This window comes from Poeciliopsis prolifica, unplaced genomic scaffold (genome assembly GCF_027474105.1).
Source record: "Poeciliopsis prolifica strain line A6 unplaced genomic scaffold, Auburn_PproV2 SCAFFOLD169, whole genome shotgun sequence".
NCBI classification, from domain to species: domain Eukaryota; kingdom Metazoa; phylum Chordata; class Actinopteri; order Cyprinodontiformes; family Poeciliidae; genus Poeciliopsis; species Poeciliopsis prolifica.
Window position 1 is genome coordinate 252,568 of NW_026562544.1, and position 71,236 is coordinate 323,803.

Below are 71,236 nucleotides of genomic sequence, written 5' to 3' on the forward strand. Positions count from 1 at the left end.
TGTCACAACAGAAATGATCAACAGTGAGAACAGAAGAAAGAACATCCAGTAAAAAAAGGACAAAGAGCAGAAATGTTGGTGATATTTTCCCTTCTGCAGACCAACGGAGACACCTGCTCAGGTGAGGATGTCGTGAGCCTGCTGCTCCACCAGAACCGTCATGTTCTTAACGTCGCCGCACCACGAGTCCAAACGCTCCTTCATGCCTTTAATCTGAAGCAGAAACCGGCGGTTTAGGGGTCACTTTACGTTTAAATCAGGAGGAAGTTTGAGGTTCTGAGATCGAGCTCCAACCTGCTGCAGGTCCAGAACTCTGGGCTGCACCCAGGTCATCTGGACCTTCTGGTCCACCTCGTCGATGTTCCCTTTGATCAGGCCCACAGACAGCGCCTTCATCACCAGCAGCTCCACCTGCAGGAGGAACGCAAACGTCAGCAGCCCAGCAGGCTGGCGGGAGCTAAGCTGCAGGAAACAAGCTAACCTCGTTGACGGGGATCTTTGCGCTCTGAGCGATTTCTGTGAAGGTGAGCTGTCGGTGATTCGCAGGACGAGTGAACGTCATCTGGAAAAACACAAACACCCATTATGACAAAATATCCCAGCAAAACCGTTCACATGCACACAACAGAACCGAGACGGGGACAGAAGTTTCCCAGTTAGCCAGTGAAATATTCAAGATGGCTGCCATGGTCAAGGAGTCTTTCCAGTTGACAACTGGTGTGAAACTCGCAAAAGATGTTTTCAGTCTTAGAATCTGATTTTTCTACATGTTATGACTTTAAGGTTTTATGAATAAAATGACCAAAGTCAAAAACAAATGATGTGACAGAGTTCACCCAGGTCATGAAACGGGTCACAGTTTAGAGCAGCCACTGGTTTAAAAAGCTCAAAAACGGCGGCCATCTTGAAAAATGGCCATCATGGTGAAATTGAAGTGAATTGCGTATGATCTTAGGGGTTAGCATGTTAATTTATAAACTTTATAGGCACACTTTAAAGACTTTTACAGTAATATTCTGAACTAACAGCTCTGATCAAACAGGAAGTAAAAAAACAACAACAACCCACCTCCATCACGCAGAGCAGCTGGATCTTCTGCATCAGTTTAGGTTCATGAGCTGCGAGGTCGGGCTGTGGGCAATGAGTGGAAAATATATTGACGCAAAACTGATCAACAATCAATGAAGTCCGATCAATTTAATTGGCTGCTTTTCAGGTTCAAAAGACATAAATTACACTTTATATCCTCTTGGAAACGAAGAGTTGAGTCACTAAAGGAGTTTTTTGGTCTATATGTCCAGAATGTGCTTTGATTTACATTTTTTAATTAAGGGAAACATACTTTGATGCAAATATGGAGGTTTTAGTGTGGAAATTGTTAACATAAAGTAGTAGCTTTTAATAAAGAGCGTTCGGCTGGTTCTCCACCTGCTGCCCCCATGCAGACTTGAAGCCCTGGAACTTCTCCACGTTCCCGGAGTTGAAGGCGTATAATGTGTCAATGAGCCACTGCTTGTCTGTGTTCCTCAGGGACTCCAGCACCGGATGCATCAGCTGCAGAGCAAACAGCAGGACAGTCAGCGTCCCGCCTGCGGAGCCGGACAATAGCATCGGTTTTCAGAGGAGAACCCACCAGCTCTCCGAAGTTGTAAACTCCCTCGCCCAGGAGTCCGGCCAGGCCCAGGGTGAACGCTCTCTCCTGCTTCTCTGTTTCTGTGGACGGGAAGTGAGTCAGAGACGGTTTTCTCAGCTTCAGCTGCTGTTGCCACGGTTACCGTTTCTCACCTGGAAGGTCTTTGATGTCCACGCAGCCCAGGTAGCGCAGCGCGTCCTTGTAGTAGGCGGCGTGGTTCCCGATGATGCGGTAATACTTGCTGGAGAGGTCGTAGAACCGTCCGTGGACCGACGTGACGCCGGGTAAGTTATTCAGCATTTCCTCCACCTCCTCTGTGATTTTCTGGAGGCGGAGAATGAGAGATGGAAGGATCAGCAACACAAACCATCTTCCTCATCCCTTCTCAATTGGTTTTTACGTTGTTGCTTTTATTCATTTTTTTCCTTTTTTAATTCTATATTTTCCTTTCATTTTTTTTCCTATTAGATTTTTACCTTTTTACTTTATCCTTTTATTCATTTTTCCATTTCTTCTCTTCATTCTCTCATTTTTCCATTTTTATTTGTCTTAGTTTTGTTATTTTTTCCCTTTCATTTGTTTTTATACTTTTTTTCTTTTATTTCTTTCTATTATTATTTTCCTCACTCATTTTTCTCATTTTCTTTTATTTATTTTTTGCAATTTTTTTATTATCCATTTATACACTTTTTTTTCTTTCGTTATATTATGTTTTTTTGTTGGTAAAAACAAAACAAAACAAAAAACCCACAACAGACTCATTTTATGGATTTTCAGTTTTTAACTTTTTCATCTTAATTTAATTTACCCCACGTTTTAACCTGATCTACATGAACCAATCAGCTGAGTTTTCAGAATCGTGCCTCAGAGCGTTTTAAATCTGCGTCACCTTGGTGGCAGGAAGGTCGCTGATCTCCAGCTTCAGGCTGCCGATGGACGTCTTGCAGAGAATCACGGCTTCTTCGCTGCTTTTCACCTGGATTGTACGAACACACAGCCGGAGCGATCAATAACACTGATCAGTAAAATTAACAGAAAAATAATCTGAGGTTTAACTGACCTTCTCTTTGGTCTTCTCCAGAAAAGTGATGGCATCTTTAGGATCTGAAAACCAAAAGAAATCATCTCAGTGAACGCAAAAAGAAGTGAGAATAAAACATCTGAAGAAAACCCGTCCTCTGGTTCTCACCTGGCATCTGCCTGGCGACGTAAAGGATGATTTCTACCAGAGACAGAGGGTTGATTCTGTGTTCGAAGTCACTGATGAAGTTTTCATACAGCTACAACGAAAATAGTTTAGATTAAAACCTCAGTTTCTGGTTCCTGCAGTAGTTCGAGTAACAGACCCTGTACGCCTCAGTGAGTCTGGATTTACCTGTATGAGGCCGTCTCCCGTTTTGAAGAAAGGATCTTTGACAAAGTCTGTTAACTTCAATGTCAACTGATGCCACAATCTGCAAAAAATAACAACAAAATCACCAATAATACCCAGAGAAATGCACAAACCTGCTGCAGATCAGCAGTAGAGACTGATCTACATGAATCAGCTGAGTCTGTAACTAAATAGTTACAATATGATTGTAACTATTTATTGCTTTTAAATACCAAACCTCAACTTCTCTTTATTAGTTTCTAATTACAATCATATGAAATTGTTTACATTTAGGGTTTGCATAGAAATTTGGTTGCAATCATCTCTATATCAAGAATTATATATATAAATAGAGAAATAAAAAAAATCATTGGTATTTAAAAAATGTAACTATGCAAATGAAAAGATAAAGCATAAAATATATTAAAAAAGAACAAAATTGACACCAAAAAATCTGTATGCTTAAAATCATTTTATAAAATATTGCAATAATGACAATATTGCAATATTGCATAAGAGGATCTATGACTAGAATCATTGGTATATAATGGTATTAAAAAACATAAAAATATGGAAAAATATATTTTAGAAATCATTGGTATTTTTCAAAAAGTAAGGAAACAAAAATTAAAGTGTGAAATAAAATAAAAAGAAAATTTCGACAGCTTAATAAATAATCAGTCTGATTTAAACCAGAAATAAACTCATTGTTTAATACTGCAACAATTTAATGAGTCAGATGTCCTTTCAAATGACCAAACTGGGTTTGAATGGATAAAATGCTGCATCTCTGCAGGTCAATAAATAGTGGCTGCTATGGATCACCACACATCGTAATAATACATTTTGGACAATAAATTATTTAACACCTTAATGTGATAAAACATAACCTGCATGACCTCCAGGATCAATAACTTTGAATTTCTAAAGAATTTAGAGATTTTCAATGTAGACATTTCAAATAAATGACCTAAAACATTAATATGAACTATAAAGTCCCTAAACAAAATTGTCCGTCAGCAAGTAGTAAATATTTTACATACTGAACTTAAATAAAAGCCTCCTCATTATTATATAGTGTGATTAAATGTTTACATAAACCATTACGATTAGCTTTTAATATTGTTTTTAGTTAGCTATCGTTAGCTCAATGACTCAGCGTGCCATTTAGAATCAATGGAGAAGCTAACGGAAGCTAAGCTAACAGCTAACTTTTTACCTTTTGTTGTAGAAATCCTCCAAAGCGTGCCACTCCGCCGCCATTTCTGGCGTGGAGCTGCTGCTCTGTTGTTGTTTGAGGTACCCGCTGACATCTTTCATGGTAGAAACAAAATAAAGATTTTTTTCAGGAAGAAAGCTGGTGAGTGTTGTTAAACTATCCGCTAACGTTATGTAGCTTTCTGTGCTCACAGTATGCGTCTGCGCAGTTGCACGTCGCAAAGGTGTATGGGAAGTAACATTTAGGGTCATATCAAGGATCCGTTCATCAAAAATAATTGTATAACCTAGCTGATGAAATGTCATTACGAGCTACAGAAATATGATAAGTAACCACGTGTTTGATTTATGTGTGTTGAACCGCGAATAAATCTAAACCTGACACAAAACACCACTGACGTATCCAAACTAACTTAATTGGGTCTTGTTGAACCTGCTAATCCAAGTTACCATGAATGTAGCATTTAAAAAAAGGACTACGGAAACATTTCAGCAGAAAAACTGACAACTTCCTTCACGTTGGCGTGATTTTAAAGGTTGCTAGGTGGTGTCGGTCTTCGTAAACCAACAGTACCGGATCCGAACCGAGCCTGCGGGATGGCTGGCTTGTCTTTAACTGTCAGACTGTTGTTTGGAGCGCAGGTTGAGTTCAGCAGCAGCCAGGACGATCCGTGCAAAAGGTTAGTGGACTGACAGATGAACTCTTCCACCAGAACAGCAATAATAATAATAATAATAATAATAATAATAATAATAATAATAATAATAATAATAATAATAATGCATGACACTGTGCTGGTTTTCTTTGCAGGTTTCGGTCCCTGCAGTTTGAGTCCAGTTGAAAGTTCAGGATCTTTGTTCAGGTACTTCTCTTGCTGTTTTTATAAATAAACCAGGATTTGAGTAAAGTACTGAAAAATTGTACTCAAGTAATAGTATAACGTAAAAAGATACTGAGAAAATCACCAATCATTTGATATTTAAAAATCCCATCATCAGACTCAAAAAAAAAGATATTTGGGAATCTTGGTATTTTAAAGACTAAAATAACAATTCATTTTACAAAATGACATCAGACAAAAGAAACATTTTCCATCATTTTATAAATATAAAACTTATGAAAATTTTCCAAAAATTTCAGGTGTGTGTCAATATTTGGTGAATTTTTGATTCAGACAAGATTGTTCTTCATTCAGTGAAGAAAGTCCAGAAATTTAACTCAAGTAAGAGTAAAGCAATAAAGTTAAGTATAATTTACAGCATGCCGTAGTTAAAAAAGTCTCCTAAAAGTACATTTTTTTCCAAAAATGACTCCGGTAAACAAAGTTACTACCAACTCTGACATTAGATAATCAGTATTATACCTGAGCCACATGTTTCCTCTTTTTCCTGGGCTGGAAAACAGCTTAAATCAGTTACAAAAACTTCTTTTCAGCAGAAAGTATTAATAAATTGACTTTAAATATGACATTCAAATGTAATAAGATTGAAATAAATCTGCTTGGTCTTTGTTTCTGTTTTGTTTTGTGAAGTTTTTCTGATAAAAATGTTCGGTTCTTCTCAGACAGGAGTCGTTTCTCCAGAGGATAATAATCCGAGGGCTGTTTGGTGGTGAATCCGTTCAGACTCTGCAGGATGTCGCCGAAAGCATCCAGAGCGGCGCTGCAAAAGTGTGGTGGTGATGGCTGGAGCCGGGATCAGCACGCCGAGCGGCATCCCAGACTTCAGGTGCAAATACTCGCCTCTGATTGGTAGACAGGAGCGAACCCGGAAATAAAATCCCGATTTTAATCTCAACTTTTTCACCAGCTGTTGAGTGTGGGAAGTAAATGACAAAGAATTATCAGCTAAAAATTCTAAATATTCACACAGAGACACTTTTTAAATTTTCAGATCTTCAGTAATGACTGGAAAATCCTTACTTTCAAATCTCCAATTATAAACCAGCCTCAACTTTGATTTATTTGTACTTAAAGGAGCATTCACACCAGCCCTGTTTGCTCTGCTTTCATCCAACTCCAGTCCGTTTGTCTAGAACGTTCGTAATCGGACCAAAACAGTGACCTCTGGTCTGCTTATAAGCCTCCATCTGGGTTCGAATGAAGTGAACTCTGGTCCGGTTTGAATGCATATGTGAACGCCAAATGACCAGATACTGCTTCAACAGCAGGAAGTGGATTACAACGTTGAATTACAAATCTGACGCCACTCCATTTTTGTTTACATTTGGTGGAGAAAGTTGCACTCAGAGTCTCCAGAGGTTTTTCTGTTGTTTCCTTTAGTAGTTTTTGGTGCAGCGCCCCCACAGGCCTGGAAGGGAACAGGTTTTCTAATTAGTTTGGTTCATTTGACTCAATCCAGCTTGAAAATGAACTGCAGCTGAAAATGTAGCAAATGTTGCAAATTTGGTTCCCAATAAATCCGAATGTACCGGACTATCAGATGTGAAAACAGCCTAAAAGAAGCTTAAATTGGCAAAGATTTGACTGTAAATGACTAAAAGCAACCAGCGACCTCATTAGGTATATGCATGTAAAATAATGGCTAAATGGATGGATGCCTGAAAGAACTGTTAGTGAGAAACCAGAACATTTTAAATGTCACATTTAAATTAAGGCTATTTACACATATAATTAATAAAAGTGGCCCATTTTTGTTCATTTCTGGACCTGCAGGTCTCCAGGCAGTGGCCTGTATGACAACCTGCAGCAGTACGACCTGTCGTACGCCGAGGCCATCTTCGAGATCGGATTCTTCCATCGAAACCCAAATCCCTTCTTCGCCCTGGCCAAAGAGCTGTACCCGGGTAACTACCAGCCCAACCTGACCCACTACTTTGTCCGTCTGCTTCACCAGAAGGGCCAGCTGCTGCGGATGTACACGCAGAACATCGACGGGCTGGAGAGACGTAGGTACTCCCAAACCTCCCTGCAGTCCAGATGGGCTGTTGTGCTTTAACGTTTGCTCTGCTGTTTGTGGCTCAAGTTGCAGGAGTTCCTCCGGAGATGCTGGTGGAGGCCCACGGCACGTTTGCAACGGCCACCTGCACCTCCTGCCTGCGGAAATATGACGGCGAGGAGCTCAGAGTGAGTCACAAAGTCTTCACTTCACTTTATGAATGTAATGGATTTGACTTAAATGGGACTGAAAATACACCACATTTGGCTAGTTGGGATGAAATTAGCAACATGCTAAAATCTTGCTATTAAGGACTTCTCTGGGAACTTTGTAGCTGGCAGCCATCTTGGTAGGTATGAACCAACGTGCCATGTTTTCAGCCAGAGGTGATGAGCGGGGCCGTCCCTCGCTGTCCCACCTGTAAGGGCGTGGTGAAGCCTGACATCGTGTTTTTTGGGGAGGAACTTCCTCTGAGTTTCTTCAAGTACCTGACAGATTTCCCGCTGGCTGACCTGCTGATCGTCATGGGAACGTCGCTGGAGGTGAGCGTCACAGCAACCAAACATGATGACACTTTGTTTTCTTCGCTCCACATCTTTTAAGAGACATTTGTAAAATGAATTCGACAGACATGATTATTTAGTAAAGCAGCTCCTGAAAGCAGCACAGCACACAGACAACGTTTCATAATATCCATTTCCATCTGTGATTATGCTTAGCTTGCATATATAACATAAGCTGTATATATGGACGATACATTGTCCCAGAAGATTTTGTGATAAACAATATTATTGTTGTTTTGAAAGCATTTTCAAGTAATGGTGTAATAATGCAATGACACTCTCTTATTTAAGTCCTAATGAGAGACTTAAATGTCTTCCATTTAAAATAAGAGACTATTTTAAATGGAAGACATTTAAAATATCCAACATAAATAAGCAAAACAACAGAAACAACATAAAATAAATGAGGAAGTCGTTTGAATTGTCTTTCAAAAACGAAGTGCTAATTGAGGCCAAACTGAAAACGTTAGTCACCCAGTTTTAATCAGCCTGGTTTACTTTATCATGTGATTGATTTATTGATTATTACTTATTGCGGCAGACCAACATATGTAAATATACAATCCTAATCTGCTGTACATTGTTTCAGCATCGGCAGGGCTTTTGGGCGGCCGGTTTCGCGCTGAAAAGCCTCGTTTTCCGCAGGTGGAACCGTTTGCCAGCCTGGCGGGAGCCGTGCGCAGCTCCGTGCCCCGCCTCCTCATCAACCGGACCTGGTGGGGCCTTTCGCCTGGGGGCGGCGGCCTCATGACGTCACTCGGCTGGGTGACGTGGTCAGCGGCGTGAAGGAACTCGTCGACGCTCTGGACTGGGGTCAGGAGCTGGACGCTCTAATGGCGGCCGGAAGTCAGGAAGTTTGATGGTTTTCCTGGGTTTCCGGGTTTGTTCAGGTTTGTTGGTTCTTCAGAAGGAACTGAGCAGAACTCGGTTTGATTGTTTGCTCTCAGTTTTATGAGAAATCAAAGTCTGTGAGGTTCAACAGTGAACGACGGCCGCCGTAGATCATAGAAAAGGAAGAGAAAATTTCCGGCAAAAAACTCAAAAATGTTCAGGTTAATTTTAGAAACTTTCTAGAAAAAACATGAAGATTTCTGAGTTTTAAAAGTCCAACAATTTGCTTGAAAAAATCTAAATTTTTAGATTAATCTTCAGATCTTTGAGGAAAAAATCCTGGGAATTCTTGAGTTTAAGTCGCAAATTTGCAAAAAAAAAAAAAAACCCAAACAAACAGAAGTTTAATCTCAAAAAAACATGGAAATTTCTGAGTTCAAAAGTTGAACATTTTCCTCTTTTGAAATTTCAGATTTTTTGGCTGAAATTGAACATTTTTTTCTGTCTCCAAAGGCGCTAATATGCTGCTGCGTTCTGGTCTCTATTTTACGACCTTCACCATCGTGGTCAGATGAACAAATAAGGTTTTACGTCTTGAATATTTTAGTCATGTTTTAATTTTTAGTTACATCTAAAATTTGTTTCATTTTATTTGATGTTTCTTTCTTCTGGTTTCTTTAAACAAGAAACTTTCAGCTCCGCTAACTGAATATTTGTTTGTGATTATAAAACTGAAATCAAAATGTTTCGGCTCCTTCATCATGGAGAATGTTTGCTTTTTTAAACATTTTGTTATTTATTAAGTCAGATGCATGTAATTTTGACATTTTTAAGCTACTACTGGTTATTGTTTTGCAATATATGTCATTGGCTTAAAAGAATAAATCTGCCAATATCACTGAATAAAACTTTGATGCCATTAAAATGAATTATTTTATCACTATTTATTTATTTAATTTTTCTATTTATTTATAATTGTCTTCCCCTTGTTTCTAAATTTAATTCAGTATTTTCCTTTTTTATTCATTTAATTTTGGTCTCCAGAAATTTCATTTGCACAGTTTTACTCATATTTCTGTATGGAATACCAAAAGTGTCAAAGTGTAATAAATGTTTAGTTTTAGATTTTATATGTTCATTTCTTTATTAAACAAGTGCATCCATAATTTTTTAACTGTCAATCAAAAAGTATTTCATTCTATGTTAACATTAAAATGATTTTAGTATTTGCACTATGACATGATTAATCTCTAAAGCAAAGTGTAGCATGTATTTAACTGGCCTTTGAAGAAGCAAATAAGTAGCAATAAGTCTCAAAATTTGGTTTACAAATATTTTTAAAAAGAGATTCTGAAGAAATTTGACTAATTTATCCAACTTTTGTTCTTATAATCTAATAAAACTCATTAAAAGTGTTAAAACCAGAGATATGTTGTGAATTAATTTTCCATAAATGGAAATCAAACAGGAAAGTTCACAGCGGCCAGCAGAGGGCGCCAGAGTGCAGCTGAAACAGACGGAACCCAGCGGAACCGAAAAGGAAAAACAATAAATGACCAGATTTATGAAAATAAAAGCAGAACTTATATTTACTGGAATAACCGCAGATCTGGATTGTCAGAAAAGAAGACAGAAAAATATAAATTGTTCCCATTGGTGCGTTGATGTGGTGACGTTTTATATCTTTAATCAGAATTTACAGAGTAAGATATGACTGCAGACCATAGCAGATAGAAAACTACATTTCTGCCAAAAAAAAACAGACATTTTAAAAAGTTGAAAATTTTCGACTTCAAATGTTGTTTTTTTCTTGCTAATTTTTTGAATTTTGAAATTTATATTTGCACCTTTCCCTGGATACTCGACCCACTGAGTAAACCACAGACACTCACCTGCAGGCTTTGTTAAAGTTTATAAATTCACTTTGTCTCTACTTTTTGTCATTTTTAGATATTAAATGATTGATAAGTATAAATTATGCAGTGGTTGAGAAGCTTTTCTATAAAAACTTGACGAATACAATAAATATGTTTGAATGGAAGCCGATCAATCAAACAGACCACCCATGTACTAATTTATTTCTTTTTTGTTTTTATTGTTTAATGTTCCAGCATTAACACAATTGCGAAGCTCTGATTTCCATTTCATTTTGTTGCCATGGTGATGGGTCCATTACCAGAAATCCTGCAGAGAAACAAAAGAGCCCTCACCTTTTTAAACCTTCATTGTGAAGGAATACTGTGCATTAATTCAGCTGTTATTTAAACTGGACTGGTGGGAAAGACATGCAGTAAAGTAGAAGAGCAGCTCACTCCTCCTCAGGCTTCATTTATTCAAACAAAAAGGTAAAATTGAAACAGTTTTACACCAAATTTACTGGTATTAAGCTTAAACCAATGATGGAGTGTTAGGGCTACACTGAGAAATAAAACCTAAAATTACAATAATCAAGTTAGGTGGACCGGAGTTCATTTTTTGGTTTGATTAATTATTCACACCTCACCAAACTTTCCACACATACACACCGGTATTTGGTTAAAGTGGACTAAACATGGCGGGTGTGAACACACCTTCAGTTCTCCTGCTGAATATTTCACCTTAAAACCCAACAAATGGATTATGCAACACATTTTTAAATAGTTGTTGATTTTAGTTCAAACCACAGCTGTTCTAACTTCCTGCAACCTCTAGCTGGACTGCAGACAGAATGGATTTACATTTAAATTGGCTTTAGGTGCCAATAGGGGGCGTTGCAGCTCAGTAACATCCCTTCATCCTTTGTGAACAGATTTAAATGAGTAGAAGTGACTGTGAAGTTTCTAATAAATTTGTTGTCATCTGTAATATAATAATAATAATAATAATAATAATAATAATAATAAAATAAAATAATAATAATAATAAATACATTAAATCTAATACTCTGGGATTGGGATAAACGGCAGAGATCTAAATGTATCTTTTATTTGAACCTGAACAGGTTGTCAGACTCTGAGTTCTGTCGGGTTTTTCTGATCTGTGTTGCAGGTCATTACAGATCCGACAGACTCCTACAGATTCTTAAATCAAATCCTTGTTACCTGATTTGTCTTCCCATCTGGAGCAAAATGCATTTCAAGGTGCTGCTTTGAAAATAACAAGTAATGTAGTTTTTGTGAAACCTTTTCTGTCTGTGTTCATGTTCTTCTCAGAGAAAAACTTTAAAGCATTTTGGTTATTATTCGTCATCTGTCTCACTTTGCACATGGTTTGTTTTTGATTGAGATGAGCTGTTTATCATCATTAGTTTTAGATGAGAATATGTTTTATTCTTGGTTTTGTTACTGCTTCTGAAAAAACACACCCAACCACTTTTTGGCAATAATTTTATGTTTTTTGGTGTCTGGAAAACGAGCTGTTTCAAAAACTTCCAGAACGGAACAGTAGGCACTGCCTGTCACCATGGTGACAGGCACTGCCTGTCACCATGGTGTGGAAGTCTGCCTGTTGCCTAGCAACCCCTGTGGAAGTCTGCCTGTTGCCTAGCAACCCAAGCGAAACGCCACCCATGTTCAGTCAGCTGATAGCGCTGTACAATGGCTGCTGGCTCCCATAATCTTATAACTTTTTGCCACATGACATTTCGTCTAATATCTATTTTTGCAACATTACGACGTTTTTCTCACAACGATCTCATAATATTTGTTGTGTAACTTTGTTCTTGTAACATTATATTAATCTCAAAATATTCTGAGTTTTTATTTGTGTTATTACACATTTATTGTAATATTTTTGACTATTTGTTATATGACTTTATTCTTGTAATTTATTTTTCTTTGCCTGGCACTAACAGAAGTTGTAACAAAAATAATTTATGTGTTTTTGTTTATTTTTTGACAGGCCTTTCTGGGCTTCCATAGGATTTTCCTGATTTATTTTGTTGCCCAGCAGCAGAATCCAGCTGTGAACTATATTCTGGATAATAAAACTTTTCCTCTGCCTTAAGGTCTAAAACATATTCTGAGATGTGTTTTTGAGAAATAAGGTTTTTCAAGTGAGGACATTTCACAAGTCAGAACGACTCAGGTGCAGAACTATTTAAATCTAAAGGAATAAATCGCAAAGAAAAGTCTAGTTTCTGACCTCAGACTCTCTGTTTCTGCCTCGTCCTGCTGACGGAGCAAACATAAAGACATTCAGAGCTGAAAAGGTGTCCAGCATCTCCATTTATTGCCTCTCCAGCTCTGCCATTTATATCCTGCTCACAGGAAGTCATTCGTCCACTGAGCAAATTTAGCATCATGTAATGATGCATGAAACACCAGAAACAGCCGACTGCTGTCTGCTCACCAATCAGTCACCGTCTGAAGTATTCGGCTGCGACAGATGGAGGTTAGAGGAGACTCAGGCGGTGAGGTTATTCTTCATGTATCTAACAGAAAATGCTCTCTGGATGTGAAGAGAATCACCAGTTTGGGCCGTTGCCAGTGGTTAAGGCGTTATAACAGGAAGTCAAATTTCTTTAGTCATGTTTGACATATTTAGCATTTTTATAGCAACTGATGGTAACAGTTACTTGATTGTGATGTGAATTTCCACTATGTGACTGGAGAACCCATAACACCTTTAAAAGCTGTTTGATTCAGTTAAGAGATTAAAAACTGGACGCTGCCTCACCTCGATTAGTTCTGGTTCTGGTTACAATGACGTCGTTTTTCCAGATAAACAACTCTGGAACAAAGTTGAGTTCACATATGTTGGTGTTTTGTTGAGGGTCCGTTTCTCCTCTCTGGTCCATTTCTGACGTCTTCTCTAACCTTCCTGCTGCAGGACTGCAGCAGAGACATTTCTGCTTAATATTTAATAGCACCCGTGTGCGTCCTCTGGTGTCCAATTTGCAGGTCTCAGCTGGGTTTCTATTCAGAACTCGTCTCATTTAATGTAACATCTATCAAAAAGCATCGCTGTTGGTGAACCAGACTGCTCTCAGTTCCTTCATAAGCTTCAAGTATTTCAGTTTTCTCTCACAGAAATAAAAATCTGCTCTTGTGTGTTGTCAAAAACTTGCTACACCTAAAAAAATACCAAAGTATGAAAAAACTGCTGCTGTAACTAATGAAAACTAGCAAACACATGATAAATGTCACCAAACTGAAGCAGAAAAACAAAACAAAAACTTCCAGAGCAGAACATGTGAAATCAGGAGGCGCTGCCCGTTACCTAGATACCGTTACCTAGATACCGTTACCTAGATACCGTTACCTAGATACCGTTACCTAGATACCGTTACCTAGATACCGCAACGGAACTCTGCCTGTTACCTAGCAACAGGCAGCAACCTAGCAACATTTTCAACACGATAATCACAGAATCGGTTCGATTAATCGGTTCGATTAATCGGTTCGATTAATCGGTTCGATTAATCGGTTCGATTCCGGACAACATTTAGATTTTCTGCTGCTGTGATTCTCTTTCATGCAAAACTTAGCATCCTAGCACTTTAGCATTAGCTTCTGCTAAACACCATGTTGGTGTTGCACTTCAGTACAACAGACCAGAGCCAGGCAAACAACACATAAAATTACAAAAAATATCAACTATACAGTGTAAATAATACGAGAATAAAGTCATAATATTATGAGAATAAAGTTGAAACAAAACTGAAGTGTAAATAATATGAAGTGGAACAATAAAAAAAAAACTAGGTCAAAATATTACAAGCATTTAGTTGTAATATGAGAATAAAGTAATACAATTTCACAATATTCTCATCATATCACAACTTTATTCTCATTTTAACTTTATTATTGTAATATGACTTCATTATTGTTTTATTCACACTTTATTTTCATTTTATTTTTAAACATTTTCTTAGCGTGGCCCCAATACTTTGTTGTACTTCAGCGTTAGCAGAACTGAAGTTTATGGTTAGTGCTTTAGCATTAGCGCAGCTAGCTTCTCGGCTATTGCATAATCTTTCCAGGTCTGCTATGTTCTTCAGCCTCTTTATGAATCTTCTTCTGCAGGAGATGCAGCTACAGGCGGCGGACAGCAAAGATCTGAACTGGTCAAATAAATCTTTATTTCAGGCTAAACAACGTCCGTTTGTATTTTACATAACATCCATAAAAACCTCAAATGAAATCAGAACTCTTAATAAAATGTTCTTCCTCTTCTTTCCAGTTCGGCTCGCGAACGTCCCAGTCTGAGGTCAGGAACCCGAACCCGCTGTGGTGTTTCAGTCTGTGGAGGCAGCAAGCCGCTGGCAGCAGCCGCTATCAGCAGCAGCTGCGGAAACATTTCTTGAAGAACTTCTTGAACTCCGTGTTGAACATGGTGTAGATGATGGGGTTGAGGGCGCTGTTGACGTAGCCCAGCCAGGTGACGGTGCTCATCAGCGCGTCGGGGATGTCGCACGTCAGGCACAACGCTCGCATCGTGTGCACCACGAAGAACGGCGTCCAGCAGAACAGGAAGCAGCCTGCAAGACGAAGAGGAGAACCGCAGGTTAAGAGAAACTAATGGGTCTGAATTTACAGATGAGATGATTAACATTAGAGCCAGGCAAAGAAAATAAAGAAATGAGAATAAAAGTATTATAAAGACATAACATATGACAGTGTTTGACTTCATTCCCATAATTTTATGACCTTGATTTCAAATTAGTATGACTTAAATCTTGCATTAATTTAGCTTTATTCTCTTTATTTTTTATTTTATTTTTTGTATTATTTTGTTCTCATACAACTTTATTCTTGTAATATTACAGTTTCATTTGTATTATTATTTTGACTTTATTCTTGTATTACTTTGACTTTAGGCTTGAAATATTATGACTTTATTCTTTTTTTTTTTTTACTGCATTCCCATATGAATTTATTTTTTGTAATTTTATAACTTTATTCTCTTAATTCAAATTTATTGTGTTTTTTCATTTCTTTATTCTTGTCTGATTTTATTTTTTGTAATTTTAGTGTTTAGTTTTTTAGTTGCATGGGCCAAAACAGTCGAATTTGAGGCCCATCAATTCGGCAGCAGAATGATGGACCAGGCTGGATTATATTATATAGATGATATTATATAGAACAATAATATCATCAAGTCAACGAGAGAAAAAATGAAATAAGAAAAGAAAGAATGTTGCAGTGGCCTAGTCAAAGTCCAGACCTTACTGTGTAGAAACAGAGTAACTACAGCATGATGTGAGGAATCGAGAGTCAGACAGAAAACATCTACTTTGTTTCAGTTAAACTGATTTTGTCACTCATTATTCTGGAGAGTTTAATGTTGTACAACCGAATGTAATTAAACCAAAGTTGAATTAAAATCTGCTTCGTTGCATCCAGTTATGTTTATTTTGAATGTAAAACAGAACATTTTATTTTGCTTCTCAGCATGATGAGGAATAAATGGCGTCTGTTGCTGAAACCAGCCGCTGACTGGATCTCAGTCTGAGTTTAACATCATGTGTTGTGTGATAATTGGATTGCAGGCTTTAAGCTGTGACAGCGCTGCATGAGGAGCTACGGTTGGTCAGGAGCGCCGCTTTTATCCCGGGACTCAGGATGACCCGCAGGAAGGTCGACCTCCTCGCCTAAGAGCTCTGATCAGTCTGCAGGAAGATTCACAAACCAAGTGAGGTTATTTAGGGTCATCAGTGGCCTGTATGCTAGTGGCTACGGGAAGTTGGTGTCTGGTTCACATCTTTAGTTGGCGCTAAATTAAAGGACTAATTTGCATTTAAATGTTCTGAACCTTGTTTGGACACCATGGGCTTTTCCACCTGACTTCATTCGATTGAAACCAAAGTTTTAACATTTATTCCACTTCCAGCTGATGTGGTTCTCTTCCTCCCTGCTTCAGTGGTTCTTGGTGCAGCGCCCCCACAGGTGAGGAGGGGAACAGGTTTTTTAAAGGGTTTCATTGGTGTGAAAGAGAACTGCATCAGATTAAAATGTAACTAATGTTGCAACTTTGGTCCCCAATCAAATCAAATCTAGTATATCATTAGGGTGAAATAATCCTTAGCTTAAGAGCAAACATTAACAGATTGAAAAATTAACCACAGATGAAGGGAAACTGACAGAGCCGCCCCACGTTGGGCACCATAATGTTGGGAGTGATCAGTGGCATAACTATTGCAATAAAATCACCAAACAGCACTCCACATTTCTGCTCTAATCAGGCAGATTATCAAACCCCCGGACTATCAGGAGAAAACACCCCAAGGGAGAGATTGAGTCATAATCTGGACTTGGGGAGCCATTATTAGTCTCCAGAGGGACCACAATACTATAAATACTCCAACTGCCTCATCCAACAGGTCACAAATTACACAATAATATTTCAAGCAGTTGTCATTAAATTCTGGTTTTCCATCATTTTTTACTCACCTACTACAACCGGACCCTCATAGCTTTCCGTTCCCTGCTGTTGATCTTCGCCCTCTTCTTGACTTGCTGCTGGTTGAATCTCACTGTTGGCACTGAGTTTTCCCGGTACTGCCGTGGATAAGGAATCTCCTGCTGGATGTAGTCGCCTGAGTCGTCCAGGCGACACTGGGCCAGATCTCTCTCTATGATCCTGGGCAGCGGCATGGGCAGCGCCCCGGGGATGGTGCCCATCATCGGGGGCAGGGCGCCGCCGACGCTGCTCCGCTGCAGCTTCCGGCACGCCTCGATGCTGCTGCGCAGCTTGGCCTTCCGCGCCTCCTCCCACCGCTTCAGACCTCGAAAAATCCCAAAGTAGAGCAGCACCATGATGGGGCAGGGGATGAAGAAGGAGCAGACGGACGAGTACACCACGTAGTTGTTGTCCTCCAGTTTACACTCTCTGGGGTTGCGGTTCGGCACGTTGTTGATGCCGAAGATGACGGGCGAGGCGACGGCCAAGGCCAGCAGCCAGGTGGCGGACAGCAGGACGATCTGCCGGTAGTCCACGTGTTTACGGTTGTAATTCAGCGGTATGGACACCGCAATGAACCTGGGAAAGAAACAGGAGCTACATGACGATTGGTTTTCTCTCAGGTTCTAAAACAAAGAAAAACTTTGATTATTTTGAACAAAATTAGGACCAAAAGCTACAGCATAATGAAAAAGACTCGGTGTAGTAAGAGACAGTAAGAGAACGTCTTCATGAATCAACAGGTTATTTCTATACATTGGCAGCAGGAAATGTCCTTATAATGTAGCAGCTAGCTTAGCAGAAAATGTTGGTAGTTTACATTAATTTTGTTTCAAAGACACCAAATTAATGTACAGTCGCTGAAATCTGATGCCACTGCACTTTGTTTCTTTAAATTTAATAAAAAAGGAAGTTGCCCTCAATATCTTCTTCATGTTGTTTCCTTCAGTGGTCTTTGGTGCAGCGCCCCCACAGGCGAGGAGGGAATTTAACTAGTTTGGATCGTTTGACACCAAAGAAAACCCGCAGTAGCTCAAATTAGGCCTGCAGCAATTAGCAATACATCAATTAATCGTGGGGTAAATTAAGACGAATTCAATAATTTCCACTTGAATAATTTTCTTCTCTCCTTTTGACAAAATCTGATGACAAAAGTCTTCAGTCGGTTCCTTTGGTCTCAACCAGCCCTTATTTTGAAGGATGGTTTTGTTTACAGAGACTCCATAATTCATTTTATTTCTTGTTTTATTTGCACATTTAAGATGTTTCCAGTTCCAGTGTTAAATGTTCACTACAATGTAAAGTTTATTGAGCTTTCAGAATGTCTTCTTGGACTGTTATTACCATGATTTCACTTGAAAATGGTCTCAAAACAGCAATGTTAGAATTTCCTGCAGTGACGTGAAACAATTTATCTTGGTCAAAATCTGAAAATGTAACAACTGTTGCCAAACATACTGAGTCTGTCAGTGAAATTACAGCAGCGTCATTACCGGAACATCTGACAGGTGAAGATTTATTCCTTCTTAAAGTTTGACATGAACTCAGTCAGTAAAACGTTTTTTGTTTGGTAATTAGCAGAACGCGGAGTTAAAAACCTTGAATGACTGGAAAAGTGTCTAAAACCCAAACAGATCCAGTAGAACCAGTGATCTGGACCACAGTAAGGGGAAACCCACCGGTCCACGCTGATGGCACACAGGTTGAAGATCGACGCAGTACATAGCATCACGTCCATGGTCATCAGACCGTCACATATCGTCATGTTCAGGGTCCAAACTCCACCCTGGAACTGCTCCAGAACACACACACACACACACACACACACACACACACACACACACACACACACACACACACACACACACACACACACACACACACACACACACACACACACACACACACAACGCATCATTAGCTGACCCAAATCCCAGTGAGAAAAATGTGTAATCCAGAACACAAACATTCAGGCCCCGCCCACTTTCCCCCTGGCGTCTGCAGGTGAGCGCACGCTGGCGTCTCTAGTCCAGGAACCGCATGGCGGCGGTGAGACGCCTCACTGCGAGGTCAGAAGATCAAAACCTGGGCTCTATAACGGAGACTTACAGGTATATGCTTATGACCCCCACACCACCAGGGGCGACCATGGGCATCAAGCCAGCAGGATTGAAATATATGTAAAATATTATTTATATTTAAAATCAGCTGATTTTATGTATGTACTTTCATGTATGGGACACTTAATTTTAAAATAAATAATATTTTGACATTTGTTACACACATAAGGTTGAAATAGCTGTAATAAATCTGTCAGGGTGTAAGCTAATTACAAATGATGCTAATGATAGAAGCTTAGTAATGATAAAGCATCATACAGGGGGCCTGAAATAAAACTCTGTTTTGGGCCCCAAAAAGGCTTGGACAGGCCCTGCTGACAGTGAGATTACACCTGGATAACCTGGAAAATGTGAATGATAGCAGGGAAGCTCCCGTGTTCCTCTGTTATTGATTCATGTTGATAATCTCCATCAAGAAGTCTAGAATCATCTGCAGGTGTTTGCATCTAAAACAGCAGATCTATTTTCTGTTTTATGAATGCATTTCGGTTTATTTTGTATTTCTGCAGCGTTTTTGCCTGGAAATGGACTCCCAATGGGTAGGTCTGTTATTTTGCAGCATTTCTGCCTCATTTCACAATTTGAATCCATTTGTATATTTTGGATCACTGTCCAGTCCACACATCCCTCATTTGTCTATAATTTTGTGACTTTGTAGTCTTATCATGTGATCTACAACAATAATATCTGCAACACAAAGACACCAATAGGAAAAGACTTTTAATGTGAAGGAGCTTTTTTATGCTCCAAACTCTGAGCTTTAGATTTTTAAGTGGGTTTTTCTTTTCACATATTTATTGAAAAAGGTTGTGAATCAGGTCTCCTTTTAATTAAAATAAAATAAATAAAATAGCTAGGTGTTTTGTCTGTAGCAAAGTTTGCCACCAGCTATAAAAACTGTGGATTTCTTGTGTTTTTATTTCCATAACTTAATAAACTTATTTTTGCATTTCTAAAATTGCTTGTTTTTAACAGTTTTAAGTACTAACATTTATTTTTAATCAAGTTATAATGAAACAATAAGTAGTTGTTGTTTTTTAAATGCAGTGTAAAAAAGAAAGTAAAGAGCTCAAACATTTTCATGCAGTGAAGCTGGTCAGGATGGATGGAGATAAATCCAGAACAATCCTGGAAGAAAACCGGATAGAGGTTGCAGAAGACCTGAGCTGGGGTCAAAGGTCACTAGCCTTGGCACACCCCCATAATAACAATTATAATTGATGCTAACAATTTAGCTCATATCAACATCAGTTTGTAGAAAACTTTGGCTTTCTTTTAAATATATTTAGATAATTAAGATAAAACGTGTTAGTTAATAAGTAGTGGAAATCACCATTTTCTAATTTTCATACAATATTTTTTATGAACACATCTTTTAGCCAGCAAGCTAACAAGTTAGCGAGCTAGCTGACAAGTTAACCAGCTAGCTAATGAGTTAGCCAGCTATATAATGAGAGCCAGCTAGCTAATAAACAAGTTAGCTAGCTAATAAGTAAGCTAGCTCGCTAGCAAGTTAGCTAGCTAGCTAACAATATGTGCATCTAGATTTTGTAATTTCTGGTTTGTAGAAAACTGTTGTTTGTTTACTTTTAAACTCAAAAGTACAAAATTTGCTAGAAAAAAATACATTTCTAAGTTGAAAAAGTTGAAAATATTTGTGCAAAGAAAATCTGAAAATTTGAGATTAATCTGAAAAATGTTCTATAAAAACGTTAACATTTTCTGAGCTCAAAAAGTAGAAATTATCAAGAAAAAATCAGAAATTTTGAAATTAAGCTGAAAATGTTTCTAGAAAAAATTTCTGAGTTCTAACAGAAAAACTGCATGGACTTTTGGAGCTCAGACATTTCCATGATTTTTTTACTCCACCTCGAAGAACTTTGCTTTGAGACAAACTTGCTGCCAGTCGAACTGTTTTTAAGTTGTACAGCAATTTATTTAGAGGCAACAGAGTGAAGAGGCACTCACAATAAATTAAAAAAACAGAAACCTCACCTCTGCGTAAACGAAAAGCGGCAGAACCAGAACCGCCAGCAGCAAATCCGCAAACGCCAGACTCACTATGAAGTAGTTGGTTGTAGTTTTCAGAGCCTTTTCCAAGTAAACACTGAGGCAGACCAGCACGTTTCCAGCAGTGACGGTGATGATCAGTAAAATCCCGAATATGAGCGCCGGAAAGTTGTAGTGCGCGACCGGAGCCGCCGGCAGCGACTCGTTGATCAGATCCGAGAAGTTGTCCGCCATGGTCCCCGGCGGTGGCAGACGGAGGGGCCCCCAGGTCTCTCCGGTGGGGTTTTCATCGATGAAGCAGAAACCCGGCAGCTACGCAGTGAACGGCGGCTTTCCAAGCCAGTTCCTCCGGCGCGCAACGCTCTCCGTGCGCAAAAACCTCCGCGCCGCAGACTTCATCCGATCGCAGTTTCCACTTTCTTCCACTGTCGTTGATCCCGACAGATTCCTGCAGGATCTGTTTCCTCCCGTCGTCCTGCAACCTGCTCATGCAGAAACAATTTAGCGAATCAGAAGCCAAGAGCAAATCCGTGCGCGTAAATCTTCTTACCGCGGCTCTGCTCGGGTGTGTGTGACCAATCTGCGCAGGGTGACGAATCAGCTTCACAACAATAAAAAAGTCTAGACGACTGACAGGAGACTTAATAGTTTATTAAAGAATTAATCTAATTATAGCAGATGAAGACAAAAACTGGGCGAATATAATAACATCTCATTTCTCCTCATGCAGAAATCGGAATGAAACTGAATAAACCAGAAAAGATTAACTGCAAAAACAAAAATATTACAAAGGATTTCTTTCTGGTTTCCAATGCAAATATTTCAGTCCACTTGAAAAACTAACGTGCCGTCTTTCCAGTAAGAAATGGGGGCTTGTTTTAAGCCAAGAGTTTCTTAAAATTGTTTATTGATTATAAATTGGTAGATTATTTCACTTGTAACATGGGGAACATGTTTTAAAAGGGAAAAAATCTGCCAGGAAGTACAATTGTTAAAAAAAAAATCAATAAATTAATATTGATTATATATTAATTATATATTAATATAATTATTTATTCTAAATCATCCCTATGGGGAAAAATTGAGGACATAAATTTTGTTCAAAAAAAAAAAATTAAAATTGGAAGAAAGAATTCTAAAAAAACATCTAAGATTTAGTTTTTGCAGTAACAAAAATTCATTAAACAATTAATACAAAAGAAATCCCCAAAACAAAAGATGCTGAGACAAGTGTCAGATATTGAGTATATGGTCTGGTTCTATCACTGCATTTAGTTTCAGGTCTGGGAGTTTTAGTCCTGCAAGTTCTGGAAATCAATTAATTTTTCTCCCAGTTTTTGCTTTAGCAGTTTTCCTTCCGGATGGTTTTTCTGGAACTTCTGCAGAATTAGAAGCAGAAAATGAAACACTTTGAAGTTCACATGTACAGAGTCTTACTTTTTTCAGTCTTTAATTAAATGCATCATCAGTAAAAGTTAGAACTTTTATAAAGTTTGGGACTCTGAACAGTGAAGCGAGAGCAGAGTCGGGAGGGAATCAGGTCGAAACGTTGCTAAAATAACTGGGAAATGCAAAAATCTACAGAAATAATGACCAACCATGAGGAAACGGATGTTTGGCCGCTCATTAATATCATTTTACCTGAGACTCCCAGATATTTCTGTACTTTGGAAGAGTTGAATATTTTATTGAAACTACTGTCACTCCTTGGGGTAATTATGTGCATGAATGATGAACTAGTCTCCCCACATGAGAAGGAATTCTCATTAATACATTTCATTTATGATAAATTTTTAGATCAAAAACCAATTTAGTTTCTAGTATTTTTCATGCAACAATTTCTGTTGGAACATTTACAAAAAAAAAACAAACCAACAACTTTGTTTTATTTTGGCAGATTTATGTATTTATGGTAGTTGGCAGAAAAACTGTTTCTAAGAAATAATTAAACCATTTAAAAACAATAAAATGCTGATTTTAAGTATTTATGGTAACATTAACTGCTGGCTAGCTAACATTAGCATCCTCAGTTGACAAAAGAAAACATGGACCAATAAGGCAATACTAAATAACTATAATCTATTTTGACATTATATTTGTTTCTAAACAGCAGTGATGGATTTGAAGCTAATTTAAATCTTTCCATTGGCTAGCAAGTTAGCTTAGGTCGGCATAATTAGTCTGTAGAAAATGGTGTACTTAGTTTTATTTTAAATATATTTAATAATTTGAAAAAAATTAGCAGTTAATAAAAATGTTATAAAATCAACCATATGCTAATTTACATAATAATCTACATAAACATAACATTGCAATGTTGCTAATGACAACTAGCCAGCTCGTTGTCATTAGCATAATTATTTTGTAGGAAATTGTGTCTTATCTTTTCTTTTACAAATTTCCAGTTTAAAAATAAATAAAAACACTGGGCATCAACAACATACAAGAAAAAAAACATTCTAATTTCCGTGTTGTTTTTTCTAAACATCAGCGACGATGCAGAAGCTAATCCGTATAATAGCTAATGAATTTGCTAATGATAAAAAGATTAAAATAAAACTTTACTGGTTAAAATTCCCAGGAAACTGATACTTGCAGCATACAAGCCTTCTGTTTGAGCCGCAGAAGCTTCACTGAATGAGTTTGATATGTTTTAAAACAAGGTTTCTCTGAAACACTGACAGGCTTTCCAGCGACTCCAACTTTTGATTAAAGGTGTTCGGGTCACAGCAGCTCCTGTGGCGTGAATATCATTAGAATGAAGTCAGCAGCAATTAGCTTTTCACACGTCGTGAAAGAGCCTGAGGAGGAAGAGGAGAAGAAGAACGTGGAGAAAAGCACACATGCTCTGGAAAACAGCGCAGATGCTAAATTCACCCCCAGTCCTTTGGCTCCATGAAGCACAGAGACGACAAATATTAGTGAGGCTGCATGTGGACCGAATCTGAGTAAGACTGAAAACTGAGTCATTTTGAGACTCCACTCAACATTTTCAAGAAAATCTTTTTCTGACGTTCAAAAGTGGAAGATAAAATTTCAACAGTCGAAAATGTGAAACTTTTAAAACTCAGAAATGTCCAAGTTTGAGTTTAACCTCAAATTTACAGATTCTTTTTTCATATATGAAAATTTTGACTTTACAAACTCAGAAACGTTTTTGCTTTTCCTCAAAAATTTCAGAGATTAATATCACAATTTTGGAGTTTTTTTGTGCAAATGCTCCTTTTTGTTTTCAATCTCCCTCAAACACGCCTGACAGTCTGAATAGCTGGAAAAATAAACAGCATTTTTTTCTTTTACAGCAGTGAAAATGTTTTAATTTATTAATTTCTCACTTTGTTTCCGATGTAAATTTTTCTGAGTAACTTTTTTTTGACCTCGTTAAAGATGGAGTTTCCTTTGAGCACTTTTTAAATTTGGAAAAGTATGAGAAATATAAAACTGCGTATGGAAAAATACAAGAAGTTGCTAACAGTTGTGGAAATTAGACCTGGTTTTATGATTTAATGTTTTGATTTCCCACTTCACAATTTGATTTTAACCTCATAACCTTTAGATAATTGAGGCCCATTTCACAGATTTTTAGACAATTTTAAACGTAAAAATACCAAACATTAACTAAATCTGCTTATTTCAGAACAGGAAACTCAAGAATATGACTATATTTTAAACTTGACGTGAAGAATAGACCATTCACTGCAACATACTCCCTAATGAGTTTTTTTTTTGGTTTTTTAAATCGTCTATGCCAACATTAGCTGCACTGGTTGTTGCCATGGCTGGAGCTGTTTGATGCTGCAGGTGGTTTCTGTGAACTCCTGGTAAAACTGCAGGGTTAAAGGTTCGCTTCTCTTGATTTCAGATTCCACAAAGGGGGAAGATTTTCTCTGGAGTCGCTTTAAAATATTCATAAAAAGGAGAGCGCAGAGCCGCGGGGTGCAGCGCAGACCGATGGGATAAATTACCGAGCAGCTTCCAGGAATCTGCTGCTGGTCACTGCTGACCCTCAGAGGCAAAACGGAAACAGAGATTTAAATCAGGGATGTTCAAAAGGTGACAGAAAATCTTAAAGACAGGAGAGAAACAAGAAGAAAACAACATCCTGCACTGCAAAAACACAAAATCCTACCAAACATTTTTAGTACAAATATATGAGGACCCTTGAAAAAAGACAAAACTGACTCAGAAGTAACTTCTCTGCAAAATAAAGGAGTTTGTTTAAAGTAAATAATTTCTTAATATTAAAGAAAAAGTTCTAGTTCGACTGCAGATTATCCCACATTTTCCCTGTTAGAAATGAAATAACCTGGAACATTTAGTTAATTTTCAGATTTACTTAAAACATGCAGGAATATCTTGGTGAAAAGTTCCTTCTGAGTTAGTTTTTCACAAAGTCTTTTTTAAATAATTAGATTTTACTCAGACTTTTCATAATGAGCCTTTTAAAGGCCTCTGTCACTTTAAATCCAAAAGAGCTGCTGCTGGACATGAGTAGAACCAGTAAACACCAGAACCAGTAAACATCAGAACCGGTAAACATCAGAACCAGTAAACACCAGAACCGGTAAACATCAGAACCATTTCCTCTCCCCTGATGCACAACCAGCAGCAGGTAATTTCTGGATGGTGAGTCAACAGGAAAACCAACTCTTGTTGTTTCCAGCAGCCATTGTACGGCTCATTCAGCAGTGAAATGTGCTGGAGCTCCATCTGGGTTGCTAGGTAACGGGCCGGCCTGATGATTTGTTTTGAAACGTTTTTCAAATCAAAAAATATTAAATTAGTGCCAAAAAACTGGTTGGTTTGTTTTAAGAAGCAGTTTAGACCCAAAATTTTGCATAATGGCTTCCCTTCATATTCTACTGATTAATGTTCTGCAGTTTTTCACATATTTTATATCAGGGCTCCAAAAGCCTTTGCGATGTGACTGATTTCAGCGTTTAATGGTCTTTATGTCCAGAAATTATTCACTGAATGAATAGAAAACGCAGCAGAACCTCAGCAGGTTTCCGACAGGATGAGGAACCCAAACCAGGAATTAGCCTGGTTCTCTGCTTTCATTTACCAGAATTTGTTTCTGTTTTAGATGTTTCCTTCTGTCACACACCTGGATTGAATCTGTGGGAGGTTAAAAGGCTTGTTGATCGCCATCATGTAGTGATTTGAATCAGCTGCTCTGCAATAGAAACACATCTAGAAAGTGCAGAGCAGGAGCCTTGAGGACTGGAAATAAGAAGCTCTGCTTTACAGGAACAAATCTGAGAACTCAGGAATTTTAATCCGTTGTAACTTCCTGAATTGGAGCATTTTTCCCCCAATAAGTCACTATAAAGCGGAAAAATTAAGACGTGACTCCGTGTTGCGACTGCAGGCGGATTAAAGACGCTGAAGCAGTTTTGTAATGAAAATACAGTTTTCAAAGTTTCAGTCACATCGTCATCAGCAACGTTTCATCATAAATGTGTCATAAAAACGCCGGACAGGAAACAATCGCTTCGAATGTTTGGTGAGAAACTCTAAAAATTCCTCCTGCTGGTGGGAATGAGGTCAAACTGGAGCCTGTTTGTTGAAGTTTCTCACCGCATGCATGAAGCGATTAGGAGAAATCTGCATAAACAAGCAAGATCTCCCACAAAAGGAGAAAACGTTGAAAAACCAAACACCATAAAATATGTTTACTGCAGCTGTAAATATTTTGTTCCCTCCTGACTTTTTGTATGTTTTATTGAAGAAGCAGTTTCAGATCTGAACAGTTTTTCATCTTCTCCATGTATTTTATTGTTGTAAGATTTGCAGCTTTAGGTAAACGATACTTCTAAGGAAATAAAACCTTTTCATATTCAGACCAAACAGATTTGAATAATTCATTGTGATTTTTGAGTTAGAAAAACATAAAGTAGGACAGAATTATGTAGTAGGTGCACAAGTTGAGTCAATAACTTTTAAATATTGACAGAAAATGACTATATTAAGTTTATTAAATTAAAACATTTCATTTTCTACATTTGTAAACTTTTTATAAGTCTTTTATTGCAGTTCATAAAAGACATGGATGGTCACTACATTGACTAGTTCATGGTTTAAGGGATTTGTTTTGCAGAAATAACTGAAGGGACATCCAAACAACAGAGCTACAAATCAAAGAGTTTAATTCAATTAAACAAATTAAAAAGGACAGAAAATACAAAATGGATTTTCACCATAATTTAACCACCATAATTTAATTAATTTAGTTTATCATGTTAAATTCATTCACTTTTCTGTTAATACAAAAATAAAACTTTCTTTATTCCTACAGAAAGTTTGAAAACATTCAAAAACATTAATATGAAGAAAAATTCAGGAAAAACCCTTTAAAAGGAAAGTTTATTCACATTTCTATGGCATATTTACCCATTTTTTAAATATAAATTTTTACAGTGTGTGTTGAAACTTAAGCCAGTTTTCATTTTTTCTGGTTAATCCCAAAATGGAGTTGAATTAAAAACTCTTCAGTTTTTCCTCTGGCCTTCATCTTCTCGGCTGATCTGAGAGGCTCTGGCGCCTCCTGCTGGTCGGACATCTAAACTTCCTCTCCAACTTGTGAAACAATAAGTCCAGAAAAATTTCCCAGCAGCCTCCGGCCGAGTGTTGCATGTTGTAGACATAATGAATGAGCTGCATGTGGCTCTATGAGCTTGTTGTTCCCACACAGATGGGGGACAGAGCCGCCTTGTCCACATGTGAAGCCATTAGCGTTCCACTTTGTGCCACGTTATTATTACTGCCAGGTACCAGACAGAAAGGCCAGAACCGCTCCGGCTGTTCACTCTGAACCAGAACCTGCTTCTCGGTTGAGTCAGAACCAGAAGGAGGAAGATGGGCTGGATCAACAGGAAGTGGTTTTGTTTTTGTTCAAATCCTTCATTTTGTTTGTAATTCCCCTAAATTTTATGCTGAAGCTGTTTGAAGGGGAATTTTCTGCATATAAGGGATGGACAGGATTTTCCATCAAATGAGCCCAAAGTATGATAGATCCAGTACCGTGCTTTACAGTTGGAGAAGTTTAGTTTTAGTTGCCCTTTAAACCACAAAACATAAAGAAATATTTAGTTTAATAATTTGAAGCTAAATATTGAGCTAGAAACCTGAATATTTACTCTCAGATTAAATACTTAGTTCACCAACTAAATATTTACTTTCTACAATAAATATTTACCTCCAATCTAAATATTTTGTTAGCAAGCTAAAACCTGCTCCAAGTTAAAAATGTAAACATTTTTTCCTCATGTTGACTAAATTACACTTTGCTTCTTCTTAGAGACAAATATTCTCACCATATCGTTCATTAATTTATAAATATCACATTTACAAACTAAATGTTGAATTAGCAAGCTAAATATTTAGCTTGGAGCCTAAATATTAAGCTACTAAGTTTAGGATTTAATTTTCTTGTCAAGTAAATATTGAGATTCCAAATAAGTATTTAGTTCTTACACAAAGGTAAACAACACGTCTGGGAGAAAGGGGGAGGAGCTGCGTCTCGGAGGCGGAGCTTAGTTCAACCAGGTGTTTTGCACAGCTGAATGGCTGCCATAGAGACTGAAAGATTTCTCAAACATGCATAAAGAAAATCAAAGCAACACTCCAGGTTTGTTTCTGATGAGAGAATTACGTGACGCTGCCCCTTTTAGTAACGCTTCCGCCAACCTGTCTGGCGTGATGTTGGCATTTTTAAACCAACAGGAAACTTGGCCAAATTGTCACCGGGTTTCAAAATAAAAGAGGGAGCTAAGGCAGCGTCCGTCAAAGCAGACGGTACTCGAGCGCGTCAGGAACGTTTCCAGCTGGTGACATTCCTCTGCAGGCCAAAGGAGATGCAGCTATTCCCGTGGGAGGCTGGGAGCCTGCTGCTGGCAGGCAGCGGCCCGGGATGAAGTCACAAACATCGCGACTGTAGTCGACTCCCACTCCCCCCGGGCAGCACAGACGGGGCATTATGTGGCCCGGTACCAGCTGGTACCACGGGCGCCTCGTCCTCCTCTGGACTTCATTCGCCGCTGCCTGTGGAACCGGGACATGGAACCTGCGGACGTTCTGCTCAGATGCATCGTCGCCTTCTGCTTTTCTGCGCAGTGCTGGGCTCAGAGACGTGAGTACCGACCGTCCTGCTGATGACCTCTGACCTTTAAAACACTGCTGTACGGAGCACATCTTCTAAAAACCAAAACCTCACTGGATGAAGCGAAACACCAAATGTACTTTTCTGTTTTCAGTCTGAGTTCAGCAAAATTTGGATCAATTTACAGATTATTTGGAATTGCTGGAGCTGCATTCTGTTTTTTTAGTGCATCTGTTTCACTGCAAAAACACAAAACTCACCAAGAATTTCCTGTCTCTCTGATTTCACTGTCAATACGACAAAATGACGTCGTCAGCAAAATATTTAAGCAAATTTAAAAAATCCAGCTCAGTACAAAATACTTTATTGATCCCAAAGAGAAATTAAATCATTAAATTAATATTGATTTTAACAAACAGACCAGTTATTATTTCATGTCTGACATGGAAACCTGGTGTAATCTATCAGTAGAACATTTTTAAATCAATATTAAAACAATCAGTTGTGTCTCATTTCAAGTCCAGAAAGATGTTTTCACTAAAGTATTTTATTTATAAAATTTTGTAACATTTTAAAAGTGTAAAAATCTGACAGCTTTTTTCTTAAAAAACATTTTTTAAGAGATAATTTATTTCCTGTTGAACAAACTTTATGGCCCCAATTTAGCTCCATAGAAACACAGAAATTTGAACCAAATTCAACTGGATTTAATCTCTTTATATCTGATTGATTATCTATTGTTGGGGATCAATTTGATCAGTTTGGTTTGGAAAAAACCTTGAAGCATCGATTCATAGAGCTACATTTACTGGATCTGTTTACTGGTTCTGGTGTTTACTGGTTCTGATGTTTACCGGTTCTGATGTTTACTGGTTCTGGTGTTTACTGGTTCTGGTGTTTACTGGTTCTGATGTTTACTGGTTCTGGTGTTTACTGGTTCTGGTGTTTACTGGTTCTGGTGTTTACTGGTTCTGGTGTTTACTGGTTCTGGTGTTTACTGGTTCTGGTGTTTACTGGTTCTGATGTTTACTGGTTCTGGTGTTTACTGGTTCTGGTGTTTACTGGTTCTGATGTTTACTGGTTCTGGTGTTTACTGGTTCTGATGTTTACTGGTTCTGGTGTTTACTGGTTCTGGTGTTTACTGGTTCTGGTGTTTACTGGTTCTGGTGTTTACTGGTTCTGGTGTTTACTGGTTCTGGTGTTTACTGGTTCTGATGTTTACTGGTTCTGGTGTTTACTGGTTCTGGTGTTTACTGTTCTGATGTTTACTGGTTCTGATGTTTACTGGTTCTGGTGTTTACTGGTTCTGGTGTTTACTGGTTCTGGTGTTTACTGGTTCTGGTGTTTACTGGTTCTGATGTTTACTGGTTCTGGTGTTTACTGGTTCTGGTGTTTACTGGTTCTGATGTTTACTGGTTCTGGTGTTTACTGGTTCTGATGTTTACTGGTTCTGGTGTTTACTGGTTCTGGTGTTTACTGGTTCTGGTGTTTACTGGTTCTGGTGTTTACTGGTTCTGGTGTTTACTGGTTCTGGTGTTTACTGGTTCTGGTGTTTACTGGTTCTGGTGTTTACTGGTTCTGGTGTTTACTGGTTCTGGTGTTTACTGGTTCTGGTGTTTACTGGTTCTGGTGTTTACTGTTCTGGTGTTTACTGGTTCTGGTGTTTACTGGTTCTGGTGTTTACTGGTTCTGGTGTTTACTGGTTCTGATGTTTACTGGTTCTGGTGTTTTACTGGTTCTGGTGTTTACTGGTTCTGGTGTTTACTGGTTCTGGTGTTTACTGGTTCTGGTGTTTACTGGTTCTGATGTTTACTGGTTCTGGTGTTTACTGGTTCTGGTGTTTACTGGTTCTGGTGTTTACTGGTTCTGGTGTTTTGGTTCTGGTGTTTACTGGTTCTGGTGTTTACTGGTTCTGGTTACTGGTTCTGGTGTTTACTGGTTCTGGTGTTTACTGGTTCTGATGTTTACTGGTTCTGATGTTTACTGGTTCTGGTGTTTACTGGTTCTGATGTTTACTGGTTCTGATGTTTACTGGTTCTGGTGTTTACTGGTTCTGGTGTTTACTGGTTCTGATGTTTACTGGTTCTGGTGTTTACTGGTTCTGGTGTTTACTGGTTCTGATGTTTACTGGTTCTGGTGTTTACTGGTTCTGATGTTTACTGGTTCTGGTGTTTACTGGTTCTGGTGTTTTACTGGTTCTGGTGTTTACTGGTTCTGATGTTTACTGGTTCTGGTGTTTACTGGTTCTGATGTTTACTGGTTCTGGTGTTTACTGGTTCTCATGTTTACTGGTTCTGGTGTTTACTGGTTCTGATGTTTACTGGTTCTGGTGTTTACTGGTTCTGATGTTTACTGGTTCTGATGTTTACTGGTTCTGATGTTTACTGGTTCTGGTGTTTACTGGTTCTGATGTTTACTGGTTCTGATGTTTACTGGTTCTGATGTTTACTGGTTCTGATGTTTACTGGTTCTGTTTACTGGTTCCGGTGTTTACTGGTTCTGGTGTTTACTGGTTCTGATGTTTACTGGTTCTGGTGTTTACTGGTTCTGGTGTTTACTGGTTCTGATGTTTACTGGTTCTGGTGTTTACTGGTTCTGATGTTTACTGGTTCTGATGTTTACTGGTTCTGGTGTTTACTGGTTCTCATGTTTACTGGTTCTGATGTTTACTGGTTCTGATGTTTACTGGTTCTGGTGTTTACTGGTTCTGGTGTTTACTGGTTCTGATGTTTACTGGTTCTGATGTTTACTGGTTCTGATGTTTACTGGTTCTGATGTTTACTGGTTCTGGTGTTTACTAGTTCTGGTGTTTACTGGTTCTGATGTTTACTGGTTCTGATGTTTACTGGTTCTGGTGTTTACTGGTTCTGATGTTTACTGGTTCTGGTGTTTACTGGTTCTGGTGTTTACTGGTTCTGGTGTTTACTGGTTCTGATGTTTACTGGTTCTGGTGTTTACTGGTTCTGGTGTTTACTGGTTCTACTGTTTACTGGTTCCGGTGTTTACTGGTTCTGATGTTTACTGGTTCTGATGTTTACTGGTTCTGGTGTTTACTGGTTCTAATGTTTACTGGTTCTGGTGTTTACTGGTTCTGGTGTTTACTGGTTCTGATGTTTACTGGTTCTGGTGTTTACTGTTCTCATGTTTACCGGTTCTGATGTTTACTGGTTCTGGTGTTTACTGGTTCTGATGTTTACTGGTTCTGATGTTTACTGGTTCTGATGTTTACTGGTTCTGGTGTTTACTGGTTCTGATGTTTACTGGTTCTGGTGTTTACTGGTTCTCATGTTTTACTGGTTCTGATGTTTACTGGTTCTGGTGTTTACTGGTTCTGGTGTTTACTGGTTCTGATGTTTACTGGTTCTACTGTTTACTGGTTCTGGTGTTTACTGGTTCTGATGTTTACTGGTTCTGATGTTTACCGGTTCTGGTGTTTACTGGTTCTGATGTTTACTGGTTCTGGTGTTTACTGGTTCTGATGTTTACTGGTTCTGGTGTTTTACTGGTTCTGATGTTTACTGGTTCTGGTGTTTTACTGGTTCTGATGTTTACTGGTTCTGGTGTTTACTGGTTCTGATGTTTACTGGTTCTGGTGTTTACTGGTTCTGGTGTTTACTGGTTCTGATGTTTACTGGTTCTGGTGTTTACTGGTTCTCATGTTTACTGGTTCTGATGTTTACTGGTTCTGGTGTTTACTGTTCTGATGTTTACTGGTTCTGGTGTTTACTGGTTCTGATGTTTTACTGGTTCTGGTGTTTACTGGTTCTGGTGTTTACTGGTTCTGATGTTTACTGGTTCTGGTGTTTACTGTTCTCATGTTTACTGGTTCTGGTGTTTACTGGTTCTGGTGTTTACTGGTTCTGATGTTTACTGGTTCTGATGTTTACCGGTTCTGGTGTTTACCGGTTCTGGTGTTTACTGGTTCTGATGTTTACTGGTTCTGATGTTTACTGGTTCTGGTGTTTACCGGTTCTGTGTTTACCGGTTCTGGTGTTTACTGGTTCTGATGTTTACCGGTTCTGATGTTTACCGGTTCTGGTGTTTACTGGTTCTGGTGTTTACTGGTTCCGGTGTTTACTGGTTCTGGTGTTTACTGGTTCTGGTGTTTACTGGTTCTGGTGTTTACTGGTTCTGGTGTTTACCGGTTCTGGTGTTTACTGGTTCTGATGTTTACTGGTTCTGATGTTTACTGGTTCTGGTGTTTACTGGTTCTGGTGTTTACTGGTTCTGGTGTTTACTGTTCTGGTGTTTACCGGTTCTGGTGTTTACTGGTTCTGATGTTTACCGGTTCTGATGTTTACCGGTTCTGATGTTTACCGGTTCTGGTGTTTACTGGTTCCGGTGTTTACTGGTTCTGATGTTTACTGGTTCTGGTGTTTACTGGTTCTGGTGTTTACTGGTTCTGATGTTTACTGGTTCTGGTGTTTACTGGTTCTGATGTTTACTGGTTCTGGTGTTTACTGGTTCTGATGTTTACCGGTTCTGGTGTTTACTGGTTCTGATGTTTACTGGTTCTGGTGTTTACTGGTTCTGGTGTTTACTGGTTCTGATGTTTACTGGTTCTGGTGTTTACTGGTTCTGATGTTTACCGGTTCTGGTGTTTACTGGTTCTGATGTTTACTGGTTCTGATGTTTACTGGTTCTGATGTTTACTGGTTCTGATGTTTACTGGTTCTGGTGTTTACTGGTTCTGATGTTTACTGGTTCTGGTGTTTACCGGTTCTGATGTTTACTGGTTCTGGTGTTTACTGGTTCTGGTGTTTACTGGTTCTGGTCCGGTTCCCAGTCTGCACGGTGCAGCCCGGCCCGGTAACCATTCCTGAGAACAACACGGCCGACGTCCCGGTGGTGAAGATCATCTCCAGCGGTGATGCGACTCTGAGCGTCTCGGTGAACCCGGAGGATCTGTTCTACATCAAAGGCAACGTCCTGATGGTGAAGAAAGGCCTGGATTACGAGGTAACAACAACAATAATCGCCCCAGATTATGAGGTAATAATAGTAAAACCTGCTCACAGTTTGTAACCAGGAGTGTTTCTGGTTCCCAGTCCCTGTCCAGTCCCACTCTGGTGGTTTGGGTGAAGTGCAGCAAAGCCGGATCCAGATCAGTGAGTAAAACCAACATCATGCTAAACGTTCCCTGTTCTGGATCAGCCGGCGCCGAACTCAACATCCTCCAGAACTATCTGTTCATCTCCTCTGCAGGTGAACGAGTCTGTGGAGGTTCTGGTGGAAAACGTGAACGATAATCCTCCGAACTTCGCCCAGAACCACTTTGTTCTGGACGTGAACGAGGTGGACGCAGTTTTTCTGCTGGTAAAATGTTGCCAGGTTTCTGCTCTGACTCTTGTGTTCCTGCAGCTCTCTCCAGTGAACTCCAGCGTTGGACTCATAGAGGCAACGGATGTTGATTCAGAGCCGCTTTATTATCGCTTAGAGTCTGCAACTGTAAGCTTTCCCCCATTCTCACCGTTTTTATTATTATTCATTTCACAAAAAACTGGTATTTGTACCTTTACGTCTCTTTCCTCTGAGTTTTCCTGGTTACTTGTGTCAATATTGCTGCTTTTAAATAGATGTGATTTTTTTGCTGCGTTAAGAGGGAAAAAAAATGCCAATTAAAGGTGCAGAATGTAACTTTATTAAAAATATTTTTAATATATTTGTTAAAACTGTAATGACAGTTACTCTGAGTTATCATTGTTATTATTACCATCTGAAGAAATGCATCACTGCCGAAACAAAAACATCCAATCAGAGCCAGGAGGGCCGTAGTGCTGTCAACCAATCTCATGTACTCGCTGCTAAATGAGAGAATGGCAGAGAAACGACTTACCGTTGCAGGTAAACAATTTATCTACCATCACCAGTGTCTGTGCTAACTAGCCTAGCATTTACAACAAGATCTGCTGACAGGAGAAACTGTAGTAGCAGCAGAGGAGGAAGGAAGAGCAGCATCACACAAGATAGTGATTGACAGCGCTAAGACCCGCCTCCTGACTCTGATTGGTTCTCTGAAAGTTACAGACTGTACCTTTAATGCTGTAAGGTCATAAACATTTCTGTTGTCACAATGTCAGATTTGGAAAATGATCCGGTTGATTTGTGGAAAACTGTTGAACTCCTCAGTGCTGCAGTAAATCAAAACGCTTCAAACAATTTGTTATTATTATGATTATTATTACTTTGGTGTTACTCGTCCTGACAGACTGCAGCTACTTTTTCATTCCCTTAAAGGTGTAACATGATTTGAAATAGTTAATCTGTCTTACTTTTCATTCTAAACCACAATATTTGACCCGAACGTCTCAGGAGAAATATTTCCGTCTGGAGAACATCAACACACCGAAGCTCCTGGTGAAAAGCCTCCTGGACTACGACGTGGTGCAGAAGATCTCTCTGGTGTTGCACGTTCAGGTACAGGAAGGACGTTGCTCTGTTTTTCTTTTTGTCCGTTCCCTGATGTTTGTCTTCCGCTCCCAGGACACGTTCAACGGTTCGGCGTCCAACGAGCCGTTCTTCACCTCCGTGGCCCTGATCACGGTCCAGGTGAGGGACGTGGACAACCGGCCGCCCTGGTTCCAGCCGTGTCTCAGGACCAACTTGGGACTGGCCAAGCTTTGCGTCAGCGGCGGCTACAGAGGCAAAGTCAACCTGACGGAGAAGGAAGTGAGTTTGGACAGCAAATATCAACATCTCTTTTTAAAACTAAAAATGTACAAATGTTTACTTTTCTTGCCCAAACTTTAAGATATGATGTTTGGCTCAAATCTTAAAAACCATAAAAAAATGTATTTTTGTGGGTAACTTACTGTCTAGAACACGTGCAGCGCTTGTACAAAATGCAAAATAATTTTGTCTCTAATGTTAAACTATTATAAAACTTTACACAAAAAACAAAACATGTTTTTAAAAACTAACATATTTCAACTTAGTTTATTTGTCAGGGTTAAAACTAAAATCTGAAACAAAATGTGAGAAACAGACAATATAATCAAAATTCTTCCATTTCAATCTGCAGATCGTCAGTGTTGTGATTTTCTGTTATTTTTAGTTTTTCATATTTGTAAAATGTGATGAAGTTTGACTTTGACTGAAAGGGAAGCAGTCAGTTGTTATTTTAGGCGGATTGGTTTCTTCTGGCTGGAATCGGTTTGAGCCTCGTTCTGTTTTCACAACTCATTTAACTTTCAATTAACTTTCTACATGATATGTGAACAAATATGATTATACTGACAATATTTGACGAGGGTCCAGAATGTGAACGGTGATTTAGTTGAATGCTGAGATGGTAAATGAAAGCAGACTGGTTTGAAACGCAGGAAGGCCCGTTGGTTCTGGAGCCCGGACCGGTTTTCGCCAGAGACGGAGACCGGAACCGCAGCGAGCCGATCAGCTACAGGATACTCCGAGGTCAGACACCAGAGAATCACTTTTGATTTTTTCAGGTCTCATCTTCTGACTTGATACTCAATAACTTTATAAAGAAAATGTCTAATTTATTATTATTCCCTAAAAATATGGATTCATTGAGAAGAATTAACAGGGTAAAAACATACAAAATATAATTATTTTTTATACATAATAGATACATAAGAATATCATGGTATCTCACTGAATTGTAAGTAAAAATATGTCAACATTTTCTTTTTTCCCTGTTTTGGAAACATTTACTGAATATAATAATAAACATTTTGACATCTTCTCTCATCTATTTAAATGATCAAACTGGAAAAAATATTTAATGGGGTTATATTTTTACCTAAATGATGTTAATAAATAAATTAAAATTAATAACCTAAGTTAACATTGAGCCAACCCTAAACTATCCAGATGAGTAAATAAACAGAAATTTCAGTAAAATATCTTTACATAAATGTTTCATTCAGGAATTAGATTTAGAACAGCAAAATAAAACAAATTAAGAAGCTAAAAACATGGCAGCTGGTGCTAACTAGTCATGCTAAGCTAACTGGTATTTGCTTTTTCTCCAGATTGAAAAACAATTTAAGTCAGCTCATTAAATATTACAAAAGTTATTAGTTCATTACTTAAAGAAAAACAATAAACTTGTTTTTTTTAAATACTCTAATGTTTCAAAGATTTAAAAAAATAATCCAGAGTTTAACAATTAGCTTTAGCTCATTAGCTTAGAAGCTACTAGCCAAAATCTTTGTTTATTTTTCTCAATATTTCCATAAATACGTGTGTACAATTATTTTTTGGTATGTAAAAAAACAGTCATAGGTTTTATTAGTTTTTCTGTATTTGAGTTTTTAGGGAAGTTTTAGATTTTTCTAGTGATTTATGTTTTCTTTCATCACCAGGAAATGAAGGGAATATATTCCAAATTGATGAAGACACGGGGAACATTACAATGACCAAAGCTGCAGATATTGTTGGCCCAATTATTCTGTCAATCCTGGTAAAACTGGGGGTGGGCGGGGGGGGGGAATAAACATTTTTCTGGGGATCATTTAAAAAACATCCGACAATGGGAAGCTCTGATTCTGGACATGTTTTCCTCCGTTTCAGGCTTCGCAGGTGAACAACAGGGATCAGTTTGCAGTGACTCAGGTGACCATAGAGGTGATGAAGAAGAGCAGGAATCCTCCGCGCTTTGAGAAAGAGCGATTCGAGGGATTTATCTACAGCAACTCCATCCCAGAGAGCATGATACTCCGAGACCGGACCACCAACAGACCCTTCAGGGTCCGAGCCCGCGACGAAGACTTCGCAAGTGTAAGTGACGCTCAGTAAAGTCTGCTTTAAAAAAAGTGATACAGAAGAGAGTGATACACAGTGCAGTGTATAGTGGCTCCTATCAGAGGCTTTTTCAAAACCACTGTGAAACAGACTGCTACAGGAGATCCTTCTGGATTTACAGTACAGTCTGGTTAAATCCTGATGTTCTGAGGATAATTAACGTCTTTGTTTGGTGTTTTTGGGGTCAGGGTCTAAACCCCGACATGAAGTATGAGGTTCAGTACAGCAGCTACGTCAACGTGACTCCCGACGGCTTCGTGATCCTGAAGAGAGTGGTGAAGACGGAGTCTTTTGCCCTTCAGGTGACCCACGGATCCACAGCAGCTCAAAGGGCCAATGTACAGCAGTACATTCCTGCCAAAACACTCAGAAATCTTTTGATTAATCTCAGAAGGTTTGCAGAAAAAGTATTTTTGAATTGGAAAAGTAAAAAAACAAAAGAAAGAAAGAAAAAACTCACATTTTGAAAAAAATTTCTCACATTTTGGAAAAATTTGGAAATTTCTGAGAATGCTGAATCTCAGAAATTTCCATTTTTATTTTTAGAAAATTTCAGTTTCTAAAAGCAAATTTTTCTGACTCAGAAATATTAATGTATTTTTTCTACAACATTTCTGATTTTTTCTGGCACATTTGCAACTTTTCAATCTGAGAAATGTCAGAGTTTTTCTAGAAAAGTTGAGACCACTCAAAATTTGAGTTTATTAATGTTTTTCTCGTAATTTTACCACTTTTCCAACTCAGAAATGAGTTTTCTCTAGAAAATTTCTGTTTTTCCAGCAATTTTTCAACTTTTCAAACTCAAAAGGTTATACTTTTTTTTCTAGAGAATTTCTGAGATTTTTCCAGAGAATTTCTGAGATTTTTTGCTGCAAACTTGCTCCGTAATGCTGCCAATCCGCCGTGGTTCTGACCAGCTTGTTGCTGCCAGGAGGCTCTTTGCTCATTTTGTTGACTGTCAATGTTGTGTCTGCAGCTCAGAGCCGTGGATTCTGTCACAGGAGAGTTTGGGACTGCAGCGCTCTCCGTTCAAGTCATACCTGGTAACAGAAAGTTCAAAGTTCATCTCTAGTTTAGTCTGGAATGACTGGCTCAGCCCTCGCCTGTGTTTGTCTGCAGCTGTGGCCGTCCCGTCTCCGTCGAACGTCGGCTATCGGCCCGGCGACATGGCGCTGCTCGGACTCATCATGGCAGCTCTCCTGGTTCTCTCCCTCATCGTGATTGGCTTCCTGATTTCCCGCCTGTGGAAGGAAAACACGAGTCTCGAGAAAATTTGTGAGGTCAGTTTGCAAAATCCAGGAGACAGAAGAACCTTGAAAAATCTTCTAAAATGTTTCTTTGGACTTTGTTGCCTTTTTCTGTTCTCCAACTAAAACTCAAAGCAAAATATAAAACTTTTGCAGAATAGACAATAAAACAAAGTTACTATACTGGTCTCTGGACCTAAATCCTGGGGAAAACATTTTTTATAATTTTTACCATTCTTGTCATATGAACTCAAAATATGACTTTATCCTCTTATTGACTAAATTCTCATACAAATTGGTTTTGTTTTTTCTTACTATGGTCCCAATACACTGCTGTACAATTGAAGGTTTTTAAAATGTTGCATTAAAAAGTTTAATTATTTTGCCAACATTGTGGAGAGGTTAACTTGGGCCCCTGTGTTGACCCCTGTGTTGACCCCTGCAGTGCCTGGGCCCCCTGCGGTCCGACCGGCCCCGGTCCGGCCACAGAGACTCCCTCCAGTTCACCAACGACGGATTCCAGAACGAAGCCGACCCGAGCCGAGGCAAACGCTGGAGCAACGTGGTTCCCCGGCGCAGCACCTTCCCCCAGCCCCGGAGCCGCATCCTGCCGCTCGAGAGGCGGAGCCGCCACTGCTCCACCTGCGGCGTCTACGCCAACCACATCACCAAGGGGAGCCCGTCGGTGCGGAGGAGCAGGAGCGACGGCGACGAGTACGGGATGAGGTCCATCCTGTCCAAGCAGCGCCGCAAGGAGGGGCAGAAGACGGTGTGGTTCAAGGAGAGCGAGGATTCCTCGGACATCGAAGTGGAGATCATCCCCGACTCGGGGGCCGGGTGGAGGAGGAGACGGAGGAGCAGCTGGAGGTGGAGATGGAGGGGGTGGTGAGAGACCCCGCCGCCCCGCTCAGAGACCCGGAGCTGGAGAAGCAGAGCGACGAGCCAGATCCGGGAGACGGCTCGGAGAAGGAGCAGGAGGAGGAGCGCTGAGGTCAGAGGTCAGACTGGGCTGAACATTGCTGGTTTTGTGATACGGTTCAGACTCTGGTCCAGCAGTTCCAGGACGGCGTTCCCAGGATTCCCAGAGCTGCTTCCAAACAGGAACCCACAGATCGGAGCAGTTTTTATCCGCAGGTCCGGAAACGCGGCGTCACCGACCGGGACCGGAAACTCGTTAGCGAGGAAAAGGGAACCTGGGACGCCCGTTTCCTCACAGTGTTGGGAGACAATTTTTATAATAAAAACAAAACGGAAGGAGCTGAAGGATTTATTTATGGCAGCGCAAATGCAAAACAACAAAAAAAAAAACACTCCACTAAACATTTAACAGTCTAAAATGGTTGCGTGTTAAATTGGTGTCATTTTTTAAGGCAGCAGAAAAATAAATTCCTAATTCACTGAACAAATGATTTGATGCTTTTTTCCTCAGTTTAAAAGCAAATATTGGAATGGTTTGGACTCAAAAGAAAAATTAGAAACAAATGTGCAGAGAAACTGAAACTGATTCCACACTGGCGCCATCAGTAGGAAAAATATACAAATCAAATCCCCAGAAAGGATTCAGAATAGAGTTGGGGGAGGACCCAGTTCGGCCCGTTTGGCCAAAGAACTCTGGTTCGGTTCGAATGCATATGTGAACGCCAAGCGGACCAGAGATCGCTCCAAAAGCAGGAAGTGGACGACAGCACTGTGGGAGAAATGGCTTTGAACAAATACCAGGTTATTGAAACAGCTGAACAGAACCAGAACACAAGACGTTCTTTTAAAAAAAATTTATTGAGCCCAATCACTTTGACAAAAACATCAGTAGTAAAACCACCTTCCACTTCAAATGCCAATTAATACATTAAAACAAGTCCCTGATTAAGACGGAAAAGAAAATTACTTGGATGTCTCAAAAAGCAGAATCGGTACCATAGCACAACTCGTCACATCCAGGTTCTGCTTCACGCTCCATCAGAACCGGTCCAGTCTCCTCATCAGTGCATCTTTGCTCTAAAGTCTATGGTTAGGTACATTTTGATCACAGAAACAGGAAACAAGCAGCTCAGATCCGGAGCGTTGCGTTTAGCTTGCATTCCAGGTGCAGGATGCGTCTTTTTACTTGGACTTGGCGAAGCCGACCCGGTTGTTCTGGCGGTCGAACACGGTGTAGTACTGGCCGATGAAAACGTCTCCCAGGATCCAGAGCGGCCCGGCGGGGGGAGGGATGTCCAACGCCATGAAGCCGCTCAGGCAGATCGTCTTCCCGGCCTGACTCTCCTGCAGGACGGAGGACAAAATGTTTCCCATTATGCTTCCCTGAACGCGTTCGCAGGGATCCAGACAAAACCTGCTCATTTCATTTTCTGTGCAAACTCATTTTAAGATGATATTTTAATTAGGTTATCCTTCCAGAATGAATCATTTTAAAAATGTTTTTTAAAGCATTTGGGCTTTTGTAGAAGCAGGAGAGACAAACATGGAAGCACAAAAGTTGTGTAAATGTGACTTTTGCATAATAAGTCCCCTTTAATGTCCTCCTCTCCAAACAGACCTGCCTCTCCGCTTCAGAGCTGCACTTGTTCTGCTTTTAATAATTCAGAGTCAGTGTGTTTGTTCGGTGCCGTCGCCCCCTGCTGGTTCCTCACCTTCATGATGTACTGGTCTCCAGTCAGACTGTAGGTCTGTCCGCCGATGTTGAAGGTGATGACTGGCAGCGTTGGGACCTTTTCACAGGGCACCATGTACTGAAAGACATTAAAATAAAAATGTTTATAGGTCAGAAGATAAAATTATTTTTTTCACAAACTTTTGAATTTTTTATTTAATGAGTTTTGTGGCCTGCCAGTGGTTTAAATTTGCCACTTTTAGCCTCTAGTACAGAAAAAGATAAAAATATTGGACACCATTGGTTTAAATCCAAACCTGAAATAAACAGAGCCTGTGGAAAGAGCATCTTCTGAAGTTCTGAGGCTTGAAGTGTTTTACAGACATGAAAGTGAAGAATTATCCTTCTAACACGTCTCCATTCTGCTCAATATTCACTGAAACTTTTAACACGACAAAATGTGAAAGGCCAAAGCCGCAGCGTTTCCTCACCTCTCCCTGGATGAGCGGCAGAGCGCCGATGGCTTTCTGCAGAGCTTTGACCTCGGCGGCCGGGCCGGTGATCAGAGACGTCCCGGTGTCCACGATGGCTTCACAGCCGCCTTTACACAAACTCAGCTGGCTGCCGATCGTCATCCTGGAGCACAACAGAAAATGAAAAACAAAACTTAACTTTCCTCATCCGAGTAAATAAAGTGCATAAAATATTCAAATATTTGTTGCATTTGGTAAACAAATAAAGGTATTATTCCTGTAATTTTCACAATGCTTTAGTCTCATAAATGCATTAGTTCCATTTATAGTTTTTTCCCCATTAATCAGTTTGATTTCAGTTAGAAGGTTTTCTGGCTTTCAGTTTTTGGTGATTAATAATAACTCTCTTAAAGGGATCCACCTTTGATGTGGTCATCTTAAATGAAGCGTAAGCAGAAACTGATTTAGTTCAACTTTGGGGCTGCTGTGCAGGTTTGTGCGTCTCTTACCCATCCATGTGGACCTGCCAGTAGGCCTGTCGGCTGATGTTGACGTAGTGGAAATCTCCGCTGTAATATTTTGGGTCGGTTCCTCCCAGCAGCAGCTCGCCTCCCGGCTCTGTGTCCGGGTTCCTGAGCAGAAAAATAATACATTACTTCACCAAAATTAGTCATTTAAACAACTTTTCTATACAGGAGAACGTCCGTTTTATCAGGACTGATAATGATTCTTCAGTAGAGTTAAACTCTTGCAAACCTTAAAACAGCAGCAATAATTATGATTAAGAAGCTGAACATTGTAAAAAGTATAAAACTGCTTTTATATTTAAAAAAAAAAATGCATATAGATGAGTCATCATTAGCTAAATTTCATTTGCAAGATTAAAAAAGAAACCTGCAACGGTCTGTTTACAGAAACTGCATTTCACAGGATAACAGAAACCTTTTACATTGGAGCATTACTAGAGATGCAAATCTTTGTTTTTTCAGTTTGTAACAAACACAAAAATGTTTTGTCTTTTTCCATATTTATTGAAATTGTCACCATGACAGTTTAATAAAAGACTCTGAAAAGATCGATCTCCAACCAAGTCTGTACTTCACATTTCTGACCAGCTAGCAAACCAAACGGAGCCTCATCCTTCATTTGCACAGCAGGATGTTTGACTCCTGTGAAGAAAAACATCCGTCTCACCTGTTCAGGTAGAAGGAGAAGACGTTCTGCTCCACCTTCTTCTGGTTCATGATGTTATCGAACACAGGAACCACGTCATCCACAGAGATCCGGGGATACGCCATGCCCAGGATCCCGTCGAACTTGGCTGCGATGAAGGCGATGCCGGGCTGCTTGATGGCTTCACCGAACAGCTGCTTCTCCACGGTGATGTCGCCGATCTGAGGGGAGAGCCAGGTCAGCGGGTTTCACACGGCAACTACTCGACTCTGATCTACGGCCGAGTAACGGGGCCACGCTAGGAAAATACGATTCATTACGAGAATAAAGCCAAAATATGAGAAGTAGTGGTTTCACAAGAAGTCGAGATTTACAAAATGGGACAACTTTACTCTCACATAAGTGCATTCTCATATTTTAGTTTTGTAGCGTGGTCCTGATACTCTGGTCCGATCTGCTGTGGGCGGAGCTTACGGCGCACGTATCCTGGCTGAGGTATCCGGACAAACTGCCCGATCCATACTGGATGGCGAAGGCGGTGCCGTTCTTCACATATGTGCTGGATTTAGCTGAGTTATATTTGTGGTGAAGCACTGAAAGGAAAACAGAGGGTTAAATTCCCGGTTGGTTCCGGTCTGGCGTCAGAGGAGACGGACTCACGGCAGGCGATGTCCAGCAGGGAGCAGTGAACGGAGGGGACCCACAGGTTGGACGAGCCGGTGTCAAACACCACCGTGAACAGCTGGGGGGGCGTGCCCAGGCTGATCTCCCCGTAATACTGAGCCTGGTCAGGGAAAACAAGGTCATTCAAGGACCAACGGAGCAGGCTAAACATTAACCAGCCAGTTTGACCCATAATCATAGCAGCGGACGACGCGGGTCAAACAGTTACAACAGGAAGAGAAACTGCAGAAAGGAAACGATTACTCATGACCGCCACCAGATTGCTGCTTCATGTGACCAAACGCTGCGTTTCTGTCGAGTCATGCTCAGTTTCTCAAACGTAAAATGGAGAAGTGGATTCGGATTTATTGTGCGATTAGTTTTCACTTCTGCTTAAGTTCCCCAGAGAGCAGAAAATGTAATTCAGTCTGAAAATAAAAGGTTTCTCTCTCCAGGAGAATCACCCCGAAACACAGCTTCTAGGAGATCATTTAATAAAAAAAAAAGTTTAACAACAAGCTTGAGGCTAAAAATGTATGAAGTTGTAACATAATTTGTGATAAAATACTAACCAAGCTTCATTATGAATATTTTAATAAGTGGAAAAAACTTCAACAGAAGCTTAAAATAAAATATATAAAGTGCAAATTTTTTGCCGCAACTGTTTTCTATATTGTGGGCCAATTTTTTTTAAACCACTCATGACTTGTGATCAGGTGCCAAACAAAATACTTTCAGGGTCCACAAACTGCCCCCGAGCCACACTTTGGACACCATTGATCTAAAAGTTGTGATCATCTATTGTTCTGCAGCCTCAGAGTAAACAAACCCGCTGATGGAATCAGAAGCCGTCACACTTTCCCAGAGTTTCAGCACTTTATCTGCCTTTCTGGAAACGTTGCGTAATTCTGCAACAACAACTGAGCCATTGTTCTTTCCCCCTGCAGCTCGACTCGAACAAAACGGCTGAGGGCGTTTCGGGCCGCAGCTGTAGAGAAGCAGACATGCTTACATCCAGGTAGTTCTTCAGCATTTCTGGAGTGGGTCCATTACTGGACGGGAAGCCCAGGTTGTACTTCAGGGAGTGTCTGTCGGCCAGCAGCTCATCGGCTCGTCTTCCCGAGTCAGTCAGTTCGCGTCGGATTGAACGGAATTTCTTCAAGGGAATTCTGAACAAAAAAAAAAAAAAACAGTTTAAAAGTTTAATTTAGGTCATTTAAACAGTTACGTTTTATTCCAGTTTCCACAATGAAGCAAAAGCTGAACTGACAGCAACATTTATTCCCAAGAAAATCAAAGATCTGATCTACTTCCTCCCACTTTATCCCCATGGTGCAACCTGCGCTGCCCCCTTGGGGACGTCATTGCAATAAATGATACAATTATCTATTGCAACAACTTTTATATAATTATTAATAAATTATGAAGTCTCCAAACATTTCATACAAATTCTCCACACTGATGACTTTAGTCATCCAGCTTTTGGTAAAAAGAAAAAAACAATAAACCATGCAAATGGAATTGAACCTTTATCAATTTATGTGATTGAATTATTCCAGAGATCAGAAATGGTCAGATTTGTGCTCAAAATGACTGAGATTTAATTCATTAACATTTTTGGAGCCAGTGTTATATTTTGTAACTTTTGGACAACCTTCTGACAGATTTTTATTTGTAAAGTTGCTTAGAGAAGCTTTTTGAAAACCACCACCACACCTTTAAAGCTACAGGTTGAAACTTGTCACAAAAACAGTCAAACCTGACTGACAAACTAAATATGGTGTCAGAAAAACCACAAGATGATAACCTGACTGCCATTTGTCCCCATTTTCACAGCTGACCCAGTTACTACACACCTAAAAACAGTCAGCTGAAACTTTATCTTCCTTACTCAATACCTTAGTCAGGTATTGAGTTTTACAGTCGCCTCTTAAAACAATAAAGATGACGCAATCATCATGAGCTCAGTAGGAAGACATTTTATTATTTGGGTTCATGTTTTAAACATTTTGGAAAAACCTTAGAATAGGAAGTGTTTAGAAATGCGAGGTTTTTTGTTTCCAGAATAGAGCTGCTGCTTTGCTGCACCAAAAGGTCTGCAGAAGGTTTCGAAGATGCACAGAACTAAAAGTAAACCCCAGCAGAAACAAAGTATACAAGTTATTGATTCTGAATTAGAATTAGTGAGACTGTGGCCGTTTCTGCTGCTACATTCAGTCACTGGCTGCAGTCGCCTCAAGCAAACAGTTTTTAGTAGCTGCTGCAGTTTGTGGTTTTGAGACTTCCTGCTAAGATAAATATGCAGAGAAATCCATATCTACTTGCTAAATTAGTCAATTTTATTGTGTTGTTGCAACTTTTGGTTTGACAAGACTAATTTTGCTTTATCGTAAGAGGAGCAGAAATAGGTTTGAATAATTTAGAAGTAGCTATGTACACACAAAAGATTATGAGCATTTGAAATTAATCAAAAAATGGAAATTCATCTTAATTTTGTTGTAACGATTGTTTGGCAAAACATCAACTGAATGCCTTTGTTTCAACGCAGACAAGTCGGTCACTTTTATTACCATAAAGAGAACGCACAAAAGTGTTTGAGAATCGAAACATGCAACTTAATTTGTTTTCAGCATAGATCAAAATATTTAATAATTTCAACTTGACTTAATTTGATTGTAGTTACAATCTAAGACAAGTTTAACCTTTTCTTTGTGTTTGACCTTCAGCTGGTTTGCAATTACAGTTTAGTCAAATAACCAATTATTCTTGATTATTTTACGATTAGCCAATAAAAGATTACACCAAACCTGAACAACATTTGTGCTGTTATTGGTTTTAACAGGCCGTGGGGCCCAGAGCCCCAAAGGCCTGGCTTTGGCCCTAGTCACAGTTTATTCTCATTATTAGTCAGAAACACATTTTTAATCAGCACACACGATCTGTTAATGCTCTTTCAGATTAAAACTTGTGTACCAACATAATCGTTTTAGCAAATTTTGCCAAGACACCCATTGCTAAGTCGGTTCAGCTGGGAATAAACAGATGCAGACACTGAATTTCCTGGAAAGATCATATGATCTCTTCTGACTTGGATGGTTTACAGGATGGTACCATGAGGGGATGTTGGAGATTCTCATTTGGACCCGATACCTCAGTGACCTGTCCCTAGACAACCGGAAATGACGCAGGGGATGGACTGATGACACCTTCTTGAAGGCGTTTTGCGGCTCCAGATTGAAAATAAATTCCGCTATGCGCCCTCTATTGTAAATGCAAAACCAAATTCAGTAAAATAAACCGAAACAGACTCCCACCTAAAGTCATTTAATCTACTTTCTTGTAGAAACTGAGAGACAAAGTGTCAGCTAACGGCTTCATGTCAGCAGATCAGTTGGGCTTGTTGAGGCAGCCATCAGGTCAGGTGACCTCTGACCTGATATTAGCAGACAAACCTTCTCCAAACCACATTAAAACCACCGGCGTGGCCGTCAATGCGGCGCCAACACGGTTAACCTTGTGTAAGTTGCTGCTAACGCGGTTAGCTTAACTTTATAGGCTTTAAGGTCGTTTTAAACCGGCAGACTAAACGGATTAAACGTTTGTTTGTTTTTTTAACTTACCGAACCAGGGCGTCGGTCGTCAAGGCTGACGCCGCCAACATGAACAGGACCAGGATCCTCATGGCGCCAGAACCGGGACCAGCAGAACCACAATGACAGAGCAATTAGAGCTTGTTGTCGACAAACAGCCGACTTTTATCAGCTGACCAGTCAGCGTCACGTGCCTCCGAAACGGCACGGCGGTGACGTCACCAACGGTTCTTCCTCTTTCTTTTTTTTTACTTCCTGTTGTAAGCTAGGAAAAAAAACAGGGAAAAAGCCAACAGGAAGGCAAGAAAAATATGATGTGATTTATAATATAACACAATCAAACTAACGAATATGATCACAAATTAATCCTGTTTTTATTTTGTTTGTCAATAAAATTAGCGAAAATACAGGCACAAAATAAAAATGCAGTTTTCCAAATTTGGAAAATATTCCTTAAGGAGAATATTTCCGAGTTAGAAAGATTAACTGCAACAACCTTTGACACACCACATTGTGCCTCCAGGAATTAACACCCCAAATTTCGCAACATAATCCTCAATGGGGCAAAGTAACCAAACATTGGACTCAAGTAAAAATAGCACTTCTTCCTTCAACATAATTTTACTCAAGTAATAGTAAAAATGTTAGACTGAAAAAAAAAACATTTACTTATTACTTCCTTGTTGTAGTGAACTATAATAAATATGCAATTTGCCAAGTTTGACTAACTTTGTCTTTCTATTAAGCCTTTCTGACTGTAAACAATCACTACATGTCACAAAATGTTGCTTAGGTAAAACTCAAATAAAGAATCAGCTATATGTGGGAAAGCATGGTAAAAAATAATTTACCTACAGAAGACATTAAATATTATATCTGACATTTTTGCAGCAAATTCCTCCAATGGAGAAATATCAACAATATGAGAAATTATATGCACACGTAGAAAAAGATAGGCATGCATTAGACAAAGCAGCAATTATTCTATATTTTCCATTTATTTCTTTAAACATATCTTGTAGGATTGTCTTTTCAATATAAAAAGAGCTGCAGAATTAGGTTTATGATCAAGAATTATCCAGGCTAGACAAAGTTAATTTCATGTTTTATCCATAAAGGTTTTGTCTGTTTTACTGTTGAATCATTTTCTGCTGCATTTTCATAGTAAGATGAGTAAACAGGTTATTTGGCACAAAAAAAAATTATTCTTGATCTACCTTTTCTATTTTAAACATTTTATCTCAATGATGTAAATGATTAACCAGCGCTGCTGAAGCCGTTGCCTTGTAATGCTGAGGACTGAACAGCGAGTGGCTGCCTCGCCCTACAGATGCATGTCACTGTGTGCTGTCAAAATCATCTGATTGTTTGAATAGTTTCTTATGTTTTCAGGATCTTTCTGTAATATTAAAAAGACACCCAGTTATTGAAAAGAATAATAGCTGTTGTCTCATTCAGCGGTTAGGCAACATCCAGCCATCCATCCAGTTGTGTTTTAATGCAACAGTATCAGTGAAAATGCAGTAAACTTCAGTAAAACACAGAGCAAAGCATAATTGTAGATGTAGAAGAAGGAGCTCTGTTTGAATGAGACTGTTTACAAAATGCTATCTGTTAAATGTTTAGCTGTAGCTAACATAATTAGCTAGATGTTCACTATATATGTAGCTAAATATTTGCACATTTAGCTTAATATTTTGATGTAATAAGCTGGAGCTAACTGGTAGCTAACTGGTAGCTAAGTATTTAAATCTTTAGCTTAACGTTTCAGTGTTATAGTTGTATCTAGATGATTAGCTAACACATGTTTATCAAAGATTTAGATAAACAAATCTAAATCTATTTAGATTTAATAAATGTTTATTTTAGACAAACGTTTGTTTAACAAAGATTTAGCTCAATGTTAAACATTAGCTAAATATTAGCTTAACATTTCAGTGTTATAGCTGTAGCTATTTAGCTACATAAACACTGAAACAATTTGCAAAGCATGAAACGTCTTTTCTAAATAAGATGTTCACCTGAAGCTGGTTTTAATAAACTGTCCAGGTGGATCAACAGGGCAACAGTCTGAAAGCAAAAGGAGAAACTGTAAAAAGTGACTCATCAAGAGGTCTGACACAGTGTGACACTGACTTGCATTTGTTTTCTGTCATAATGAAAGCTTTTCACAGCAACATGAGACCACAGAATTGCACAAAAGCACCAATCATGTGAACCCAAACTGCACTCAGAGCAGTAAAAGTGTCGACTTGACAGGTTTGGAAAATCATGAGAACATTAAACAGAGACAAGAAAAGGAACATGAATCACAAGAGGAGCTGAGAATCGGGAACGTGATTCACATTAGGAACAGTTTTTATTAATCAGTTTTCAGCTGATTAATAGATGTTTCAACCAAATTACTGAGTCCCTCCACTGGCCTGATCAATAAACTCAGCAAAGACAGTTTGAGTCTCGCTGGAGGAAGGAAATGAATTATTTCTCAGTAATATTTGGTCTCTGTTATGTTCTTTGGGCACTCTATAACTATTTTTATTTTCTTAAATAATTTTGTATTGGTTTAAGTTGAGTGGTTTTGTGTTTAACATATTTTTAGTACAGCGATTCGTTTTGTAATGAGTTTGGTTTTGTTAATTGGTGGGCGCAGAACGGCCTATAAATAGGCTGGGTTTGTAATGGTTGAGCCCGCCCAGCCGCTCTCTCTCGCTCGCTCATCCACCTCCACCTCCACCTCCAAGAGGGATGCGCCCGGAGGAGGCTCCTCCAACTTTGTTGGCCTTTGGACCCATGTGACGCCTCCTGCCTGCCATGGGGATTTTTTTGGTTGTTTTTTGGTCTGTTTTGGCCTGGTGAGTCCGGTTGTCCTGTTTTCGGTCATTTTGTGTTAATGTATTATTTTCCCCTATTTTCTTTAGTCTGGTACTAGCAGGGGCTTCGACGGCCCTGTATAGGGTTGGCCCCCTGCTGTACCTTTTTGTTTCTTTGGACCGGCTCACCAGGTCCACCTTTCTGTTGAACTTTTTTTCTCTTACTTTTTTTTGTTACGTTTTGGGACACGGGAAGAGGGGTTCTTCCTTCCTTTACAGAAAAAAAAAACAAGTAGAAAAGGACAAGGAAGCCTAAAAGAAAAGAAAAAATGAATAAAGGAATATTTTTCTTGGAATCCTTTTGTCTATGTGTCCTTTTAAATATGGCGTCCTGGTGGACGTAACAGTCTCACAAACAGAATAGATTTTGTTTAATTTGGTCAAACTTTGGGAAGACGTTTAGTCAGTATGAGGTACTGAAGGCGCCTTCAGCAGAGCAGCAGCTGCTGTGATTTAAATTAGGAGAAACTTCAGCACTGCAAACCACAACAATGTTTTAAACCAGACTTTTATTCTGAAGGACAAGCAGTTCATCACAACACAAGCAGCAATATTCAGATCAATTAATCTATTTTTGACTTTTAAAATATTTGAAATTTTCCTTTTCATTCTCTTTGGTCTCTTCTTTCCTCCCAGCTGCATCTACTCACCTGTGATTAGCTCTTCTGGTCCCTTTTGTTATTTCCAGAGTCACTCAGTAAGTTTAACTTGTGTGGTTCTCAGTTCCCTCATTTGTGGTTTTATGTTTTAATTGTAGTTTTATCTCCTAAATGATTTATGATGACCTTTAACTCCAGTCTGCATTTTGATGTCACCAGAAACTTAACACATACGGTCAACTAAAACAGATCCACAGTTCCCCGGAAATCTTTTAAATATGACCAGAATTTCACAATAATGTTCTTACATTTCTAGTGATAAAAGTAAATTTTCTGCACATGTAATATCTATTTTCACTCAGACCACTGATCAGGCGTCCAGCAGATAGCTGGGGCCAAAACTTTAATTAATCCAACAAGACTGTGATATTCTAAAATTTGATTTGACTTTTGATTAATTAATCAAACTAGTAGTACAGAGCGGCCTTAATGCATACTGTTATCATGAATAAATAAAGTTTTACAATGAAAAAAGTGAACAAATAAACCAAATGGATAGTTGCTTGCTCGTTTATTGATGCCTCAAACCAGAAAAAAACTCTTTTTGAACGAGTTTAGTATCAACCAGAATTAATTTGCTGTATCCTACTGTTTATAAAATGTTTTTTCATCATAATGAGATGCCGTTACAACTTAAGATCAATAAATCCCTCTGATCATGCTGGAGGAAGTTCAAGTTGTCTGAATAAATGATTTCCTGCTTTGTCAACGTGACGTTATTAAATGTTTACTTGCAGGTTTTTAGATTAGAAACACAGCAACTCTGCAAGCATCACTCTGACTCGTTTCGTTTGATACAACAAGCACAGAAGTGGAAATAAATGAACCTTTTAGAGATGAATGAGCCCTGAGGAGGAGAGGGAACCTTGCAAAGATGTTGATTTTCCAAGGATGCAACATTACGGGTTTGAACATTTGATGAAAGAAAACAAGCAGCGGAGAATCGCCTCATGATTGATTCAGTGTACATTCAGAAAACCCTCAAATCTGACTGCATCTTTTCAGTAAAGCCTCATTTACTGGTAAATACTCACTGCAAGTCCCTGAAAAGTACAAAAAGTTCCTGCTTAAGTGTTTTTGATGAGTTGGAAAAAATCTGATGGAGATGAAAGGACAGATAGATGAGAAAAGACAAGACTTTCACAGGATGACACATCCAGCGGAGGGTTTAGACGGAGAAAACGACATGTTTGCCTGACAGTAGAGGTCCAAGTGTTTCTCCGAGGTGTGGGTCAGAATCCAAAGTGGGTATCACTTCATCTTCACCTTCAGACTCCTGCTGAAGCGTCACAGCAGGAGGTCGGCACTTCTAATCACCGGCGCTTTGAAGCCCAAGTGTTCTGAGAAACAACAAACGAAAATGACTGCTTCCTCCGTATTGATGACTTTTCCAAACGCATTTATCTTCTTGTATTCTAATTATCTGATGTGAGGAGTTCTGAGTTGTCAGTTTTGATGAAAGGTGATGATTTTATGCTTTTATTTAGGTTTCTACTGCTTCTAAAAAGCCAAGCATTTAAATAAAACCACTCAGCCATTTATCAGGAGTAAGCTAAAGGTTTTCTGACGTTTGAAAAATGAGCCCTTTCAAAAACCTTCCAGTTTTTAAGTCACATTCAACATGCACTGCATTGCTACTTAGCAACCCTCATGAAGAAATGGGCTTTGTCAAAATCATTCAGAATGTAACCAATCAGCAGGTTCCAGTCGTTACCAAGCAACCAAACCTAGCTAGTTAGCTAGCAACCCAAGTTGAGCTCCAGCACATTTGGTCAGCTCGTTTTACTGCTGTATGCCCGCTGGAAAACATTCTTGTTGCTTTACTATCTAGAAACAACTTACTGCATTCTTGGTAGTTGTACAGGAGGCTCCACTAATGCTTTTCAAAGATGTGTAGTTGTATAATTGCACTTCTGTTTGCATCCCTTTTTAGGGGAGATTTAAAGTGAAAACAGTCCAATAAAAAAGGATGGATAAAAAAGGATTTTAGTCTGCAGAAGTGCAGACTAAAATCACATTAACTAAGAATGACTTTGTGAATTTCCATTGGGGGAAAATGGCGACAGCTTAATCAGGTGGCCCCCCCGACACATTTAAAAAAAAACATAGGTTTGAGGCAAGAGCGGGATATAAAACAAACTTGATAGTGCGTCGGAATGCCCAAATCTAAATCTAAGAGCACTTTGCTGTCTCGGCAGTCAATGTCGAGAGAAGAGGACACGATCGAAGACGACACGGCTAGCTACTCAGGCTCGGACGCTTCACTAGCGGCTAACGACTTGGCTAACGAGACAGTTAATCTACAAACTATTCTCGTTGAGTTAAGAAAACTGCGTCAAGAAAATGGTGAGGCTTCCGAGAGGTTAAAGAGGAGGTAAAGAATATAAACAGAAGACTGGACGAGCAGAAACGCGCATATTGGAAGCGGAGAACAGGATTCAGCAGCTTGAAGAAGTGGCTATGAAGCTAAGTAAAGTGCAAGACGAGTTTGAGGCGAAGCTGGTGGAGCTCGAGGGAGATCGAGACGGGAAAACTTGAGGCTCCACGGCATTGTAGAGGGCTCAGAGGATAGCTCGCCATCTATCCCAGCCTTCATAGAGAATCTACTCAGAGAGAAACTGGACATCCCGACATCACTCGACCTGAGCATTGAGAGAGCTCACCGCTCCCTGGGTCCTCGGGCTCCGCCGGAGGCCCCCCCTCGCTCAATAATAGTCAAGTTCGCCACATCCAAAGTCAAAGACGAAATATTGAAAAGAGCCTGGCAAAAGAAAGGCTTCATGGTGGCAGGGAAAAAAGTCATAGTGGACCACGACTATGCTCCAGATGTGTTAAAACGGCGACGTGAATACCTTGAGGTGAAACGGTCCTCAGAGAAAAGAAGATCAGATTCCAAACCCCATTCCGGCCAAGCTGAGAGTCTTCTACGAAAACAACACGCGGGTCTACAATTCTGCAGCTGAAGCATCTAAAGACATGGCGGATCGAGGCTTCCAAGTCACCGTCATTCAGCCATCCACAACGTGGGTTGATAAGATCAGAAACACGATGTGGACCAATTGGGAAAGAACGACAAGGATCACTCACGAAACGGAGCGCGGGAGGGATACAAGAAGAAGCTGGACGAGTTTAGAAGAGGACAAACACAACCATAGGAGCGAATGGACCAAACGTATCCCGGTGTTTATTTGTTTTTATCACCAGTGCTCTTCTCTTCGGATGTTACTTGGTGTCGGGGACCACATTTTCCAGAAGATGGACCACTATAAGCAGGTATTGCCTCTAGAGGGCCCTTCGCAACCACGGAGTTGCGTTGGTTTTCCCTCAAAAACGCTCACAAACTATAACACCGTTAAAGTCATCAGCGAGACTAGCGGGAAGGAAGTCGCTAAATGGACACATACTAGCTTGGTTTACAAAGCTAAATTGTTCGATTTGTTCATTTCTGTTTTTTGTTTGAGTAGACTAGGGCTGTCACTTACTTTATCTGTCCTAAATATCCAGCGATATGCTCTCCAATGACTCCATTATCACCTCTGCGAATTACAACCTAATGTGAAAGGAGTTCTTAATCCAATAAAAAGGGCAAAAATATTAGGAAAAATGAAAAAAAGAAAAAATAGAGGTGGTGTTTCTCCAGGAAACCCATCTCTCGGGGGTAGAACATGCTAAACTTAAAAAAATGGGGGCTTTAACCAGGTTTTTGGCTCATCCTTTAAAACAGGCCGCAGAAGGGGGGTAGCAACCTTAATATCCCAGAAGATCACATTTGAGATGATCCATGAATATAAGGATAAGGATGGTAGATATAATATGGTGGTGGGCAGGATTGAAGGACAAGAGATTACCTTTATTAATGTATATGCTCCACCGGGCTCAGAGTGGACATTCTACAAACATATTTTTGATATGATGATAACTAAATCGCGTGGTCTAGTAGTCTGTGGTGGAGACTTTAACTTAAGACTAAATCCCTCTGAAGATACTTCTAAACAACCCAGAGTTAGTAGCAATGTAGGTAAGAAGATCAGGAAAATGATCAAAGAGCTGGGGATAAGTGATGTTTGGCGTGAACTCAACCCCAGAAAGAGGGACTATACATTCTACTCAACCGCTCACCACCTATATTCCAGAATTGACTACTTCTTCATGTATAACAAGGACTTAGGAAGAGTAGAAAATTGTCATATTGGACAGATGGACCTCTCGGATCACAGCCCAGTTCACATAAAAATAAACATTAACAAAACAAAAACCCCATTTCAATGGAGACTTAACTCTAGCATACTCAAGGGCAAAACCAAAGAAGAATTAAGACAAGAAATTTTGACATATATACAGGACAATGACAATGGAGAAGTCTCCCCTGCAATTTTATGGGACGCATGTAAAGCTGTCTTAAGAGGAAAAATAATCGCTAAATCGTCTCTCTTTAAAAAAACTAGACAAGAAAAATTAAATAAATTGGAACTCGAATTGGCAGAATTAGAGAAAAGAAATAAAATCAAAGTGGACTCAGAAACCTCACGAAAAATAAAACAAATCAGGGATGAAATCAATCAAGAATTACAGATCAACATACAGAAAAAACTCTTATTCTTAAGGCAGAGTTACTATGAAGCAAGTCCAAAATCCTCAAAATTCTTAGCATACCGGCTAAGAAAACAACAGGAGGAAAGAACTATATACAGAATCAGAGATCCAACAACTAAAAAAGTTATCTATAAAGGCATAGAAATAAGCAAATGTTTCGAAAAATATTATCAAAAACTATACACTTTAAAAAAACAAGAAGCGATGGACGAAGCTAATGCATTACTGAAAGAACTATCGCTACCTACAGTATCAAATGAACAAAATGATGCCCTGACCAAAAATATAACGTCACAAGAAATTGGAAAAGCAATAAATAGATTAAAACTTAATAAATCACCAGGCCCTGATGGATTTAATGCTGAATGGTATAAGCTCTATTTAAAAGAATTGTCTCCTGTTCTCTTGAGAGCATTTAATTGGGTCCTAAACGGGGGCCAAACTCCTTCCTCATGGAGGGAAACATTGATTACAGTTATTCCAAAAGAAGGAAAAGACAAATTGAATTGTTCAAATTACCGCCCAATTAGCCTACTTAACCAAGACTATAAAATCTTCACATCCATATTAGCTAAAAGACTAGAACATATCCTTCCAGAAATCATAAATTTAGATCAAACAGGGTTCATAAAGAACAGGCGAACCAGAGACAATATTAGAAGAACTCTAAGCGTGATAAACCACATTAAGAAGACTGATAAAGATTCAATGATATTGGGACTAGATGCACAAAAAGCATTCGATACTGTAGACTGGTCATTCTTATACAGAGTCTTGTCCCATTTCAAATTTTCTAATAGATTTATAAAGATAATTCAGGAACTATACAACAAACCCAAGGGTAAGATTCGGATTAACGGGGGGTTATCAGAAGAAATAAAAATTGAGCAGGGGTGCAGACAAGGATGCTCCATGTCCCCACTGCTATTCGCCATTTTTATTGAACCTTTAGCACAATGGATTAGACAAAATACTAAAATACATGGCATAAAAATCAACCACAATGAACAAAAATTAGCGCTCTTCGCAGATGATATCTTAATCTACCTGGCAAGACCCCAGGAATCTCTCCCAGAATTAAATAAAGTCTTGTTGGAATATGGAAAATTTTCAGGGTACAAACTGAATTCCCATAAATCTCAAGTTTTAACTTTCAAATATTCACCCAGCAATATTGATAAGGAATATTTTAAAATAAATTGGAATATGGACTCAATGGTTTACTTAGGAGTGACCATTCCCAAAGACCCAAAGAATATTGTCTCGGCAAACTATGATCCATTAATGACCAAAATTAAAAATGATATATCCAGATGGAGCCTGCTGCCCTACCTGGGCCTCACGCAAAGAGTAGAAGCTATCAAAATGATGGTGCTGCCAAAAGTACTCTATTTTTTTCAGACAATACCAGCAGAACCAGACAAATCTATGTTCCAAGAAATTGACAAACTGATTTCAAGATTTATTTGGCAAGGGAAACAACCAAGGACCAGATTTAAAACTTTACAGCTGAGTAAAAGTAAAGGAGGCCTCTCTCTTCCGAACATGAGTAATTACTACAAAGCAGCCCAAATAAACCCATTGGTGGAGATCTGTGACCCCTCCTACAAAGCAAGATGGAAGGAGATTGAATGCTCAAATAGCGGTGTCCCTTTGCAAGCAGCAATTGGGAATATTGACTTAATAAAAAACCTTAAGGAACTTAATCCCTGTTCTGAAACAGCACTTAAGACCTGGTCAAAGCTAGTAAAAGACAACAGAGAGTCCTGTTTACCAATCAGATGGATAGCGTATGACCAAGATTTTACCCCCAAATAAAATAGATAATACCTTTAAAAGATGGATTAACAAGGGTTTAGTAAAATACAATGATTTGTATCATAAAGGCTGTCTGAGGACATTTCAAGACATTAGGCAAAAATATGACCTTGATAACAGAGACTTTTTCCGTTATCTACAAATCCGGCATTATTTAGACAAAACAAATACAGAAGATCCAAGCAGAGCATTTGTTGGAATATTAAATATCTTTCTGAAATCATATCAATCAACTTCTACTACTAAATTAATATCCAAAATGTATGACGAGCTACAAAATCTGGAGGGAGGGGACACGCTATATATAAAGGAGAGATGGACAAGGAAGGGAACCACCAAATTCACATTGAAGACTGGTTAGATATTTTGAATAACTGCTGGAGATGTACATCTTCACTAACATATAGAGAATTTGCTTGGAAAACGGTTACACGCTTCTTTAAAACACCAGCTCAAAGGGACAGAAATGCAGATAAAACATGCTGGAGGTTATGTGGATCGGAACAAGCAGACCACTTTCATATTCTATGGAGCTGTCCTAAGTTGTCTTCTTACTGGAGGACAATTAAACAAAATGTGAAGACTGTTATTGGAGCCAATCTTACACTAAACTTTGAGATTATGCTTTTAGGCAAACGACCAGATTGTGTAAAGGGATTCTGTAAAACATATATTTTCAATATATTACTAATTGCCAGTAAAAAAGCAATTACTCGGAAATGGATGACGGACAAAATACCCACATTAGAAGACTGGACAAGCATCATTCAAGACATTTGCAAGATGGAGGAATTGACATTTGCATTGAAACTGGAGCAAGACAAATTTGAAAAGTGTTGGACCCCATGGTGGACTTTTATGAATACCAGATCTGAAGCTAGTGAGATTGTGGTGACACCCATTGTTCCTTAGCTACTCTGTTGAACCCTCGGTTTTAAGGGTCGGAAAAGTTATTCTAGTGTTGATACTGACTTGTTTTGTTCTTCCTCTCTTCCTTTGAGAGGAGTGAAGAGGATGGGAAAAAAAAAAAAAAGGGAACACTAAATACTGGAGATGGGACAATCACAAGAAGGGGTTAACTGTATTGATTAATATAACAAATGATCGTGTACAGGTCAATATCATCTTATGTGAATGGACGAGATATATATTTTCTATGTTGTTCCTTAATAAAAACTTGAATTAAAAAAAAAAAAAAAAAAAAAAAAGAATGACTTTGTGCAAAAATGTACTGAACACGTTTGCATCACACAGAGATGCTATGCTAGCCTGTTCAAGGAAGCACAACATGCCACCCTTCAAAGACATGGATGAATCTTCACGGAGAAGTCAAGCTATCAGAGATTCTTTCCCAGCAAACTGGTTCCAATGCAAAACCAGATCGCGCTTTTTGCCACCTTTTTCTGTTTCTACAGCTGCAAACACACAACCAGCAGAAAATGGTTATAAGTCACTGAGACAAAATGTAGGAGCAATGTTTCAATCTGTTGAGTAATTTTCTTAATCTCTTATTCAAATTCCACAAAAACAAACAGAGAGGCTCAACAGTTGTAGCAACTCTCTCATCTAATTTTGTATATTTACACAAGTTTTAACAGACATACTTCAAAATAAAGATGTAATATAACTTTATTCTGATCACATTTTGACTTCATTCTTGTAATTTTATTTGTTTTTCATTTCTTTGACCTGTTGTACAGAAAAACACAAAGTATTTGTCTTTCTATAACTCAGCTTTATAAGGAGCAAAGCGATGTTTATGCAGAAACTTTCCTGCACCCAAATCAGCCGTTATTTAGTTCATTAAACTAAATAAAGAACGAATGACTCGCATCTGTTCTTACAACAGAATATCCCAGACAATTTTGTTCAGTAAAGCTCAAAAAACTTTAAAACCTAGATGCATTTTCTTTAATACAGCAAATTTGCAAAATCATTTTTAAGTGTTGGACCTTTAATAAATAACATCCATTTTTATCAAAAAATAAAATACAATCAGACGACTTTCTTGCCTTGATTTTTTTATTTCATTTTGTGACAAAAGTTTGAACAAAACCCAAGCTTGTTAATTATCCAGCCTCCGGTGGATCTGCCCTCATCCACTCTCTGTATTAGTCTGCAGTTTAAATGTGTGACGCTGAATGAGTTTGGCTGGAAGGCTGCTCACCGGAATGATCTGCACAGAAACAGAGTCATTTCAAATTAAAGCCTCATTATAATCAGAACAATGGAAGGAGAGGTTGGGATGATTAAAAACCATCAGCACAGACTCTTTATGGAGCTACAGATTGCAGACGTCCTCTCCGCGCTGCTACCTATAAAATCCAATCACAAACCCAAAAATTACAGCAAATCACTTCCTGACAAACAGTTTATAGAGGCTGAACTCCACAATTAGCTGGTCGGTGATCAGAAAAGTATTAAATCGATTGTTGAGTAATATAGAACGTTTTGGTATTTTTATGTTTTGATGAAGGCCTAGTCAAAGCCAAGCCAGTTAGGCTGCACATCAAAGCCTGATGTGCAGCCTAACTGATTGACAGACTCAAATATATTTACAAAATTCATTTTGTATGTTACAAATTTTCAATTGTCATTATTTTCAAATCTTGTGGAATGGATTGAATATTTCTGCAATCAATTATTTTATGTCATATATTTTCATTTAATTGACATTATTAAGCAGAAATTGATTTTCACTTTGACACTAAAGATTTCATTGTACATTTTTGTCAAAAAGTAAACATTTGGCGACTAACTATTACAACTACTGGAGAATTATGTATATTTTATTGTAAACTTTAGTGAATTTTAGTAAAAGAAAACACATTTTGTTGAGTAAATACAAGTATTAACTGGAAAGTGTTGAATATTTATGCAATCAATTATTTTATGTTACATTAATTTATTTAATTGTCATTGTTAGTCAAAAACCAGTTATTATTTAGACACTAAAAGATTTTATTGTGAAATGTCAGATTTAGTTGATTGTGGCTCATTTGTAATCACAATAAAAGGGTAAAATGGTTAAAATGGGTAATGGGCATCGTGGGACAGTTAAGTTATGAATTAAATGTGATTTATCCATTTCTGTTTCAGCAGTGTGACAGCATGAAGTAGGTCCCTGTAAAAAAATTGAAGGAACAGATGAGAAAGAATAAAATAGACAAAAATAATGAGTGTGGATGCAAAAACACTGATGGTTTTATTAAGGATGAAAAAGTCCCTCCATGCCAGCGGTATGAAACAGTCAGCTAGAAGTCCAGCCAGCATGTCTGCGTGACGGACGGCGACCCGTCGGCAGTCCTTCCTGCCCGTTTCATCATTTCATCATTTCATCATTTCATCTTTGAAGTTGGCGAAGGCTTTGTTCTCGTTTTGTGTCTTTGAGATGAAGACGCTTTTATTGGCACGTGTTCATCAACCATAAATGCCCAGAATCCAGAATCAGGCCAAAACAGGCCAGAACAGGCCAGCAGCTGCGAATTTTCTGCAACTTCAAACACGTCTGTGCGCTGAAAACACAGAAACAACCTGCAGATTAATAGAAGCTTTTAATTTGAAATGTTTAAAACCATCCAAACCAGAAGTTTGTAAATAAATAAATAATGAAGTGAGATGTAACTGCTGTTTTGTAATTGTGAAATACAGAAAAATACAAAACTCTTTAACTTTAACTTTAGTTACAATCCACAAATACTTTCATAAAAACAGTTGCACCACGAAATGACTTTACGGAATAAACTTCTGTCTTCTGAACACAAAATCAAACCAAACTGCATAGGAACAAGTTGGGTTGTTGAATTCACTCAGCTTTATTGGATTTAATAAAAAAATATTTTTTTTTGACTGATCTGTGTAGTAACTAGTTACATTTACTCAATTTACTTTTACTTGAGTAACTTTCAGGAGTATTTCTACGTCTCTGCAGTATTTCTACTCTTTCTGCTGTTTTTATTAAAGTTTCAGTCTGATTTTAAGCATTTTTTCTTTTGCCTTATTTTGTTGTTTTTTCTTACTTATGTGAATTATTGTCATTTTGGTTCTTAAAATACCAAAATTTCCACATAACTGCATTTTGATCCATCTGATGATGTAATTTTTAGATATTAAATAGTTGATAATTTGATCAGTTACTCAGTACTTGAGTAAACCTTTTTCCAAATATTTTCACTCATGAATAATTTATTTCTTTTACTTTTACTTGAATAAAAGTATGTTGAAGTACTTCTGCCCTTATTTGGGGAAACTCTCCCCAACTCTGACTTTAACAAGCGAAAAATTTAAGGTGAATTTAAAAAATTTAATTTCTGTTTATTGTTTGGGATCAATAAACAATTTTTAATTGAAACATGTAAGTTAAACTTTCTACAGTGAGCTTTGTTTGAGAGTCCAGCTCATATATGTTAATCAATTTGGGCATTCTCCAATTATTTAACTGAGTTCATTGTTTTAACCAGAGAAAAACGAAAATTCCTGCTGAGATTCAGCCCCAAAACCTTCTTCCTGACAAACGTCAGAAAAAACTTTTTATTCCAGATATAAAAATATTCTGCGGCGCCAGAATTCGGCGCCGCAGAATCACTGAAAAATAAAAAGAGTTTCTATGGAGACTAAATGAATTCAAAACTAGTTAGATACCAAACAAGTAAAGTTTTCAGCTCTAAAAGCAAAGATGAATAGTCACGGATGTTAATGAGTGCGATAATTAAAGTGGATTTTGAGTGGATATGCTGTGTGTTTGGGATCCTGTCATGTAGTTTTAGAGGAGACAGGCTTCGTTCTCCCGGGAGTTAAAGTTCGAGCTGCATCACTTTCACCGTGTCGCTTCATGTGCGACGTGGAGAGGAAAATTAGGTCCCAGATGCAAATCAACTGGAAATAGATGAGGAACAACTTACTGTAGAAATAAAAGCATTTACAGCAACGGTGAAATATGAAGATAACAGAAAAATAGGAGCAAACTTCAAACAAAATCTGAGCAAAACTAACAAACGCTTGGCAGGAAAACGGATTCCTGTCACATTTTATCCCAGATTATCAGTCAGGAGCAAGAAAAATGTTTTTCCTAAAATGTAATTAAATCCAGAAATGTTTTTACTCCCAAAGATAATAACTGTAACAGATTCTACTCTTACTGAAGGATTTGGAGAGGTCAGACACTAATGTTGGACAATAACGTCATTGTTCATACTATATATACCTCATCCCAAATGGGAAACCCTGAGTTTGTAAATCACTTTAAGTCTTTTGAGCTGGTTCTGTTGTTTCTACATTTATTTTGCACATTTTGTGTTGCGTCCTAAGCTGCCTGGAAATCCAACCCATAAATCAATAACACCGAAGTCTGAGATGAGTGTATGTAAATTTCTGACCACACTTTCATGATAATAGATTCTCAGACTGCGATGCAGGTCTGTTTTTTGTAGATCTATGTTGTTGGAACAACAGACTTCCAGGGCTGAAAAGTTGCCAATCATTATTGTTTGACCAATAGTTAATAAATTAACGGTTTACTGTTTTCATTTCCCACCTTATGAGCTAATAACATTTTCACTCCTGACCTGAAAAACTGACCCAACCTGCTTTTCTTCTTATTTGGCGTCTCCTCCGCAAAAACCCTTCGAAAGCGTTTATTCCCATTTTCTAACATTGGTGAGTGTGGGTGTGTGTGTGTGTGTGTGTGTGTAGGTGTGTGTGTGGGTGTGGTGTGTGTGTATGTAGGGGTGTGTGCTGGTGTGTGTGTGTGGGTGTGCGTGTGTGTGTGTATGTGTGTCTAGGTGTGTGTGTGTGTGTGTGTGTCTAGGTGTGTGTGTGTGTGTGTGTGTGTGTGTGTGTGTGTGTGTGTGTGTCTAGGTGTGTGTGTGTGTGTGTGTGTGTGATGATGATGAACATTATGTGAGTGAGTTTCTTGGAATCAGCAGAGCGATGACATGTGGGGCCTGCAGGCTTCGGTTCGGTCCCAGAGGTGGCGGGTCACACGGAGCCGTTCACCTTGCAGCCGGATCTCAGCTGCGTTTTGTTTTCTCCTAATGAGGTCGTGATTTCTCTGACAGCATCCATTACTGCCCTGAAAAATAGCCCTTAAATTGAAAATTGCATTAATCCTCTGCCGGCTTGAAACATGAAGCCGCATTGGAACAGCAATCATGCTGGAAATGTATTAAAATAAATTGAAGCTGCGTTTATTGTGCCTAGTGCTTCATTATTCTCCAGCAGTGACATTCAGATTCATCTTTGCTGTATTTTGATGCCGTTTTTTCTCTTTGCTGGCAAAACAGATTGATTTATTGAATTCAAATTTAATCTCCATCCATTTGTTCATTTATTTACTTCGCCCCGTTCCATTCCCAGAGTTGGCTTCCTGGAGTCGTTCCCAGACTGTAATTGATAATGTTGAGTCTGGACCCAAACAAATACTTCCACTGATAGATATTATGGTCTGAGCTGCTGTATGTGTATCAGAATGTCAGATATAATAATGTCATCAGTCTCAACTGCAGACTTTGACTTTGAAACATAAATATCCACTGAAAGTGTTGTTAATAAGCTATTTTAAAAAGTATTGTCTTCTTTCAGTGGTGAGAAATAAAGTTACTATGTAAAGCATCCAAAATGTTATCATCAAGTAAGAATCCAAAAACAAAATGTACCAAGTATGTTTGGTTCAATTTCTAGTGCAATTATTGTAGCATAATTGAAGAAAGACAAACTAACTTAAAGATAACTTTTCAGCAAGATACAGAAGTTTGTTTAAAGTAAAGAATTCCTTAATATTGATTAAAAAAAAGTTCTTGTTCAAATGTCAAATCACTCAACTGACAGCATGGGAAAATGTTCTTATAAGTGAAATAATCTACCATTTACTTTTAAGTCAGTTTTGTCTTCTTTCAAGTGTCCAAAGACATTTACACTAGACACTAAACCAAAAATACTTGGGAAAAGTTTAGAAATACTTCAAAATAATTTCACTCATATCATACTAAAATAAATTAATTACTCAAGTAAAAGTCAAAAGTACAACATTATTAAAAATACTCCTAGAAATAATTTTTTTCAAAAGAGTTACTCAATTAAATGTAACTATTTGCTCCTCAACCCTGCTGGTTTCTTCGCCTCCTCCAACAGTTTCATCCATCCTGTAAAATGAAACACCATCATGTTTCTCATCAGCAGCTTTACAAAGATTCAATTGAAGCAATTTTCTGTGCAGGCAATTTTGCAACTTTGATCAGGTTTTAACATAATCAGGTTCAGAAAATCAACATTTGTTTTTGTTTTTCTTAAGATTTCTTTGGGCGTTTTGCTTTTTTTGTTGACATATTTAAACATTTCAGTTCAACAAGCAATCTTTAACAGCTTTTACAAAATTGTGTCTTTTGACCTCAGCTGGATACAGAAAAAGGTTTGTTGACATTTTGAATGGAAACACAGCGACTCACAGAGGGACAGTTTTGTTTGGGTGGATCAGAGCTAATATTAGCTCATCTCTGCTCACACACCAATTAATGCTCCACAGACCTAAAGGAAGTGAGGCAGCCTCCATTAAATGAGACCTGGACTCTGTGATTGTTGCTCTCGTCTTTACTCCCTGTGGATTAACTTCGCCTTCCTGTCAAAGATGAACAGGAAGGCGACTCAGCCGCTCATGTCATCCTATAACTGTTTCATATCCCGATGACTGAGATCTCTTTCATATTGAATTCTTGATCAAAAGAAAATGTTCAGAATAAACTTTTTTGTTTTTAAATCATTGGAGACACAAACTTTCTACCTTATTATGCATAATGAAAATATCCAATCAAGTATCAGCCATATTGTTTGTTTTTGTGACACTTTAATTTCACCCAGACACTGGAGGCAATTTGAACCTGTTGAGATGCAAATGTTTATTGTTTTCACGCCAAATGAATTTTGGGAGTGAGGCAAATGAACATAAATTAAACCCCATAAACTTCAGCTGGTGATTATTGCAGTGTGCAGCTGGAACTGCACAAGATGGAAACCTTGATTGGAGCCATTTGATTTTAGATGCGGTCGTTGCTCTGTTGAAGGGGGACGCATTGTGAAAAATCAGGTTTCATAATCTGTTCTGTTCTTCAGTTTGGGTCTCAACTGCTTCTAAAAACGCTTGAAAAAACATCACCAGACGTTTCCCAGTCGATGTTGTTTGTTGTCTGGAAAACGAGACATTTAAAAATTCTTCCAATCACAACCTGGCGCTGCGTTGTTACCGAGCAACGCCAGCCAAGCCCAGCCCGTTACTAGCAACCAAAGAAGAGCTCCAGTGTGATTGGTCAGATGGTTTTGCCACATTATCGTGAAAAGTCAAATTGGGTAATTTTAATAAAAGTTTCACATATTGTCTCGAAAAAAAGCTCGTAAAGTCATAAATCTTTGACTTTTGTCAATTGTCTGAGTTTCAGAAGTGGAGAACGATCTTTAAGGACTCAGAAATTTCCATATCCTTTCCTAAAATTAATCTAAAAATTTCAGATTTTTATTCTGGCAATTTAGAAACTTTATGGGCTCAGAAATGTCTTTGTTTTTTCTAGAAAATTACTGAGCTTAATCTAAAAGTTAGTTTTTGTAGCAAATTTCTGATTTTTTTTAGCTCATAAATTTCCTTCTGCTTTCATCAGAAACCTGATTAACTATAAAAATGAAATAAACGAATGAAATAGAAGATGAACCAGACTAAAATATATGCAAACTTCTCCTATTTATGCAATAACTGTAGAAGAAATAATATGTGCAGCCATCAAAAACAGGAAGCTAAATTAAGATTATAGATTTAGATTATTTGCAGTGTTCAAAAGTCTTGTGTTGTTCATTATAACTGTTATGTTAATTTGGGGTCGGAGAATGTGTCATTCTTGCTCATGGGGTGTGAAAACTTTCCCAGCACCACAATTAAAACCTTAAGAGAAGGAGGTCCTTGAAATTCCCACTCGGGTTGTTTACCAACTCCTGACTCCCATAAATTGGGCTGCTTATTTTCAAGTGATTTTTTAAAGTGTGTGTTTTGGCCGTCAAATCAACAGTGTCGTTTTTTTTCCTCTTGAGTCTGAGCTGTGAGTGTTTTTGTTCTGATCATCCTGCAGAAAGCCCGTCCAGCTCAGCCGGATCCAGGAGGAGGAAGTCAACTCACCTCATTTCTGAGGCTGACGGTGATCATCCGGATCCGCCTCCACTGCCGCTTTTAATTTTCATAGTGATGCAACTTTTCACGTCTCTGAAATCTGAATGAATTATTCATTTCTGTTAGAATGTGAAGCAGCATTTTCCCAAATTATTCTGCAGGGACAGACGCTCCTGCCGAAAAATCAACAAAAATGTAATATTTATTAATTTTAATGTGTTGTTCAGGTTTTTCTATGGAAGAGGATTAAGGCCAAAAAATAATTTTGACTTTTTCTCAAAAATCAGAAAAAAAATTATGAGGTGAAACGGTAAACACAGTTACTGTGCTGGGTTTCTAAACACAATGTAATTGTCTTTATGTGTAATATCAATAAAATTGATGGAACTAATTTATCAGAATGAATGCATTAAAGTCTCAGATTTTTAGCAACAGCGTTTCCTTTATGATAAACTCATGCTTTATTTATACTTTTATACGTTGATCCGATATTAATATTATTAATATTTATTCACTATTACAACTATTAAACACAACCATGTTCAAATTTTATAACACACTTTTCAAAATGGGAAAGACAAGAGAACAAATCAATAACCTGAGACAGAAATGTGTTGATTTTCATATCTTTGGTTGGAAGAGACAAACATTGAGATTGAATAAAAATATTGTTTTCAAAAACTAAAATGACTTTTTCTATGTACTAAACTAAGCATGAACTATTTTAAATAAACACATTATTTGTATATTCGATGAGTCGATGTGGAGGAAACCAGAAAGTTTGGTAAACATGATCACATTTTTGATTGAAACTTCGTAGCCTTGTCCTAATTTAGTAATGAATTGTTTTTTGGGGGAGGATGTGAATAATCAGTCCATAATATGTTCCCTGCATAAATCTGTTGTTAATTTAAACAAATTAACAGTTGGGTTTTTCTACATTCTCCAGCAGGATATTGTTTTTCTGCAGTTAAATATGAATTTCATTTTAAGACTTTTTGCACATCTTTCCCAAGCATGTCTGTAAGTCTGGAGATGGGGTTTGTTTCCAGTGGAAATTAATAGAAATTATTCATTTGGAACAACCATTTCCTCAACTTCTGCCAATGGGATTTCCATCCAGTACAGATGAATTAGAGAAACTCTACAGAAACGTACAGATCGCTGCCTCCATTAGAGTGAACATTTCTCACAGATGAAAACGTCCCGTCAAGCTCATTGCATTAAGAGCTCTGGGGACGGATGTAAAAAACTTTCTGGAGTTTTATGAGTTACAGAAAAGGGGAAGTTTTATTTGCTGAATCACAAGCAGAACTAAAACTGCTGAAAAAGAGACCAGATGTGTGAGTTCACAGAAAATGACCTTTCAGAGGTCAAAAACAGGAAATGGTGAAATCGACAGATGATACGAGGTCAGCGATGTCCATCAGCCAACATCAGGCTTCTACATGGAAACGTCTGACTGGCCCTTTTCCCCCGGTTCTGATTCACATGGAGACTCATGTGGGCCAAAGCCGGTCTCACCTCTCACTAAAAATAAAAAACAAAACATGAACTCTTTGCTTGTCTGCTGAGTTTTTCCTGAAGTTTTTCCAAGACAACTTTAGGAAGTGTGATCAGGCGGCGGTTTGTTCACATTAAAAACAAAAACAAAGTTTGTGTCACATTTTATGCAGAGCAATCGATAACTGAGTTTTCAGAAAAGGCGGGAATCACCATGGCGACCTCTGACTGTGGTTATGTTCACGCCTCATCATCATTTTCTGCTTTCATGGAGAACGCCATGTTTTTCAAGTTGATGCTGATTTATTGGAATAAACTGGAGATAATTTGCATTTTTTAAATCTGCATTTAATCACAAGCTGCTTGATTATCAGAACACATTGTTTATCCTCCAGTTCTTTCTTCCAGAATAAACAACCATGTCAGAAAACTGTGTTCAAATCTTTTGTTCATTAGGCTCCTGTTGCTGTTCTGACAATCTGCTGAACATATAGAGTAAACGTTTCATAATAAATAGGAAGATTTATTTGTTATCTCCTCCAGCAGATGACTGCAATAAATTACTAAAAGCATTTTGTTAAAAACGAATGACAAAAGGAGACAGCTCTGTCTGAACTTCTGATTGTTAAAACGGTCAGATGGAGGAAGGAAACTTTTGTTAAGCCTTATTAAAGTTTTTAAAGTTTGACATTAATTAAAAGTGAGGGAACAATTTCAGGACGGATTAGCTGTGTGTTTTTAATTTAAAAGTACCTGACAGCTGTGTTAATATTGGACACTGCATAAACTGAGAAATGACGACATGATTTAAAGGGATACAAACGAAAAACGAGTCAATTTATCCTCTTGTGCTGCAGACATATTACAATGTATTGGATTTTGAGTAAAAAGAAAAGAGAAAACAATGTAGGATTTATTCCTAAAATATTATAACTCAGCTTATGACTGTCAGGGTATGAACTTTACATTTCTATGTTCATGTATGGAAATAAACTCACAAGATTATTCTTTCGTTGAATGATACTTTACCATGAAATGAGAGAAGCACAGAACTAATATTTATCATATTTACGCACCAAACTTTCTACATTTTGTCAATTTAAAACCTCAAACTAATTTAACCAGAAGCTGTAAATCAGCTCTTTCTGAAAGGAGCTCCAATCAAACTAAAATATCCTTTTGAATGAATGAATTTCTGCAAAGTAAGTAACAAACATGTTTCGTGTCGCCCAGAGATTCGTCCTGTTTGATGAAGCGGGTCGGGTCGGGTCGGGTCGGGTCGGGTCGGGTCGCCTGTAAGGAGCTAAACGCTGGCGATGGGGTCGTGTGTCTCGGTGAGAAGACGAGTTTTCTGTGAATGGATGCCGATGTCAGAGCAACGTGTAAAAAGGTCTGGAGGATGCGACTCCATGGCAACAGAGTCGAGCTGACAGCGAGGCTTTGCTGCAGAGCTTTTTAGAACTGTACAGTTTATTTTTATTTCTTTCTTTTTTTAAGCAGGGCCCCTCTGCATCTCCTCCCTTCATCCTCGCTGTCAGCTCCCTAATCCCGTTGAGCTGCTTTTCCATCATCTTGTTTTATCTGTCGCCTTCCCGGCCATCCTCCCCCATTTCCAGAGCGGGAGGAGCGGAGGAGCGGGAGGAGCGGGAGGAGCGGAGGAGCGGGAGGAGCGGGAGGAGCGGAGGAGCGGGAGGAGCGGGAGGAGCGGAGGAGCGGGAGGAGCGGGAGGAGCGGGAGGAGCGGGGACTGCGATCCCCAACCTCTGACAGATGAGGAGGTGGAGGTTTAGCGTGGCCAGGAGCCAGACTTTCTCTCCTCCAGATCCGACAGCGATGCTGGTGGGCTGCTGCAGATTCCACATTTACCACCGAGGAAAGCAAAACGAAATATTTCTGTCCCAAAACATCAAAAACATGCATCACAATGAAGTATGCCTTTCAGTAGCTTTAAATACAAATAGCAAATCATTCATAAAGATGTCAAAGAAATTGGGTCACGTTCAAGTTGATACTCAATGATGATGATTCTGTTTGCAGAAATAATTTATGTAAATGATCCGGTGGGATTATCTCTTCTTTTCTGTCCTCTATTAATCTTCTTAATAGCTCCAAATACAATAAAGAGATGAAATACTCCTTTATTTATCACAGTTGATTTTCCTGATGGAGACAAATGGTCTAATCAAAGCAAAATCCCTTAACAGTATCGAGTAATTATAGCTAAGAGTGATTCATTCATTCATTCATTCATTCATTCATTCATTCATTCATTCATTCATGAATGACAGAGAAGGAGGCAGCACAAACAATGACAGCAAAAACAAATACAATTCCCTTTAAATTTCACGGTTTGTTGTATTTTATTTGAGAATTTCTGCGTTTTCTGAGTGAATGGAAATTCATTTATTTTGAAAGAGAAAAAAAAAAAACATGCATTGAAAATAATATTAGAAATAAAAGATCAAAGTTACCAGGTGCAGAAAATCTAGAAAGCAGTTTCTGCACCTGGATGTTGGTTTCATGTGTTTATTTCTAATTCTCTGTTATATTGATGAATATAATCTGTTTATTGTTGGAAAAGTTCAACATGAAACTGGGCAGCAACTGCAGGAAATTAAAGGCTTTTAATTTGGAGGGATAAATGTGACCTATAAACCAATCTGTTTATAAATTATCTCAATAATTTTTTGATATTTTACAAAGCAAACCTTTACGGTTGCTTCATTTGTTGCTTCAGTAACATTTTGATTCATTTATTTGTTGATTGGTTTTTACCTAAAAACTTAGAAAAAATAAACATTAATTCTGAACTAAATGTTTATTTGGAGAAAAATATTCAGTTAGTAAATAAATTAAATAAATTACTAACATGGTGAAAATATGGCATTGAAATAATCCATTTTCTTCTCTCTATAATAGTCTAAAAGAACAAAAACATATTTCTGATCTTATTTTACTATATATTTGTTCTGCTCTGGCTTTCATATTCTCTCTCATATTAAGTTTTGCTAACTCTGATATA

General features: G+C 38.6%; 5 protein-coding genes across 5 annotated transcripts in view; 2 read left to right on the forward strand and 3 right to left on the reverse strand.

The window, feature by feature from the left end:
* LOC129356382 (26S proteasome non-ATPase regulatory subunit 13-like) overlaps positions 1 to 4,429 on the reverse strand; it is a 4,488-nt gene extending 59 nt beyond the window's left edge. Inside the window, exons 1-12 of the mRNA XM_055025974.1 lie at positions 4,225 to 4,429; positions 3,009 to 3,087; positions 2,823 to 2,913; positions 2,694 to 2,737; positions 2,523 to 2,609; positions 1,786 to 1,957; positions 1,634 to 1,713; positions 1,429 to 1,554; positions 1,069 to 1,131; positions 482 to 562; positions 295 to 411; positions 1 to 213 (exon numbers count right to left, since the gene is read on the reverse strand). The exon at positions 1 to 213 is cut by the window's left edge and continues 59 nt beyond it. Of these exons, the coding sequence (XP_054881949.1) occupies positions 118 to 213; positions 295 to 411; positions 482 to 562; positions 1,069 to 1,131; positions 1,429 to 1,554; positions 1,634 to 1,713; positions 1,786 to 1,957; positions 2,523 to 2,609; positions 2,694 to 2,737; positions 2,823 to 2,913; positions 3,009 to 3,087; positions 4,225 to 4,325 (1,137 nt within the window). The 5' untranslated portion in view covers positions 4,326 to 4,429 and the 3' untranslated portion in view covers positions 1 to 117. The remainder of the gene's footprint in view (positions 214 to 294; positions 412 to 481; positions 563 to 1,068; positions 1,132 to 1,428; positions 1,555 to 1,633; positions 1,714 to 1,785; positions 1,958 to 2,522; positions 2,610 to 2,693; positions 2,738 to 2,822; positions 2,914 to 3,008; positions 3,088 to 4,224) is intronic.
* A 281-nt stretch (positions 4,430 to 4,710) lies between these two features.
* Positions 4,711 to 9,444, forward strand: LOC129356384 (NAD-dependent protein deacetylase sirtuin-3, mitochondrial-like). The gene is given in 10 exon segments (XM_055025978.1): positions 4,711 to 4,846; positions 4,848 to 4,903; positions 5,035 to 5,086; positions 5,788 to 5,873; positions 5,876 to 5,951; positions 6,899 to 7,131; positions 7,209 to 7,309; positions 7,502 to 7,663; positions 8,330 to 8,390; positions 8,393 to 9,444. Coding segments are annotated over 10 exon segments (1,005 nt in total). The 5' UTR covers positions 4,711 to 4,820; the 3' UTR covers positions 8,545 to 9,444.
* Positions 9,445 to 14,592: 5,148 nt separating this feature from the next.
* Positions 14,593 to 21,494, reverse strand: LOC129356386 (D(4) dopamine receptor-like). The gene is given in 4 exon segments (XM_055025980.1): positions 14,593 to 14,975; positions 16,884 to 17,476; positions 18,577 to 18,689; positions 21,013 to 21,494. Coding segments are annotated over 4 exon segments (1,158 nt in total). The 5' UTR covers positions 21,262 to 21,494; the 3' UTR covers positions 14,593 to 14,772.
* Positions 21,495 to 29,074: 7,580 nt separating this feature from the next.
* LOC129356373 (cadherin-related family member 5-like) lies at positions 29,075 to 40,905 on the forward strand. The gene is given in 15 exon segments (XM_055025970.1): positions 29,075 to 29,158; positions 33,915 to 34,087; positions 34,177 to 34,236; positions 34,334 to 34,423; positions 34,490 to 34,576; positions 35,441 to 35,545; positions 35,612 to 35,797; positions 36,451 to 36,541; positions 37,456 to 37,553; positions 37,664 to 37,870; positions 38,083 to 38,196; positions 38,871 to 38,937; positions 39,014 to 39,174; positions 39,587 to 39,968; positions 39,971 to 40,905. Coding segments are annotated over 15 exon segments (2,055 nt in total). The 5' UTR covers positions 29,075 to 29,085; the 3' UTR covers positions 40,132 to 40,905.
* LOC129356380 (cathepsin D) lies at positions 40,899 to 47,820 on the reverse strand. Its single transcript, XM_055025972.1, has 9 exons — positions 47,661 to 47,820; positions 45,053 to 45,209; positions 44,038 to 44,161; positions 43,852 to 43,970; positions 43,399 to 43,598; positions 42,714 to 42,836; positions 42,223 to 42,367; positions 41,772 to 41,870; positions 40,899 to 41,403 (listed from the first exon to the last, which is right to left on the reverse strand). Exons 1-9 carry the CDS (start codon positions 47,720 to 47,722, stop codon positions 41,242 to 41,244), a joined length of 1,191 nt encoding a protein of 396 aa, XP_054881947.1. The 5' UTR covers positions 47,723 to 47,820; the 3' UTR covers positions 40,899 to 41,241.
* Between the last annotated feature and the right edge of the window lie 23,416 nt (positions 47,821 to 71,236).

Bases quoted from the DNA above. Each gene is read 5' to 3' on its own strand.
- LOC129356380 (XM_055025972.1), bottom strand. From the start codon at position 47,722: ATGAGGATCCTGGTCCTGTTCATGTTGGCGGCGTCAGCCTTGACGACC. The intron at 41,871-42,222 runs GTGAGGAAACGC...AATGTCTTTCAG, and splicing joins TGCCGCTCATCCAGGGAGAG to TACATGGTGCCCTGTGAAAA. The intron at 41,404-41,771 runs GTGAGGAACCAG...TCCGTCCTGCAG, and splicing joins GAGACCAGTACATCATGAAG to GAGAGTCAGGCCGGGAAGAC.